The sequence below is a fragment of the Bufo bufo genome, chromosome 7, assembly GCF_905171765.1.
Source record: "Bufo bufo chromosome 7, aBufBuf1.1, whole genome shotgun sequence".
Taxonomy (NCBI): Eukaryota; Metazoa; Chordata; class Amphibia; order Anura; family Bufonidae; genus Bufo; species Bufo bufo.
Genome location: NC_053395.1, coordinates 26,662,801 through 26,734,889, shown reverse-complemented (window position 1 = coordinate 26,734,889; position 72,089 = coordinate 26,662,801). Strand labels below are relative to the sequence as shown.

The 72,089-nt window shown below is 47.0% G+C and overlaps 2 protein-coding genes across 3 annotated transcripts; both read left to right on the top strand.

The window, feature by feature from the left end:
* Positions 1–8,401: 8,401 nt before the first annotated feature.
* On the top strand, positions 8,402–17,052 carry NDUFAB1 (NADH:ubiquinone oxidoreductase subunit AB1). The gene is made up of 5 exons (XM_040440457.1): positions 8,402–8,604; positions 10,998–11,120; positions 13,363–13,450; positions 15,762–15,886; positions 16,908–17,052. Exons 1-4 carry the CDS (start codon positions 8,458–8,460, stop codon positions 15,851–15,853), a joined length of 450 nt encoding a protein of 149 aa, XP_040296391.1. The 5' UTR covers positions 8,402–8,457; the 3' UTR covers positions 15,854–15,886; positions 16,908–17,052.
* Positions 17,053–32,171: 15,119 nt separating this feature from the next.
* Positions 32,172–70,832, top strand: LOC121007388 (mucin-12-like). 2 transcript variants are annotated; one of them, XR_005780406.1, is made up of 10 exons: positions 32,172–32,507; positions 48,581–52,084; positions 53,935–54,026; positions 54,112–54,170; positions 55,255–55,412; positions 57,162–57,324; positions 58,652–58,843; positions 60,258–60,488; positions 65,232–65,298; positions 69,190–69,322. XR_005780406.1 is itself a non-coding variant. In XM_040439275.1 (10 exons), the coding sequence occupies exons 1-10, from the start codon at positions 32,465–32,467 to the stop codon at positions 70,490–70,492; spliced, it is 4,659 nt and encodes a 1,552-aa protein (XP_040295209.1). In that variant the 5' UTR covers positions 32,172–32,464; the 3' UTR covers positions 70,493–70,832. The 2 variants fall into 2 exon arrangements, 1 of the variants encoding a protein (XP_040295209.1); XM_040439275.1 differs by lacking the exon at positions 65,232–65,298 and adding an exon at positions 70,418–70,832 and having other exon boundaries at positions 69,190–69,331.
* Positions 70,833–72,089: the final 1,257 nt, after the last annotated feature.

The window sequence follows — 72,089 nt, the reverse complement described above, 5'->3', positions numbered from 1 at the left end:
GGGTGAGCTGGACCGCAGAGTGAAGGCAAAAGGGCCAACAAGTGCTAAGCATCTCTGGGAACTCCTTCAAGACTGTTGGAAGACCATTTCAGGGGACTACCTCTTGAAGCTCATCAAGAGAATGCCAAGAGTGTGCAAAGCAGTAATCAAAGCAAAAGGTGGCTACTTTGAAGAACCTAGAATATGACATTTTCAGTTGTTTCACACTTGTTTGTTATGTATATAATTCCACATGTGTTAATTCATAGTTTTGATACCTTCATAGTCATGAAAATAAAGAAAACTCTTTGAATAAGAAGGTGTGTCCAAACTTTTGGTCTGTACTGTATATATATATATCCAACAGGTTGTGAAATTGCAGCGAAGACCGGCACTCGCTGTAGACCAATCTTGTATTTATTAGTCAGTCACATATACAGAGATGTCTCTGTATATGTGACTGACTAATAAATACAAGATTGATCTACCGCTAGTGCCGGTCTTCTCTGCAATATTTCGGGGGACGCCATCCCACAGACACGTGCACCGCGACTTCAAACAAGTAGTGCCGACCTGTGATCATTACAACAGGTTGTGTACATGTATACAGTATATATGTTGCATGTATAGAATGTGCAGTATGCGTGTACATCCACAGTGAATTTGATTGGCTGCCCGGTCTCATCCTGTCCCTTTAAATAACAGCTGTTGATTATTTATGGTTACAGAATGTTATGAACATTGGCTCCACCCATAAAGATTATGACATCACACACCTTATATAAGGAGTGGCAAAGCTCAGAATCACTTGAAGGTTCTAATTGTCAGTGGAGGGTAAGTCTGCACTGGAGGATTCTGTTATGTCCTTTATTTTTTTTCTTCTTATCTTCTTCCTATAAGTCTCCTCCATGTGACGTCCTGCTGTCTGTTCTTTTGCGTATTTGTCTCCCTCCATTATTTACTAAGATCAAAAGCTTAATTTTATCACATGAGACAAGCATAACAGTGTCCATCCATCCATCCATCCCTGTACCCATTTATCCATCCAATATTTAAGCTAACAGTTGACATTTTTTCCTTTCTTCTTCCAATGCTTCTCCTCCATGCAGAGTCTGACTTTGTGCTCTTTGCTCCTCTCTTTCTAATCTATAAGTGTCAGTAGATACTTCTTAAACAAATGATCTGTTCTCATAAAAATCTTCTTTTCCCTCTCATTTCAGTATTGGTAGCAATTGCAAGTAATTTGGATATTTCCAGGATGAAACAGGCTAAGGAAGAGGAGTCATTCACCGATCTTTTATGGAGGTGGATGGTGATGGAGGCTGAGCCGGCGTTCAGCCCATCAAAGTTTGGCAAAGTCTCTTTTTGGCCAACTCTAGAGACAATTCTAGAGGAGGATGAAGAGCAAGAGGAGGAGGAAAGAGAGAAGGAAGAGAAGAATATTTTTGATAGAGAGGAAATGAACATCAGCAGGGCTTTGGGACATCATGTGAAGGAGGCCTGGCCAAGTGTGGATTCACTCATTCCTTCAGAGTGCCTTGTAAAGGAGGCCTGGCCAAGTGTGGATTCAATCATATCTTCAGAACTTCGTGTGAAGGAGTCCTGTCCGAGTGTGGATTCGCTCATACATTCAGAGTGTCATATGATGGATACCTGGCCAAGTTTGGATTCACTTATAGCTTCAGAAATTAATGTGAAGGAGGTCTGGCCAAGTGTGGATTCACTCACACCTTCAGTACTTCATGTGAAGAAGGCCTGGCCAAGTGTGGATTCACTAATAACAAGATGGTGGATTCCAAAATGTCTAAGGAAAAACAGCAGTAGCAAAAAAACAGAGAGGCATCGTCCATCACGGTTCCTTAGAGCCATATTCTGTTGCTGCTCCATCAAGACATTGGAATAACCGACGTTAACATCAAAGACCTTATAATAAAATCACAGGAGAAACTTTGACGGCAACATTTCGATTTTAAGATCTGTATAAACAGTTTCATTAGTCTACAAGAAATATTACCATCAGATTACATAGACACCCTAATGTAACATCTGAAAGGTTGGAAATTAAACCATCATTGTTTCCAGGATTAAGAAACGTAATTATAATTATTTATTCAGCTGTAAAATAAAATATAAATACTTTACACAAAGTTTTATTATTATTTTTTCTATAAGAAGCATAAAATAATACTGGTTGGAACAGGTGTAAGGATGTACCAGTTATTTAAAGGGGTAATTCAGTTTCATAAAAAAAAACAGACAACTTTGGAGAATGGCCTACAATAAAAAACTGGGCAGTACTTACATCAAAATTGTAGCACCTTTGCTTCTGGTTCTCCTGGCTGGGCCGTGTTTACCCGACTGCAACGGTGACATCACATCAGCCATGCACAGGGGCGGTCTGGGAACTTAAAGTGGCCCTGGAAAAAAATAAAATAAAAGTGGCCCTGTTTTGTAGCTGGGTCTAAATTGATGGAAGGCAGGGCCAACAATACCAAATTGTGGTACATTATACCACCCCAACAGAGCCAAATACCACAGTAGTGTTGAGCACGAATATTCTAATCGCGAGTATCGCCACTTTGAGAATTCGCGAATATTTTTAATATAGTGCTATGTATTCGTATTAGCGAATAGTGTCGATTGCGAATATTCTAATCGCAAATTTATTGCGAATATCAGCACTTAGCAACATCCCTAGCAACAATAGGAAAGTTGCCTACCCCTTAGTGTTGATCGCGAATATTCTAATCGCAAATTTTTATTGCGAATATATCGAGAATATATTACATCAAGTAAATAATGACTGGAGAGCACGAATTCTCGAATTTGTGGCGAATATTCAGCCAAAAATTTGCGAAATATCGCAAATTTGAATATTGCCTATGCCGCTCATCACTATACCACAGTCCATCACCAAATACATCCCCAAAAACTTCAACTGGCCAGCCCCTGGGCATCAGCTCACCAGGATAGACCTTACAGGGAAATATGGCCAATCCGCCCCTGGCCATGCATGACAGCTGCAACCTTTCACTGATTGCAGCACCTGTGAATGAAGGCAGAGGGATGTGGCTCCCTCTGCCTTCCAATCTGAGCCCCCGCGGTGAAATTGAGGGGCTCCGATCAGTTGCCATGGCAGCCTGGACACTGCCGAAGTGCTCCAGACCTGCCGTTGCTTTCTCAATACTGAGCTATGCACGAGGCACAGCTCAGACCCTAGATTCACCCTAATAGAGATCTAGGCCCTTAAGGGGTCTAATATTTTAAAAAATAAGTGAAAAAAAGTTAAGAAAAAATTTAAAACACCAATATATTAAAAGTTTAAATCACCCCCTTTTCCACTTTTACATATACAATATATAAACAATCAAAAAATAACTGACCACTATAAAATTTTACCTAATAATTAGTGATGAGCGGCAGGGGAATATTTGAATTCGTGATATTTCGCGAATATTCACCATATATTCGAGAATTCGTTATCTCCAGTCATTATTTTCATGATTGCGGAAATCGTCAAATGAAAAAATTTGCGTAAAATATTCGCATTACAAAAATTCGCAATCAACAATACTCCTAAAGTCAAATATATTGCAGTCTTCTCATTGGCCCACAAGCTAGAAGCAGGGAGGGATCATGTGTACTGATTTTAAAGAAATCTTGAATATTCGAAATTATGAATATATATCACTATATTCTAAATATTCTCGAATTCTCAAAGTGCCGATATTTGCTATAATAAATTCCCAATTCGAATATTCGTGATCAACACTACTAATAATTAAAGTTAGGGCTCATTCAGATGGTCGAATGCTGTTCTCAAAAATGTAGATCCCTTTTTTTGCGGATTAGATGCAGACCCATTCACTTCTATGGGGCCCTTTTCTTCCATTCTACGGCTCCACAAAACAAATAAAACACATCCCATACTTGTCAGTGAAAATCGGGACGTGGCCCCATTGAAGTCTATGGATCCGTAAAAAGGCGGAATGCAATCCAGCTTTTTGCGGACATGCTGAACTGTCTGTAAAAAAAACGGATCCGCATTTTTGCAGACAGCATACGGCCGTCTGAATGAACCCTTTTACTTACCTTTAACCCTTGCATCCTGACACTACATGTGAAGAGCATCTCGTAGTGCAGCAGGTGACCGGCAGTTGGATCCAACGAACAGATAAAAGACAAGAGAAAAACGGGGCATTCCCGGAGTGACAGAAGAAGTAAGCCCCCCCCCCCCCCCCCCTTAGTTGCAAACCCACTCCTCCAACCCCAGCGCTCTCCTGCCTTTCAGGTGGAAGACCCTTCTTCTACCATCTGATTTTCCTCCTTTTCCACATCATCTAATATAGAGGAGAATATGTAATCAGGAAAATCCAGCTATTTCTCCCTCTGCATCTTGCTGACTTTTCTTGGACATGGAGACTGCAAAGGATGATTTGGAAGAAGTAAAGCCAGAAAAAGATGAGGATGGTTATTGTAACAGATCTCTTGGCACCCCGACTGGGTACCTCCGTTGATGGATGCTCCTAGCGCTTCCCGAGGACTCCAAGCACTCCGCTCTACACCAAAACCACCACAGGAGCCAGGGGAGTAGAGCAAATCTTCAGCGTATAGCAATCCCCAGTGTCCATCAGTTACCCAAACAGGAACTCACTTTATTGAAGATCAACTCAGTATACAGTTTAAGAAGTCTAACAACATAACGCAATCAACCATGAACAACATGCAAACAGACATCTTCACCCTCTCCCTAATGAAAGAATAGGGAGAGAGGAGACACATGTGATGGGATTATCTCCTGAGTGTATCATAGGGTGATCTACTCATCTAGGAGTCGGCTGCTCTTATAGTCAGCTATCTTAATCCCATCACTAACACAATCAGTGGGAGTCTCAGTGCAAAGTTAACCCTTTTTGTGTTGCTGAATCCACACCATGCACCTTTATTAGGCAATAGGAAATATGTGGCATATAAATTCCACACATAAATCAGGGTTCATAGTTCCTTGTAACCCCAAAGGTCTGAGGGGGTCTCCATAGTTCTGGGTCCATAGTCCGTAGGAAGGAGGCTGGCCCTCAGGCTTCTCCAGCAGCCCCAGTGACGGTTCAGTCCGTCACATTTCTCTCCTCCCAACAGTAGACTAACCAGGTACCTGACCTTCTGTCGGTCGGTGCCTGAGTTAGTCGAGTAGCCCACCCATAAACAAACACTGGTCCTGTTGAACTCTGGGGCCTGGCTCCTGTTCTGTATGTCCCCAGCTGTTGAGTGGGCATCTGCTACTCCTTGCTTCATTGTTGTTCTCTAGCTTGGAGCTGTGGGTACTTGGTGGGCAGAGGCCAACTGCCCTCTGCCCAGATGCCAGTTCTTCCGCTGGGGTAGCCTGTGGGGAGTCAGCCTCTGGACAAGAGGATAGGGGAGGGCAGAGGCCAACTGCCCTATGCCCAGATGCCAGCTCTTCCGCTGGGGTAGCCTGTGGGGAGTCAGCCTCTGGACAAGAGGATAGGGGAGGGCAGAGGCCAACTGTGCTCTGCCCAGATGCCAGCTCCTCCGCTGGGGTAGCCTGTGGGGAGTCAGCATCTGGATAGGAGGATAGGGGAGGGCAGAGGCTGACTGCGCTCTGCCCAGATGCCAGCTCTTCCGCTGGAATGGGGTGAGGCAATCCTACCCCCAGGACCTTGTTGCGGATCGGCTGTGGAAAGGAGAGATTGCTTAAAGCCTCCTCCTGGCATTCCTGCGGGGTTGGTGGGGGATCTGTAGTGGCTGTCCAGCATCCCTGTAGGTCTGGTGCAGAGACCGCAGTCCCATCTGCACCATCAGAGTTAGGGGTGCTGTCCCCCTGTGGTTGGGGAGAGAGACCGATTGTCTCCTCTCCCTTCAAGGTACACTGCCGCTGGGGAGCAGGACCGACTGTCCCTACTCCCTGAAACTCCGGCTGCTGTTGGGGATCTGGGCCGACCGCCCAGCATCCCTGTAGGGCCGGTGGAGAGATCTCTGTCCCATCTCCACCTGCCATATGGGGTTCCCCCCAGGACCAGTCTATGAGGTCCCCTACCTCCGTAGCTGGTACTGAAGCAGGGGAAACTTCAGTTGGGTCTTCGAAGCTGTAGGGTTGTAGGTCTGGGACTGCCACCCAGCTCTCCGACAGTGTATATTGGGGCCGAATTGAGCTGAGGAAGTATCGGTAATCCTGCTCCAGCTCCCACTCCAGTCACTAGAGATGCCAGGTCTTGTCTCACCTCTCTCGCTGTAGCCCAATCATGCATAGCCTCCCTGTATTCATAGATATCCCAGAACCGGGACTCTCCAGCATCTCCGAACTCCGGTTCTGCGAAGGACTCAAACAACAGGCCAAGGGCCATCATAATCCTCACCCGTCACGGTTATCATCGAGACCTGTGTGCATGACAAAATGATTTCCATATTCTACTATATACTACTTACATAGTTGGAAAGGGAGGGACTGTAGTACCAGTAACTTGGCCAGGTGCACGTTCCGCTTCTGCACCGTTGGATGGGTGCGCGCAAACCATTTTTTTTCCCCCGTCTCCTCGGTGAACGATTGCTGTCGAAACAAGTGGCGAGGAGGAGCAATAGACAACATTGAAGTCTATGGGTAGGAACGACCGCTTCCTTCTGATGTTGACGAGCCCTGACGGGGGTGCGGGCCGGTGGGAGATGCAGCAGTAACACTAAATAAGTGGCACCGTTTTCCCACGCCACTTTATGGCGACTCTCCATGTGCTGACGCAGGGCGGTCATCCCCACATTACTGTTTTGCTCCGCATGCCATGACGGACAGAAAACCGTAACTTGCTGTGGTTTTCTGTACGCTATGTGAACGCAACCAAACAGAACGGAATGCATTTCGGAGCATTCTGTTCCATTCAGTTTTGTCCCCATTGACAATGAATGGGGACAAAACGGAAGCGATTTCTCTGCCGGATCTCAATACCGGAAAAGTTGAACGCAAGTATGAAAGTAGCCCTAGTGTCTGTTCGCTTTGGGGTCCAGCTGCTGGGACCCCTTTAACGACAAACATTTACAGGCATCATCTGCATGGAGTTATGTCCCACTCCTGCTTGCTCCAGTGGTCATGTGCCACCTGGGGGAAACGTCATCGCTCAGACCCAGGACGGGACACCACGCTTCTGACCTGGACCGGAAACATTAGTGCTGGAATGGAGCCTCGATAAACACGTGAGTTCGTTTTTGTGTCCCCCCCCCCTCCTATCTCGATAATGGGCCCCGTCGTGAAGAGACACCATGCACGACTTTGTCCATTCACTGCTATGAGATTTCCAAAAGCAGCAGAGCGCTGTTGTATAAGGCCAGGGCTACACAACATTTGTCATGCAACATATTTTATAAGATGGTCTTTTTGTGCGACTGTCATGTCACTGCTGCAGCATGTCGAAGTGCGACACCATAGACTACCATTATATAATATGTCGCGCAACATTACTGCGCCATGAATGTCGTGCGGCACATTGCAGTGCAGTTGTACCCTATATGTCGCCATGTAGCTCTAGTCTTAAAGGGGTTATCCAGTATCTACAACAGCCCCCCCCCCCATGCGCCGGGCCCCTCAGTGGGAATATACTTACCCCGCTCCCCTCCTTGTCCCCGCACCGCCGCTTCTCCCTGTATGCGGATGAAAACATCTGGTGTCGGGGGAAGCAGCCAATGGCAGGCGAGGACGAGCCTCTCTAGCGTCATCCGTAATACTACGGAGGCTCGTCGTCCCGGCCTGCCATTGATCGCCAGATGTTTTTTTCCGTGTACAGGGAGAAGCAGCAGCGGTGGTGCGGGGACAAGGAGGGGATCGGGGTAAGTATATTCCTACGGAGGGGCCCGGCACATGGGGGAGGGGGGCTGTTGTAAATACTGGATAACCCCTTTAAGACTTGGTAGATCCTTTAAAATATCGGGGGTCTGAATTTACTACTTATATTAGCCACCCCCTTTAAGGGCCACTCTCATCTTTGATGAGACCTGCTACTGGACTATCACTCTGTGAAGGGCTCTCCCATCTCTGGATATTATGGAGAAAAAAAATAAAAATCTGGGAAATCCTGCAGCAAGATACAGAAGAGAACATCTCGATCAGCCATTGTCTCCGCACGATCTGTGATAAACAAGGCACGTGACCACCTCAATGACACCCCGTGACCTCTCCCCCTCCGTCCTCCTCATTGGGTGTACCAAGATGGCGCGGGGCTATAGAACGTGGGTGTAACAAGATGGCGGAATTACTCTCACGCTGGCTTTAAAAATTGGACGTTCGTCTTGTGAATGTGGACGGGGAAGCCTAAATTCGTCAGGAATCTAAGTATTCCTTCAGTTTGGAACCTCCCGCGCGGCCCTTCTATCTCCTTCCGGAGGGGGTCTCTATGGTCACGGGCCCCTCTAGCACACGTGCCGGAAGTCACTCTATTCCCCCTCCACGCCGCGGTGCAGTGTGGGTAGCCGCTGTCAGCCATGGCGTCCCGTGTCCTCTGTGTGTGTGTCCGCTCGGCGCTGCGCCCCCTGCCCCGGCGCTCCCTACCTGCCCTGAGCAGCACCGCCTGCAGGCAGCGCTCTTCCCTGGCCAGGCCTGCAACCAACGCCCCGGTCCTCGCCACACAGGTACGGCACGGGAGACCCGACAAGGCCAGCCAGGGGTCACCTGGGGGTAGAGAGGGCTGCGTGTGGGGGCGGCGAGTGCGTCTGGTGTGTATACGGCCCTAGAGCATGCGGATGCAGGTTGTGAGCCCTGTGCGGGCGCCCAGCTCGCCTGCTGTTCCAGGTAGAGCCTGCCCACAGTAGTGGTGGTGGTGACCCTTGCTGTCTTCTCCTGACATCACCTGCAGGGGGCCTGGCCACCTATGTGGTGACCATAGGAATGCATTGATTTAAAGGAATTGTCCAGGATTACAGAACCCATACCCAGTCCTGCAATGATCTAACCTTCTGTTTAATTTCCTCACCCTCTGATTGCTGTCAGTGAATGGAAACTATGCTGATTATGTCCAGATGCGCAGCAGGTGGTGACTTCACTTTTATAACGATGAGCAGAATGCCTTGTCTGACGCAGGCGATGAACCAGAACGATGCTAGTCACTGACCGCAAGCAGATGTTTTTTCCTCCCGTGCCTGGTTGCTGTCAGTGTTTGTGCTGATTAGTATATGTTTTTCGGGTGAAACTGTCCAATTGCTTTGTATCCTGTGGCACATCGGCGCGTGTCTGCCCTGGGACGTGCAATCCTGATGATGTCATCAGTGGTGCCACTGGCTCCTTCCTACAAGCAGTCAAACCGTTTAGATAGAGGTTATGCGAAGCGCTAATTTGTCCGATAGCCGCCACCCCCCCTCCCCCACCTGCCTCGGCTGAGCATGCATGTCTTTTGAATGGGGAGGAATTCGACGATGGACATGTCTAGTGGCAGCCTGAGAATAAAAGGATTGGACATGTTGAAATACAGCAGCCTGGTCCTTATCTCCTTTGAAATTGGACGTCGGGGAGAAGTTGAGGACCTTGTGAATTTGATTTGATGTTAATCTATTGATGTGTCACCGGACCTTGATGGTCAAGCAGTGATGTCCTAAGGCGGTGCTTTGTTTTGTTTTTTTGGTGCAATTTTGCACAAAATCTTCCCCAAAAGGTTACACTGCACTCCATACGACAGCATTTTATGGCTGCGACCATGCTAAGAAAGGGCGTGTCCTCTCCGGGTCCACCGTCCAGACGAACGCTGCTGGAAATGGCGATGGGTGACAGCAGGTGTTTAGCATTCAAATGGGAAAACCACGGTGGAGTTTGCCTCTGTGAACGGGGCCATGTAAATTTTTTTTTATTTTTTTTATTTTATTTTTTTAAGCCACTGTAGCCACATGTTTTTACCTTGAAAGACTTCTATTAGGACCTAAAGGGGGGGCCCAGACGGCATGTGCTGCTGTGTGATAGAAACTCTGACTAACCAGATGTCACCTCCATGAGACGTTCTTCTGGGCCTCGTTCACACATCAATGTCTGGCATTGACCGTCTATGGGACTGTGAAAAACTACTGACGACATGGACGGCATCCGTGTTCTGTCAGTGCTTCGCAGACCACTGGTAGGAGATGCTTTGGAATGTGGATGATACACGGAGGGCAAAAAAACGGACACCCGGATCCTTCCCAGATGGGTTTTCCACGGATGTCAAACGGAAAGGGAGGCTTCAGATTGCACCCAGGTCCCGAAAGCTAGCCAAAAATGTAATATGAGCATTCAGCAGGGCTGATCTAAAAAAATAATTGGCGCAACTGAAAAAAGTAAAGCGCCTTCTGTAGCAGCCAATCGGATTGAACGCTCGGTGACTGAAAAAGGGGACGTGCATGTATGGGGGCGTTCTCCATTCACGGGGGGAGGGTGATGACCCTGTTCTGGAGATTGGTGGAAGGGACCCACATCTATGGGACATTTGTGACATCATGTCCAGACAAATCCTGTGCGGTATTTATCTGGGATACCGTGCCCCCTCTCAGGTGGGGCATCTCTAGAGGGCGTCGCACAGCGCATGTTGTGTAAGTTAGGTCTATTCAACAAACTCCTAGAAAATGGCGCCCAAGTGTCCTGCGACACTTATAGGAGTTGCCGTCAACATGTGTCTACGCTAAGGGTACGTTTGCATCTGCGGCATGCCTGATCCAGTGCGAATGTCGGCCGGAACCCCCCCCCCCCCATTATAGTCTATGACCTGGCAGGGAGCTTTAGAATCCAGCAAAATACACAACACACCAGCCTGCAGGATATGCTGCTGCAACTCTGAATACGCCCTCTTAATTTTCTTAGTGGGCCAACCCTTTTAATGAGTCCATCTTCCGGCCCGGTGCCTGAGGCTGCACTACTGAGAGACCTGTTCCCCTCTGTATTTACTGATTGCTGAAGACTGAATGTATGTGGTTGGGGGAGCAGGGGTCTTACAGAAAGCCCACTTACACAGATGTCCGTTGCCGTATGTCTTTCCTCTGACTCTCCCTGTGTCTTGTTTCTGCAGGTCTCTGGCTCCTTATATCAGTCATGTCGCCAGTACAGCGGCGCTCCCCCCCTCACCCTGGAGGGCATCGCCGAAAGAGTTTTATATGTATTGAAGCTGTATGATAAGGTTGACCCGGAAAAGGTGAGAATTTTTTATTTATTTTTTAGAACTGCCATTGACGTTGTGTTGGTTTTCCGCCGGCCCCTCCGATTAGGTAGCTGTTGGCTGAACGTTTGTTCGGTTGACAGCTTTCTCAGTTCCTCTGTACACATGCATGCTTGGCCAAGCATACCTGTGTCCTGTATGGAGAAAGGAGAGTAAACCATTGCCAAACATGTCTGACAGCAGCTTTACCTTCCCAAGGACAAAACGATCTGGCGGGATCAGCCTGATCCTTAGCTCCCCGCCATCTCTGTCCAGGAGAGTCCCTTCATACACCTTAGATGTTTGGCTGTCGTCTATCTAAGGTGCGCGGCCAGCTTCAGAGTCCGCTCCGATTTCCCTGTTTTTCCTCACAAGAGCTGACTGACCGCTCTCTGTATACACACTTCTACAGGGAAACTGTCAGTCATCTTTTGTGGGCGGGGCAAGCAGGACTCTCATTGTCTCTTCTAGGAGTCCTGTCCGGATTTCTCTTTGCCCCAAATCATAAACTTGCATCAGAGCTTAGCATTTCTCCCCCTATGATATGATGAGTCCGTATCTGATTGGTGGGGGGGTGTCCAGCCATTGTGATCGCCCATCGCTGCCGATCACGAGAATGTGCCACATGGAGCAAGGAAGGAGACTCTTGTAATATTCTACCAGTCTCCATGATACTGGAGTATTTGGGGTCTGTATACTTTTCCTATAGAATCCTGAATACTAAGGCTACTTCCACACATTGGTAAAATAAAAATCTGGCAGAGAACAGGCTGCCAGAGTTCTCCGGATAGTGCGTGTACCCGCCGGACCGTATTGACTGTAATGGGATCCGGCCGCTCCCTGACATATCAGCTGGGACTCGGCTGGACAAAAATCGCTACACGCAATGGTTTTTGCCCAGCTGAATCCAGTCATATATGCCAGGGAGTGGCCGGTTCCCCACGGGGTCCAGTGGACACGTGGCACTGTCTGGCTATGCTGGATCCAGAGAACCCCGGCCGCTTGTTCTCTGCCGGATTTCTTTGACGCATGTGTGAAACTAGCCTCAGTCGGTGTTGGGGTAGGTTCGCACACATATTCCATGTGGAGTTCCATCTGGGAAAAATCTGCAAAATATTACAGTACCAGCCACGTGAATGAGATCTGGACACGTGTCATCCACGATGTAGAGATTGTCCGTGCGGAAATTGACCTGCGATGCAGATTTCTGAAATCTGCAGGATGTCAATAATGCCGGACACAGATTGTCTTCAGATTTTCCCCTTAGTCCGAGGAAGTCAAAACCTGCAATAGAATCTGCAAGCAACCCTGTTGCTTCGGATCTCAAAGCCCTTAAAGGAGTTGTCCGTTTTCCGATATTGATGACCTATCCTCAGCCGTTTCAGCAGCAAGCAGTGTAATTACTGCCCCCCCCCGTCCCATTCACTTGGATGAGAAGGAGCAGTTGGACCCCCACCGATCTGATATTGATAACTAGAGATGAGCGAATTTCCGCTTATGAAATTCATTCACATTTTTTTTTCTGGTAAAAGGTGAATTGCGTTATGGATTCCGTTACCACGGACTATAACGCAATTCTATGATGGAATGGCTTTAGAGGCATCACGTTATTCATTCCGTCATAATAGAAGTCTATGGGCTGCAAAACGCATCCGTTCCGTTATGCAGGAGAGCCCTGCACGGACTGATTACATGTCAGATTGTCGGTGAAGAGCACTAGTTCCCGATAATCTGCCGATACCTTTTACGCAGGCAATCGCCTGATGAACATCGGGTGTTTGCGTCGGTCTGACGACACAGAAAGTAATTGTTCCTGCGCAGCAGATGGTGGTGTGTAGAGAGCGTCCTGCTGCACTGGAGCAATGATTTTCTTTGAGGACCAGCGATCACTGAATTGCTCTCTTGTCCTCATACAGCGGAGGTGATTGCTGCATGTAAGAGCTTCCCTCGTCTACCGCTGACGATCGGACTGTGAACTGGAGCGTCCGCTATGTTCCTCATCATCTGTCAGATAATCAGTCCATGTAAAAGGACCCTTACACTCGGGGTGAATTCTCCCTGGACAGTAAACCTGAGAATTTTACCTGCAGGCATTCCATACAGGGGTTATTGAGGCCTGATCAGTACATCTGTCCTGTAGGACCTCAGTCTTCTGGATCAGTATTTGCTGCAGACAATACAGATGACACAATGCTTGATCCTCCTTTACACCTACTAATTGCCGGTCGTTCCCTTCCAGCTTTCAGTCAACTCCCACTTCATGAAAGACCTGGGTCTGGACAGTTTGGACCAAGTTGAGATAATAATGGCAATGGAGGATGAGTTTGGTAAGAAACATTCCCACCTGAATATTGCTACCAGTCTTTACAGCAGCACTTAGATACCTATGGATCTCCTAAGCATTTTTTTGCCACCTAGAATAGCGGTGCCGACGTCTGCTTTCTAGAAAAAGTCTAAGGGTCCATTCACACATCCACAAAATGGGTCCGCATCCATCCCGAAATTCAGGTGCAGACCCATTCATTTTCAATGGGGCCGGAATGTGCTGTCCGCATCCGCGGATCCGCACTTCCGTTCCGCCAAAAAATAGAACATGTCCTATTCTTGTCTGCAATTGCGGACAACAAAGGGCATTTTCTTTGAGAGTGCCGGCCATGTGCGGTCCGCAAAATGCGGAACGCACATTGCCGGTGTCCGTGTTTTGCGGATCCGCAAAACACATACGGACGTGTGAATGGACCCTAAACAGGCTCAGCCTATGTTTTACTCCAGGGCAGCATTCGCAGATCAGCTGGTTGTTCAGGTGGCAAGCTTATCAGATACACCGCTCAACTGCACTTCTAAATTGTAGGGGGTCAGTTGTTTTTTTCCTACATCACATTTCTTCCCTGAAGGGAAATAATCTGTGCAGACACTGTAGGGATAAGGCTACATTCACACGACCGTAGTGTTTTGCAGATCAACAAAACACTGATACCGGCTCTCGTGCGCTCCGCAATTTGCAGACCGCACATGCCGCCGCTATCATAGAAAATACCTATTATTGTCAGCAATTGTGGACAAGAATAGGACACTCTATTTTATTCACGGGGCAACGGAACTATGAATGTGGACTCATTCATACGGTCGTGTGAATGTAGCCTATCTAGGAGATTACAGCTCTGAAGGTGCAGAATTGTGAATGAAATGGCAACGGTCATCCCTTCATTCGCTTCCAGACATTTTAAGGGTAATTCACTCATGCCAGAAATGCTGCCAGTTTTCAATGCTAATTTGCATGCAGAAGCTGATAAGCACCTCAGGACTAGGTCAGGGGTACGTTCATTGTCACCATATTTGTTTTAAGGGGGTCTTTTGCATGGGAGTATAGAAAGTCCTAGACTGGTTTCTATGGAACTAAATGGTCTTGATGGTTATAGTAAACCATTTTAATGCATGGCTGACAACTCCTGCATGAAAACAGTGTGTCAGAAGGGCCCAGTCCGAATCCCAGTCCGTCTCCTTGAAAATGTAGTGATTGCATGCAGCAGCACTGGCACGTCTTCGTAAACCAGTTCGTATGGCTGCTCTCCATGTCCTTACTCACCGGCCAAGCTTGACATAGCGTTTTCTTTCCACTAGGTGGCGAACACCTTGCATCTTTTAAATGTTAGCAGCTGCTTGGCGTTGCTCACTTGCCTACGTGATTGGAATGCAAAGCGTTACCCGGCGCTGCGCTCGCTGACAGATATTTGGTATTACTTCAGAAACCCCCTTTTGCAGCAGTGTGATCCCAATGTAATGCGGCCTTACTCTGTAAAAGCACAGTATAGTATGTCACCCGTCCTTTGGTTTGGCAGTCTGGCACAGCGTAGCAATGTTTCTGCATGGATTCTGCTTGATATTTCCATATGGTCTGCCATTTTCATGCATAAGCTCCAGGGTGTCAGGTCTGTGGGTAGAGAAGTAGAGCGGCACCATAAGGGAGTGTTGGGGGGTGGGGTGTAAAGGGTGCCTCCATCAAGTCAACTCCTGATTTGAATGTCCTAAGGCACGGCTTATAAGCTGCCACTGGTGGACTCGTCCGCGTTCGACGTGGATGACCAGTCATCAGCATGGCCGCCGCGCATTCCTTCCTCCTTGCTTCTGCATTATGCATTCCTTTCAGGAACTGTTACTTTTAATTATCTGTGTCACTAGGACAGTCTCGGGCACGGTGACATGTTTTCCCTGCATGCTGTGATCTCTCCTTCTGCCTCCTGCTCAGGTTGCTAGGATACCATATTGGGCGCGAGCATCTCGAAACGCACGTGAAGGGAGGCAGCAGTGAATGCAGCACGGAGATAGCGGTCATTGCAATATAGCCAAAGATGGCGGAATTCAGTTACAGTAATCCGCGGGGGGGGGAGAATGTGAAAATTAGGAAGCCCGGAATCTAGATAGATCGGTCAACCATTGCAGCTTACATATCAGTCTAGACACGCTCTATTGTAACACCAGACCGACTACGCCGCTGGGTGCTAGGAAAGCTGGGTGAAAAAAATCAGTTGGAACTGCAATTGTCCGCCATGTTGGTAGATTTCATGTGTTTTGCAGAAGCGATGGCCGAATACAATTTTTTGAATGCGTGTCTAATCCCTGCATCTTATTCCTTTGCAGGGTTTGAGATTCCTGATGCCGACGGTGAGAAGCTGATGACGCCACAGGAGATAGTAGATTACATTGCAGATAAAAAGGATGTATATGAGTGACGTGAAGTCCATGTGTCAGTTCCTCCGTTCATTGTAAGTGTAGCCAAGTCTGCAGATCTCGGCCTGGTCACTACAGGCATCCATAGACCTCAGATCCATTTACACATGTCCTCCTCCCGCTTTTTCACTTTTTTCCTCTGAGCCAAAAATAATCATTAGATGGTTACGAAAAGGTCATAAAATATCAACTTGTGGACAGACTGAAGGAGTTCAGCTCTGAGGGGAAAACATATTGTCCCTTGGCCTTGATTCTTTACTGCCGGGTATTGAGCCTGTTGTGACATTTACCCTGTCTGCTGTGTGCGGGCGAAGGCAGAATGACAATGAGGTTTTCCTGGATTTTCTCAGAGGTTGTCTCACTTCAGAAAATAGCATTTATCATGTTGAGAAAGTTTAATACGAGGCACAATGTATTGTGATTGTCCGTATTGCTTCCTTCGCTGGCTGGATTCATTTTTCCGTCACATTATACACTGCTCGTTTCCATGGTTACTTGCGCACTACAGTGAAAAGCACCAGCCTATATACGCGCCCAAGGTCCTGGCCCCCAGAATGGCGCATTTTCCTATAGAATGCAAGCACGGCCACCACTGATGGATTGCAGGGTGGTCGTAACCATGGAAACGAGCAGTGTATAATCAGATGAAAAAATGAATCAAGCCAGCAAAGGACACACTATGGACGATCACAATTAGTTAGTGCCTTGTATTAACGTTCTCTACATAAATGCCACTTGCTCAACGACTTTGAAGGAACTTTCTCTTTGTCTGTGGCCATAGTCAACTCTTCAATAAGTGCATCCCTCCTGCTTCGGTGGGATGGTGGTCATAGGCTTATTAATCAGATTTTTCTTTAAAATATTGAGAACCAGTGAAGCAAATGTTGTGACCCTTAAAGGGTTAGGGTGACCCACTGTGCAGCCTTGAGAAGTGTCAGTGGCGTATCTTCAAACAAAAATCATTGCTGAGATTTTGCTATGTACATGCCGCTTCTAGTTTTCTACTCTGTCTGAGAATTTGCAATGTGTCTTCTTACAGTTGTCTCTCTCCTGCAGGTAGCTTGGCTGGGCGTGTTGTGATCTCGCCTGCATGCCGTGGCCCCGTGGCTGCCGTCGCCACTTCTTCCAGGATCCTGTATTTAAACTGTCTGAATGTGTTGGCCTTTAATAAATGTAAAAACACACAAAAGACAAGACACCACTTTACTGTGCATCTGCCATTACTGACGACATTTATTTCTCAATCTTCTTATATTGTCACCCGGAGGAGTCATAGATCTCTGCCCGGATGCGGGCCTCCGGTTTCAGATGGCCTCGGGTAATCGAAGGTTTAAACTGGGGGGGTCCATATGCTGTAGGTGTGATAAAGAACATAAAATGTAGTCCCACTACTCTGAAATCAGCCTTGGGCCTCATGGGCACGACCGTAGTTTTGGTCCGCATCTTTTGTGGACCCATTCATTTCAGTGGAAAAAATAAATAAAAGATGTTGGACAAGAATTAGGCATTTCTAACAGAGGATCCGCAGATTGCATGCAGCCAGTATCTGTGTTTTTGTGGATATGCAATTTGTGGACCGTAATAACCGCTACAGCCGTGTGCATGAGGCCTTACAGGTGCCCTATACATTGGCGATTCAGTGTCCCATGTCCCCACTGCAATCCGCTTCCTGATGATGTCCCAACATGCCTGGGAAGGGTGCTCAGCCAATCACTTTCCTGGCGGGTCATTGCTGCAGCCACTGATTGGCAGAGCACTTTTTGCAGCCGTTTCCTGCTGTCAGGACAGGGATGAGGCAGTGTAAGCGGTTTTATTTTTATGAACCTTTTGTATCCCACTGGAAACCTGTATTGGCTAGTGTACCCCTTCAAGGCTCTTTTACATGTAAGAATAATCATCATCAGCCCATGCAGAAATCCTCACTAGTCTGCAGTGCATTTCACGGTATGTGTATGGAGGACAAATGATCTTCCTAATGATCGTTCAGTGCATTTCCCTTTAAATGAACATATATGATGATGGCCACTTGTAATCGCCCAGTAGCAGACTGTGTCGAAGGACCTTTAGGCTAAACAAGCAAGACCACCCTGGGAATGGTGTTGGAGTTCATGGCTCACTGTCATAATACAGACGATATATTGTGACATTAAAGGGGTAGTCTCCCCTTAGACATTGGTGGCATGTTGCTAAGATATGCCACCAGTGTCAGGTGTGGGTTCTGCACATATCTCCAGAACAGGGTGCCCGAAGTAAGCGGAAAGCAGCCACGTTTGCACTGCCGCTCTCCATGCATTTTGTATGGGACTGCTGAAAATAGGATAGGCCGTCTCCAGTGGTTCCATAGAATTGAATGGCGTGGTGGCCATGCTTGCATGGTACACTCTCTTCATTCGTTTCTATGGGAATTCCGAAAATAGCCAAGTGCGCTCGCTCAACTATTTTAGGAACTCCCTTAGAGATGAATGAAGAAGGATGTTTTGCTTTCCTTCACTTTTGGGGACCCTTTCTGGAGATAGGTGTAGATCTCAGTGGTGGGACCTGCACCTATCTGACTTTGATGACATATCCTAGAGTCGGAGATGATGCAACCCCTTTAAAGTAAATGTTGCGTTAGTCTGGTTACCCCTTGGGGTCAGAAGTCCATCTCAATGCCTTTCTGAGTTATTGCAATGGTCACTTGGTCGATGGGTGAATTTCTGACACACCAAATCTTATCCCATAGCTGCGGTGTGGTTCCTGTTATATGTGGTAACAGCAGCGCTGGGCTGGATCTGACTCATTTAGCGCCATTTGTCCTGTCATGTGATTGGCCCAGGTCACTGATAGTCATGGTTATAGCGTGCACACATTTGGCTACACCTCTAGTGCTAGGAGCTACAAGGCGTATTCACATCTCACACGTGTGGCATCTCCACAGGATGTGTCATAAGTGCCTGATTGAGGTGGGTCCCCCACCTTTATATACGGTGGTCACGACCCCGAGCGGGCTGTGCTACACTATTTCAGATGCGAGAACAGGGTTGTACAGTGCAAATGTAAGGCTACATTCACACGTCCGTGGTGTGTTGCGGACCCGCAAATTGCGGGTCCGCAACACACCAGCCTGACACCCCCATAGAAATGCCTATTCTTGTCCGCAAGCTGCGGACAAGAATAGGACATGCTCTATCTTTTTGCGGAGCTGCGGACCCAAAATCGGGGCTGCGCTCCGCAATTGCGGCTGCAGACAGCACACTGTGTGCTGTCCACATCCATTCCGTCCCCATAGAGAATGAATGGGTCCGCACCCTTTCCGCAAAATTGCGGAAAGGATGCAGACCCATTTTGCGGACGTGTGAATGGAGCCTTAATGACATTTATTGCGGATCCTGTTTGACAGAACAGGAGTAGAACTACTTCTTTAATTGGCTTATGAGTAAATATGTATCACATCAGCACTTACCTAGTGCAGGGATGCCCAATCTGCGGCCCTCCAGCTGTTGCCAAACTACAATGCCCAGCATGCCTGGACAGCCTACAGCTATTAGGGCTTGCTGCGAGTTGTAGTTTTGCAACAGCTGGAGGTCCGCAGGTTGAGCATCCCTGACATAGTGGGTTACGAAAACAATAAAATACAACATTTAAAGGGCATGATGTCCGGGTGTGGACACCAATCACGGATCCTCACCAATGAAACCTACTTGATGTCAATCTAGTGACGGATAAAAGAAAAAAAGACTGCTTTACAAAAAAAACTTTAAAAAATCGCTTAATGGACATCCCCTTTAAGTAGGGGTTAATTATGTGGTGTGAATTTTCGGAGTAGACCAGGATCTTGTGTATGGATTGGCTGCAGACATTCATTTCACGCGTGTTGTGCTCCAGCCTCATGTAAACAGCAAGGCGCCGATGCTCGTATCCATACATGGAGGTGTTACACCAGCTTCCCTGGATGTGCTAGACCCGAGAAGTCACACCATGCCCGGCTGATCATCGCACCGCTGGTACGTTAGCAGATTTATGGTGTGTTTTGTTTTTTTTTGTTTGTGGAAAATTAACAAAGAGCTAAAAATGCATTTCACATAGTAATAACAGCAGAGACGCAACCGACCGCTCAGGACTATGCACGGAAAAATGACCATTTCCAGTTTTATCTCCATGGATGAGTTTATCATTTTGAAGTCTCATTGACTGGGCCCTGACACTGCTTCATATATTATATCACATTTTAGCACTTCTCTGAGCTGGAGGGTTACACATTTGAATTAAAGATGAGTGAATCGAATCCACAAAATTTCCCAGAAAGTACAGATTTGAACAAACCAGAAATTTTTGTGATTTGTATCTGGTGAATCAGAGAGAGCCTAGTATGCTACTCTGGGTTTCTGGGCAATATACTGTATAATGTGTTGTCTGGGGGGGGATACTCTTTCTCATTATGGAGAGCGCCTAGTATGTGTATGGAGTATTGTAGGCCAGGCAACGCTCTTCTGGGATATATATACACTCACCTAAAGAATTATTAGTGCCCCCATACTAATACGGTGTTGGACCCCCTTTTGCCTTCAGAACTGCCTTAATTCTACGTGGCATTGATTCCACAAGGTGCTGATAGGATTCTTTAGAAATGTTGGCCCATATTGATAGGATAGCATCTCGCAGTTGATGGAGATTTGAGGGATGCACATCCAGGGCACGAAGCTCCCGTTCCACCACATCCCAAAGATGCTCTATTGGGTTGAGATCTGGTGACTGTGGGGCCATTTTAGTACAGTGAACTCATTGTCATGTTCAAGAAACCAATTTGAAATGATTCGAGCTTTGTGACATGGTGCATTATCCTGCTGGAAGTAGCCATCAGAGGATGGATACATGTTCTCATTCTGTTTACGCCAAATTCGGACTCTACCATGTGAATGTCTCAACAGAAATCGAGACTCATCAGACCAGGCAACATTTTTCCAGTCTTCAACAGTCCAGTTTTGGTGAGCTCGTGCAAATTGTAGCCTCTTTTTCCTATTTGTAGTGGAGATGAGTGGTACTTGGTGGGGTCTTCTGCTGTTGTAGCCCATCCGCCTCAAGGTTGTGCGTGTTGTGGCTTCACAAATGCTTTGCTGCAGACCTCGGTTGTAACGAGGGGTTATTTCAGTCAACGTTGCTCTTCTATCATCTTGAATCAGTCGGCCCATTCTCCTCTGACCTCTAGCATCCACAAGGCATTTTTGCCCACAGGACGGCCGCATACTGGATGTTTTTCCCTTTTCACACCATTCTTTGTAAACCCTAGAAATGGTTGTGCTTGAAAATCCCAGTAACTGAGCAGATTGTAAAATACTCAGACCGGCCCGTCTGGCACCAACAACCATGCCACGCTCAAAATTGCTTAAATCACCTTTCTTTCCCATTCTGACATTCAGTTTGGAGTTCAGGAGATTGTCTTGACCAGGACCTTACCCCTAAATGCATTGAAGCAACTGCCATGTGATTGGTTGACTAGATAATTGCATTAATGAGAAATAGAACAGGTGTTCCTAATAATTCTTTAGGTGAGTGTGTATGTGTATATATATATTACACACACACACACACACACATATCTGTGGGATACTCTTTCTCATTACGGAGAGCGCCTGATACGTGTGTAGAGTATTGTAGGCCAGGCAATGCTCTTCTGGGTTTCTGGGAAAGGTATTCAGCATATTTGCTTTGTAGCCAAATAGTATTTTTATTTATTTATTTATTTATTTTTAAGTGTGGCGAATCGGGTCTGAAACAAATTTCAAGAAATTTGCTCTCCTTCAGTTTGAATACCTGAAAACGGTGTTCAGATGTATCTGCCGGGGGAATCCATTCACTTTGATGGTTGAAACTGGGTCCTAAAGATTAATGGCTCGTGCACACGATCATGATCGGCCTACATGCCGGCTGCATCTCCCACGCCGACCGTGGATCCTCTGACCCGAACTGACTGTATCTTCATAACTTATGATACAGCCAGTGTAGCAGATGGCGGGACTATTGCCGTGTGCTGACATCATCATGTGAGACTGGCTGTATCAGAAATTACTCTGGTATGGTCAGTTTTGGTCAGAGGAGCCACAGATGGGCGGGAGATGCAGCAGACACCGATCATGTTTCCGAGGTGGATCACGATTGTCTGTGTAAGTCCTAAAGGCAGTCTGTCACCAGGAAATTCCTTGATAAACCCGGCACAGTGTCTTGTAAGGCTAGATCGGCTGAATGTATTGGTACCTTTCACTTTGTGATCCGTTGCTTCGTTCTGGAGAAAGTTATTTTCATCCACATGCAAATAAGCAGTTAAAGGGGTTGTCCCACGAAACATATTCTTCAGTTTTTAAACCTGCACCTGGATCTAAATCCTTTTGTAATTGCATGTGATTAAAATATTATAGTCACTGAGCTATTTAATAAAATATATCTGTATAGAGCGCCTGTTGTATTTATTATTTTTCATATTAACTGAGGTGGCCGCACATGCTCAGTTTCATCCTTCAACTGGACAGAGCTGCAGCAGAAAGGACACACCCCTTGAGCTGCCAGCTGGATATAAATCTAGCAGAGCAATGAATGGGGAGATCTCTGGATCCATGTGAGATACCGGGCTGCACCGAGGTTGGGTCCAAATCTCTCTGCTCCCTGCATCCTCTACCAACTCCTTTCCTTTATTGACAGGGACAGGTTCTTGTATTGCCCTCTCACTTAGGAAGGAGAAGAGGAGTGAGGGTGCACAGAGTGGCTTGGTCCCGTCCTCAGTGCACTTAACTGCTCATTTACATGTAGATTAAAAGTACTTTTTCTCCAGAATAAAGGAACGGATCGCTAAGTGAAAAGTGTCATTACATTCAGCTGAGCTGGTGCTACAGGGCACTGTGCTTGGTGAATTTCCTGCTGACAGACCCCCTTTAAAGATGTTATCCAATCCTATACAATGTCTCTCCATATGCCCGGGCCCTCCACTCTGAATATACTTATGCCGCTCCTGGTCCCTGCACTGCTGCTTTTCCCCGTGCACGGATGAAAACATGCGGTGTGGGGACCCGGGTAAGTATATTCAGTTTTGGGGGCCCAGCATATGGGGTGGCTTTTTTTTTTTTGTATTGGATAACCCCTTTAAAGGGGTTGTCCAGGTTCAGAGCCCGGACATACCCATAATTTCACCCAGGCAGTCCCCCTGATGTTAGCATCGGAGCATTTCATGCTCCGATGCTCTCCCTTGCCATGCGCTGGATCGCGCAGGGAAAGGGCTCTTTTGTTTACAATAACACACAGTGAGTTCGGTGACGTCTCCGGCTCTCATGGGTGGGCTTTATCCCTGCCTTAGCCGTTTTACAGGCTAGGGCAGCGCTAAAGCCGGCCCATCAGTGCAGATGATTTCACCGGGCTCGCTGCTGGGTGGAAGATTCCGCCTGGCAGCCCTAAGGAGAGCCCGGAACGTCACCGGAACTAAAAAGAAATGCCTTTGCCCTGCTCCGATGCTTAAGTCAGGGGGGGCTGCCTGGGTAAAAATGGGGATATGTCTGGGTTCAGCTCTGAACCCCTTTAACCTTTTGGATGCCCTGAGATACTTTTGAATACAGTTTTGTTTTTGTTTATTTTTTTGGGGGGGGGGTTTAACCCCTTTGGGATACAGCCTATTTCACCAGGCAATTTTTTGCAAATCTGTCCAGTGTCACTTTAAGTGGTGATAACTTTAAAACGCTTTGACTTATCCAGGCCATTCTGAGATTGTTTTTTCGTCACATATTGTACTTCATGACACTGCTAAAATGGAGTAAAAAATTATTTTTAGTTAATCAAAAAAATACCAAATTTACAAAAAATCAGTAAAAAATAGCAAATTTCCAAGTTTCAATTTCTCTACTTCTATAATACATAGTAATACCTCCAAAAATAGTTATTACTTTACATTCCCCATATGTCTACTTCATGTTTGGATCACTTTGGGAATGATATTCTATTTTTTGGGGATGTTACAAGGCTTAGAAGTTTAAAAGCAAATCTTGAAATTTTTCAGAAATTTTCAAAAAACCCAATTTTTAGGGACCAGTTTAGGTCTGAAGTCACTTTGCGAGGCTTACATAATAGAAACCACCCAAAAAATTACCCAATTCTAGAAACTACACCCCTGAAGGTATTCAAAACTGATTTTACAAACTTTGTTAACCCTTTAGGTGTTCCACAAGAATTAATGGAAAATAGAGATACAATTTCAAAATTTCACTTTTTTGGCAGATTTTCCATTTTAATATTTTTTTTCCAGTTACAAAGCAAGGGTTAACAGCCAAACAAAACTCAATATTTATGGCACTGATTCTGTAGTTTACAGAAACACCCCATATGTGGTCGTAAACTGCTGTACGGGCACACGGCAGGGCGCAGATGGAAAGGAATGCCATACGGTTTTTGGAAGGCAGATTTTGCTGGACTGGTTTTTTTTGACACCATGTCCCATTTGAAGCCCCCCCTGATGCACCCCTAGAGTAGAAACTCCAAAAAAGTGACCCCAATTTAGAATCTATGGGATAGGGTGGCAGTATTGTTGGTTCTAGTTTAGGGTACATATGATTTTTGGTTGCTCTATATTAGCAAGGTAACAAGAAATAGCTGTTTTGGCCCCTTTTTTATTTTTTGTTATTTACAACATTCATCTGACAGGTTAGATCATGTGGTATTTTTATAGACCAGGTTGTCACGGATGCGGCGATACCTAATATGTATACTATTTTTTATTTATGTAAGTTTTACACAATGATTTCTTTTTTGAAACAAAAAAAAATCATGTTTTAGTGTTTCCATAGTCTGAGAGCCATAATTTTTTCAGTTTTTGGGCGATTACCTTGGGTAGGTTATAATTTTTGGGGGATGAGATGTGACGTGTGACTTTTTGATCGCTTGCTATTACACTTTTTGTGATGTAAGGTGACAAAAAATGGTTTATTTAGCACAGTCTTTATTTTTTCCGGTGTTCATCTGAGGGGTTAGATCATGTGATATTTTTATAGATCCGGTCGATACGGACGCGGCGATACCTAATATGTATACTTTTTATTTATTTATGTAAGTTTTACACAATAACAGCTTTTTTTAAAACAAAAAAAAATTGTTTTAGTGTCTCCATATTCTGAGCCATAGTTTTTTTTTTGGGCTATTATCTCAGGTAGGGGTTCATTTTTTGCGGGATGAGGTGATGGTTAGATTGGTACTATTTTGGTGGGCGAACGCTTGCTGTTGTACTTTTTGTGATGTAAGGTGACAAAAAAATTGTTTATTTAGCACAGTTTTTTTTTTTTAACGGTGTTCATCTGAGGGGTTAGGTCATGTGATATGTTTATAGAGCCAATCGATACGGACGTGGCGATACCTAATATGTATACTTTTCCCCCCCCCACCCCTATTTTTTACCAATTTTTTTTACTTTATTTGGGGAAAATTGCATTTTTGTTTATTTTTACTTGAAACTTTTAATTTTGGGGGGGGGGGCGACTTTATTTTTTCAACTTTTTTTTCACTTTATTTTTGTCCCACTTTGGGACTTGAACTTTTGGGGGTCTAATCCCTTTAAAATGCATTCAAATACTTCTGTATTGGAATGCATTGGCCTTCTCGTCACCGGAAGTCAGCGCGCTGCCTTTCATGCCATCGGGTCCCCCCTACAGCCGCATGGGGACCCGATGGCACCGCCTGACGCAACCGCAGGTAAAAGCCGCAAACCGCAGGTCTGAAATCCGCAAGTCTGAAGTCACGGGACCCTCCCGCGCATTTAGCCATGGTGCCTGCTCAATGATTTGAGCAGGCATCTTGTTCCGATCACCGGGCGGCGGTGATCGGAAATACATGACGTACTGGTACGTCATGCGTCCTGAAGAGGTTAAATGTATCCCTCTGGCATAATTTTAATGCACCTCTAACCTCCAGCACTCTAGCTATGGGGAAACCACAACTCCCAGCATGCTCCATTCATTTCTATGGAGTTCTGAGAACAGCCAAGCAAGTGTACATCTTGGGAGTCCTAGTTTTACCACAGCTGGAGCGCCGGAGGTTAGCCATCACAGACCTAGGGTGTCGACTAACTATGCCTAGTTGTTCATAGCAACCAATCACTGCGCAGCTTTCATTTTCCCAGAGCAGCTTAGGAAATGAAAGCTGAGCTCTCATTGGCTGCCATGGGCCAACAAAGGCTACTTTTCTCCAAGACAGTTGTGATATATGCCACCCATTGCCATTAAATTCCACATATTTTTTTTTCAGCCTCTTCATTAAAGGGGTTATCCCATCATAATGATCACTGTTAAATCTGTTAATGATTTGACAGTGATCATTTTTGTAAATATACTTTATTAACAAATTCCCACCGATTAGGAGACAATTCATCCCCACTTACCTTATTGTTGAGACTCGGTCTCCCCTGGTTACGACCACCGCTCTTCTGCAAAATCCCGATGGTCGCGCTTGCCCAGAAGACTCCTTCTTTTCTCCCGGCCGGGCCACTCGCTGTCCTGAACGCGCACGCGCGACGGTGACTTCTTCCCGGCCAGAATAGTACAGAGCTGCGAACGCCGGCTCTGTACTATACTGGCCAGAAATAAGTCACCATGGCGCATGCGCAGCGGCGCGCGCGTTCAGTCCAGTGCGCGGCCCGGCCGGGAGAAGACTTCAATCAAGATGAAGCCCGCCCCCAGCCAGAATCCAGGAAGTGAACGCGCGGTGGCAGCAGGTAAGTATAAAAACGCAAAGTGGGATAACCCCTTTATTATTGTGCACACACAATGGCATCACTGTTTACCAGATGGACAAGCCTTGTAGCCCTTGGCAACTAATCACAGCGCAGCTTTCATTTTTCCAGAGCAGTTGAAGGGATGAAAGCTCCACGCTGATTGGTTGCTATGGGCCAGTGATGATAAATGAGGCCTTGTTGTTCAGCTCAATGAAGGGCCACGACCTCTATGCGGTTTCTCGGCACCATTAGCCCCATACACAACGGCATGCGCCTTGGTCAGTTGTGCGCTTACTGGCGCCATCAGAGCGGTATTGATGGCCGTATTACTTGACACCCAGCTTTCTCAGAAGCAGATATAACTTAATACAGCTGAATTACATTTGAGGATGCATCATAGACCTGTACTTACTGGAGGCAGTAAGCTGCCGTACGATGAGAGGATCTGGTCGGACGGGCAGGGGCGTATGACATTTTATTTTTAAATTCAGGTCTGTTTTATTCTTGGTGGATCCTCTGATCCAGGTATTTCTCTACTCAGCCTCCATTTTAATCAGCTTCCCCTGGTAGTCGCTGTTGCCATGGTAACCAGAGCATGCTCGCCACGGATGCGAGCGACAGAGGCTATTATAATTTCCCAGCGTGGAATCGGTTGCACTAAATATCGTCTCTCTAGTCGCCGAAATGTAATAGGGGTCGAGCTGCTGCTAGTGACAGATGCTCCTCACAAAAATCACAGCGCGAAATGCCAAGGTGGATGTGGAGTTCACCTACTAACCCACCTACGCCGGCCACCTCCGAAACCGCTATATTTAGCCTGAGCCATTCTTATTCCAGTCCTGTTCCTTCTGGATAACAATCCTTTCCATCTCGAGATCGGACGGAGGGGGCTGCCAAGGAGTAACCCCTTCACCGCCATCTGTTGCAATAGAAAAACTGCACAGAAATAAGATAGATTTCTATATGTAGGATGCATGTCCGTGCTGTCCAACAGGCTAGGAGTTGTAGTTTCACTACAGCTGGAGAGCTGCAGGAGGGAGACCACTAGATATACATATTTTGCACCCTTAGACTTGAAGAAATCATGCTTTTGCCAACTTAAATTAACCCATTGGTGCCGCATACAGTGAAATTCTTTCAATGGAACCAGAGTGGTGCCGGATTAGCAAATATTCCAGATTACCAGACTGTTAAGTAGACTCGGATCGCTCTGTAAGCAGGGCGGCCACTTCAGAATCGCAAAAAAAATCGACATTACTGAATTTTATTGCCATTCTGGGGTCGCCATTGCAGCAACTTGTGAGTCATGTTGCGACCGCATTCAGATCAGCTGCATACGACAAGTGTCACGGCCAAGATCGCCATGCAGCTCCAACCTTCAAAGGAAATCTGTCACCCCCAATCAAACACATATGTAGTACTGCCGGCAAGGAGTCCAGATCACTATTTTTATTTTCCAACTGCCCCCAGTCCGATTACCCTCATTCAGCGCTCAAAGCTGCACTGAAATACATAGTCACGACTGCTGCCCTGTGCTAACGTAATGGAGAGGACTCCTGTGCATCGGCAATGTACACTGCTCAAAAAAATTAAGGGAACACAAAAATAACACATCCTAGATCTGAATTAATTAAATATTCTTCTGAAATACTTTGTTCTTTACATAGTTGAAAGTGATGACAACAAAATCACACAAAAATAAAAAAAATGGAAATCAAATTTTTCAACCCATGGAGGTCTGGATTTGGAGTCACACTCAAAATTAAAGTGGAAAAACACACTACAGGCTGATCCAACTTTGATGTAATGTCCTTAAAACAAGTCAAAATGAGGTTCAGTAGTGTGTGTGGCCTCCACGTGGCTGTATGACCTCCCTACAACGCCTGTGCATGCTCCTGATGAGGTGGCGGACGGTCTCCTGAGGGATCTCCTCCCAGACCTGGACTAAAGCATCTGCCAACTCCTGGACAGTCTGTGGTGCAACGTGACGTTGGTGGATAGAGCGAGACATGATGTCCCAGATGTGCTCAATTGGATTCAGGTCTGGGGAACGGGCGGGCCAGTCCATAGCATCAATGCCTTCGTCTTGCAGGAACTGCTGACACACTCCAGCCACATATGGTCTCACAAGGGGTCTGAGGATCTCATCTCGGTACCTAATGGCAGTCAGGCTACCTCTGGCGAGCACATGGAGGGCTGTGCGGCCCTCCAAAGAAATGCCACCCCACACCATTACTGACCCAATGCCAAACCGGTCATGCTGGAGGATGTTGCAGGCAGCAGAACATTCTCCACGGCGTCTTCAGACTCTGTCACGTCTGTCACATGTGCTCAGTGTGAACCTGCTTTAATCTGTGAAGAGCACAGGGCGCCAGTGGCAAATTTGCCAATCTTGGTGTTCTCTGGCAAATGCCAAACGTCCTGCACGGTGTTGGGCTGTAAGCACAACCCCCCACCTGTGGACGTCGGGCCCTCATATCACCCTCATGGAGTCTGTTTCTGACCGTTTGAGCAGACACATGCACATTTGTGGCCTGCTGGAGGTCATTTTGCAGGGCTCTGGCAGTGCTCCTCCTGTTCCTCCTTGCACAAAGGCGGAGGTAGCGGTCCTGCTGCTGGGTTGTTGCCCTCCTACGGCCTCCTCCACGTCTCCTTATGTACTGGCCTGTCTCCTGGTAGCGCCTCCATGCTCTGGACACTACGCTGACATACACAGCAAACCTTCTTGCCACAGCTCGCATTGATGTGCCATCCTGGATAAGCTGCACTACCTGAGCCACTTGTGTGGGTTGTAGACTCCGTCTCATGTAACCACTAGAGTGAAAGCACCGCCAGCATTCAAAAGTGACCAAAACATCAGCCAGGGAGCATAGGAACTGAGAAGTGGTCTGTGGTCACCACCTGCAGAACCACTCCTTTATTGGGGATGTCTTGCTAATTGCCACCTGTTGTCTATCCCATTTGCACAACAGCATGTGAAATTGATTGTCACTCAGTGTTGCTTCCTAAGTGGACAGTTTGATTTCACAGAAGTGTGATTGACTTGGAGTTACATTGTGTTGTTTAAGTGTTCCCTTTATTTTTTTGAGCAGTGTATATGAACATGACTCTGCCCTGACAGCGGGAGAACAGGCAGGAGGAAAGTAAAAAATAGAGATCTGTACTCCATATCTGAGGACTACTCTGGTAATTTTGCAGATGATAGTCCAAAATTGTGGGGACAGATTCTCTTTAAGAAATACCACTTTCCTCCTCTTCCTCAGGCAGCACAGAGTGTTATGTATGTGCTGCTTTTGGACTCAAAGAAAGCAAAATTTCAGGTAAGAAATTTTTCTCTTTCCTCATCATCCTTAGCACATACATACCACTGGGGGGGATATCTGTGGAGGACACTGAAAGGGGGGGGGGGATCTGTGGAGGACACTGAAGGGGGGGATCTGTGGAGGACACTGAAGGGGGGGGGATCTGTGGAGGACACTGAAAGGGGGGGGGATCTGTGGAGGACACTGAAAGGGGGGGGGGATCTGTGGAGGACACTGAAGGGGGGATCTGTGGAGGACACTGAAGGGGGGGGGATCTGTGGAGGACACTGAAGGGGGGGATCTGTGGAGGACACTGAAGGGGGGGGGATCTGTGGAGGACACTGAAAGGGGGGGGATCTGTGGAGGACACTGAAAGGGGGATCTGTGGACGACACTGAAGGGGGGCGATCTGTGGAGGACACTGAAGGGGGGGATCTGTGGACGACACTGAAGGGGGGGGATCTGTGGACGACACTGAAGGGGGGGGGATCTGTGGACGACACTGAAGGGGGGGATCTGTGGACGACACTTAGGGGGATGTTGGGGTGGGAGGTCCTGGAGGGGTGTTTGGGTTGGAGCTCTGGAAGGGGTGGGAGGTCCGATAGGTATGTGGGGGTGGGAGATCCGGGAGGGGGGGCCCATAATTTTTTTTGCTATGGGGCCCTGTTATTTCTAGCTATGCCCCTGATTGGTAAGATTGGACGGGCACTGGAGCGATAGAGCGCCCTGCTGTAGGAGAAGCCGGCGGGAGATGAAAGGAGGAGGGGCCAGCTCCTGGTGGTGTCGGGCACACGGCGCAAGCATGGCGGTGGAGGATCTGACTGAAGCCTAAAGACCAGACATCAAGGTAGACCTGCAGAAGAATGTGACAGCGCAGTATGTGATGTATACATGTGTGTAATGTATGTAGTGCAGTGTGTGATCTTCACATACATTACACACATGTATACATCACATGCCCCGTCACAGTAATAATGCCAAGATATGTGCCCTCTTCACAGTAGTAATGCTCACACATGCCCCCTCACAGTAGTTATGCCCAGATATGTTCCCCCTCACAGTAATAATGCCAAGATATGTGCCCTCTTCACAGTAGTAATGCTCACACATGCCCCCTTGCAGTAGTTATGCCTAGATATGTGCCACCTCGCAGTAGTTATGCCCAGATATGTGCCCCCTCACAGTAGTTATGCCCAGATATGTGCCCCCTTACAGTAGTTATGCCCAGCTATGTGCCCGCTTCACAGTAGTTATGCCCTGATATGTGCCCTCCTCACAGTAGTTATGCCCTGATATGTGCCCCCTCACAGTAGTTATGCCCAGATATGTGCCCCCTCACAGTAGTTATGCCCAGCTATGTGCCCCCTCACAGTAGTTATGCCCAGCTATGTGCCCGCTTCACAGTAGTTATGCCCTGATATGTGCCCTCCTCACAGTAGTTATGCCCTGATATGTGCCCCCTCACAGTAGTTATGCCCAGATATGTGCCCCCTCACAGTAGTTATGCCAGATATGTGCCCTCTTCACAGTAGTAATGCTCACTCGTGCCCCCTCACAGTAGTTATGCCCTGATATGTACCCACCTCACATCTCACAGTAGTTATACCCTGATATGTGCCCTCCTCACAGTAGTTATACCCTGATATGTGCCCTCCTCACAGTAGTTATGCCAGATATGTGCCCTTTTCACAGTAGTAATACTCACACGTGCCCCGTGTGGCCCTCAGACGAAAAATGGTTGGGCACCACTGCTATAGGGCATTATGGTAATCAGGGTCCTATGGGTGCCGTTGGTATGTCGTGTGACGGATCTGCAAAGGGCATTAGGGTCATCAGGGTCCTATGGGTGCTGTTTGTGTGACGGATCTGGTGCTGCCATCACTGTCACTTGTCTGCTCCTATGAAGAACCACACAAATGTGAACACAGCCATTTTCACATCTTCGAAGAAACAAGGGGCGAATGTGATCAGCTCGTAATAAGCAATGCCTAGGACTGATGGGAAGGTTAACCCCTTCACTGCCATTTGTTGCACATCAGTAGATTTTGCAGTGTTTTACCATAAACAGTCAAGCAAAAGATAAAAAAAATGAAATACATTGCATAGACCTGGAGGAGTTTGCTCTCCTTAAATGACTACATTAGGACCGTGCAAGGCTGAGAGGATGTTGCTGATGATAATACATAAGGTTCCTATTAAATGCAGAGAGTGTGTGTAACAGCTGGGGGTGGTGATGTGCAGCCTGTGGGGGGTGACACTGCTATGTGATGCAGGAGGAGGAGGAGAGCTACAAGTGACAGCAGCAGTGAACACACACACATCCAGCGGATGGCAGTGAGGGAGCAGAGCAGTGGAGCAGCAGGGTGACCTGAACATGTGCTGCTGCTCTGCATCGCCCCCTGGCGGCCGTGCCCCCCACAGCGCACTGGGGGAGCAGAGTGGGGCTCTGGCGGCAGCAGCAGCAGTAGTCGTGGGGTGCAGGGGGGCAGTGCACTGGGGGTTCTGACACTGAGCAGCATCGTTGTACCCTCCACGTCTGGCACTGAAGGCAGACCCCAGCTTGGCATCACCCTGCATCTGAGCTCCATGGCCCCAGGATGATCCGCTTCCTTCTGCTGCTTTTGCTGCTTCCCGGGGCCGGTGAGTACCGATTAATGGAGCAAATCCGGGGGGTGGGCAAGGTCATAGGCAGGCAGACTGTATATGCATGGGGATACGAGGTGTGCACAGCCCCCACCCCATGAAGATGGAGCATACACATCGTACATACTGTGTGTACTGCAGGGTGCACGGTGCCCACAGGGAGGATCATGCCTGGCACACATGGGCAAAGCATGTAACAGGTCATCACTGGATGTCTGCTGGACTTCCTGCAGATAGATTGATTTTCTGTGTACTGTTTGGCGGTTTGTCTAGATGCATAGATATGTGTATATGTATTATCTATGTATATATTCTATAGATATGTATATGTGTGTCTATGTGTATATACTATAGATATGTGTATATGTATTAGCTGTGTGTATATACTATAGATATGTGTATATGTATTAGTCTATATATTATAGATATGTGTATATGTATTATCTGTGTGTGTATATACTATAGATATTGTATGTATATATGTGTCTATGTATATAGATATGAATGTATTTTATATACCTGTGTGTATACTATTCATGTGTGTCTATGTATATAGATATGTATGTTTGTGTCTATGTATGTATATATATATATATGTTTATGAGTATGCTATGTGTCTGTGTACTATGCATTTGTATCTCTGTATAGATAGGTGTATATTTATATATCTATTTGTGTGTATACTATGCATGTGTCTTTATATTATATATGTGTGTAGTATGTATGTGTCTATGTATATATTTGCATATATATTTTACATATGTGTATACTGTGCATATGTTTCTATGTATATAGATATAGTGTAAGCTATTCGTGAGTGTCTACTCCAAATGTGTGCCATATTGTGCTTCCATACAGCACCATATCACATGGATACGAATATTAATTGATTATTATTGTTCTGTTGGTTTCTGGATAATTCTGCCCCCCCCCCCCCCCCCCCCTTACATTAAGGCCTCTTTCACACGAGCGTGATGGATTAGGTCCGGATGCGTTCAGTGAAAATATTCCCACTATAACGATATATAGAAAGTTATCGCGATAAATGTCCATTTAGATAAAAAATCAAACACTCAAAAAATGTACTCGTGTTTCCTTGTTGTCCCCATGCAGTAATATCTCTTAGTTGCCCACCGAGAACGGGGTCACCGCTCCCCCCAAATCTGATGGAGCGGCCGTGCCACCTGCTGCTCCGTTCATTCTCTATGGGAGTGCTGGAGATAGCAGCGATCAGCCATCTTCACCGCTCCCATAGAAAATGGGACATCCTAAAAATGGGTTCTTCAGAGTGTGCCCATCATAGGTGCACATTGTCAGGAAGGGCACCTTGGCATCATAAAGATGCCTTTCAGTCAAATAAAACATTGGGGGTCATTTACTAAATACTGGCGCTTCCCCTATGGGTTTTAGTCCCTACACACTACAGCGATATTACCGCAGCCCCCAGAGCGCAGTGACTGTTCTCAGTCCCGGCCTGTCTGTGCAGCAGCCCCCAGAGGGCAGTGACTGTTCTCAGCCCCGGCCTGTCTGTGCAGCAGCCCCCAGAGGGCAGTGACTGTTTTCAGACCCGGCCTGTCTGTGCAGCAGCCCCCAGAGTGCAGCGACTGTTCTCAGACCCGGCCTGTCTGTGCAGCAGCCCCCAGAGGGCAGTGACTGTTCTCAGCCCCGGCCTGTCTGTGCAGCAGCCCCCAGAGGGCAGTGACTGTTTTCAGACCCGGCCTGTCTGTGCAGCAGCCCCCAGAGTGCAGCGACTGTTCTCAGACCCGGCCTGTCTGTGCAGCAGCCCCCAGAGTGCAGCGACTGTTCTTCAGCGCCGGTCTCTCTGTGCAGCAGCCCCCAGAGTGCAGCGACTGTTCTCAGCCCCGGCCTGTCTGTGCAGCAGCCCCCAGAGGGCAGTGACTGTTCTCAGACCCGGCCTGTCTGTGCAGCAGCCCCCAGAGTGCAGCGACTGTTCTCAGCCCCGGCCTGTCTGTGCAGCAGCCCCCAGAGTGCAGCGACTGTTCTCAGCCCCGGCCTGTCTGTGCAGCAGCCCCCAGAGTGCAGCGACTGTTCTCAGCCCCGGCTTATCTGTGCAGCAGCCCCCAGAGTGCAGCGACTGTTCTCAGCCCCGGCCTGTCTGTGCAGCAGCCCCCAGAGTGCAGCGACTGTTCTCAGCCCCGGCCTGTCTGTGCAGCAGCCCCCAGAGGGCAGTGACTGTTCTCAGCCCCGGCCTGTCTGTGCAGCAGCCCCCAGAGGGCAGTGACTGTTCTCAGCCCCGGCCTGTCTGTGCAGCAGCCCCCAGAGGGCAGTGACTGTTCTCAGACCCGGCCTGTCTGTGCAGCAGCTCCCAGAGTGCAGCGACTGTTCTCAGCCCCGGCTTATCTGTGCAGCAGCCCCCAGAGTGCAGCGACTGTTCTCAGCCCCGGCCTGTCTGTGCAGCAGCCCCCAGAGTGCAGCGACTGTTCTCAGCCCCGGCCTGTCTGTGCAGCAGCCCCCAGAGTGTAGCGACTGTTCTCAGCCCCGGCCTGTCTGTGCAGCAGCCCCCAGAGGGCAGTGACTGTTCTCAGCCCCGGCCTGTCTGTGCAGCAGCCCCCAGAGGGCAGTGACTGTTCTCAGCCCCGGCCTGTCTGTGCAGCAGCCCCCAGAGGGCAGTAACTGTTCTCAGACCCGGCCTGTCTGTGCAGCAGCCCCCAGAGTGCAGCGACTGTTCTCAGCCCCGGCCTGTCTGTGCAGCAGCCCCCAGAGGGCAGCGACTGTTCTCAGCCCCGGCCTGTCTGTGCAGCAGCCCCCAGAGTGCAGCGACTGTTCTCAGCCCCGACTTATCTGTGCAGCAGCCCACAGAGTGCAGCGACTGTTCTCAGCCCCGGCCTGTCTGTGCAGCAGCCCCCAGAGGGCAGCGACTGTTCTCAGCCCCGGCCTGTCTGTGCAGCAGCCCCCAGAGTGCAGCGACTGTTCTCAGCCCCGGCCTGTGTGTGCAGCAGCCCCCAGAGGGCAGTGACTGTTCTCAGCCCCGGCCTGTCTGTGCAGCAGCCCCCAGAGGGCAGCGACTGTTCTCAGCCCCAGCTTATCTGTGCAGCAGCCCCCAGAGTGCAGCGACTGTTCTCAGCCCCGGCCTGTCTCTGCAGAAGCCCCCAGAGTGCAGCGACTGTTCGCAGCCCCGGCCTCTCTGTGCAGAAGCCCCCAGAGTGCAGCGACTGTTCGCATCCCCGGCCTGTCTGTGCAGGAGCCCCCAGAGTGCAGTGACTGTTCTCAGCCCCGGCCTGTCTGTGCAGCAGCCCCCAGAGGGCAGCGACTGTTCTCAGCCCCGGCCTGTCTGTGCAGCAGCCCCCAGAGTGCAGCGACTGTTCTCAGCCCCGGCTTATCTGTGCAGCAGCCCCCAGAGTGCAGCGACTGTTCTCAGCCCTGGCCTGTCTGTGCAGCAGCCCCCAGAGCGCAGCGACTGTTCTCAGCCCCGGCCTGTCTGTGCAGCAGCCCCCAGAGTGCAGTGACTGTTCTCAGCCCCGGCCTGTCTGTGCAGCAGCCCCCAGAGCGCAGCGACTGTTATCCAGCGCCGGTTTCCTGGATCTGGGGGTTTACAGCCACTAGATGCCATTTCTTTGTGACCTAAAGGACTTATACCCCTGTGACTAGGGTTGTCACAATACCAAAATTTTGATTCAATTTCGGTCCCATAAAAAAGTAATGCAATACTTGATACCACGCAAAAGAAAAATTAACTGCCAAAAAAAGTGTGCATTCTGCAATTTATGTAACTTGCGGCCCATAATAGAACAGTCCTATCCTATTTTTTAGGGGAGAAGAAGGCAAAAAAAAATGCAGAATCGTGTGTTTTTTACATTTCTTTTCTGTTATGGCATTCACCACATAGGAGATATTTTTTAATATTTTAATAGTTTGGACTTTTTTTTCCGGACGTGGCGATACCTAATTTGTTTTTTTTATTGTTTATATATATTTTTATGTAAATTGGGAAAGGGGGTGATTTACATTTTTATTTATTTTTTAACTTTTTAATTTAATAACTATTAGCCCCCTTATGGGGCTAGAACCTGGGATCTTTTCATCCCTTGTCCTATGCACCCTAATAGAGATCTATTAGGGTGCATAGGATCTCACACTGTCCCTGCTGCCCTGTGCTTTGTGCGCACGGCAGCAGGGAGATTACCATGGCAGTCATGGATGGCTTCAGTAGCGTCCTGGCTGCCATGGTAACCGATCGGAGCCCTGAGATTTCACTGCTGGGGCTCCGATCAGAAGCTACCACTGCACCACCAATGAAGAGAAGAGGGGACCCTGTGGCCACTGCCACCAATGATTATAATACTGGCGGGCTTGGGTGCACTGCGCCACCAATGATTTTAATTTATAATACTGGGGTATGGGGGGGATGGCGCACTGCGCCACCAATGAATGTAATTAACCTCATAATACAAATATAGACTGCGGGTGCCAGCCATATCACACAGCCGACACTTGGCCTCAATGACAGGGATCCCTCCGAACCGTGCCAATTAGCCCCTCAGGTGCTGCATTTGAGGGGTAAATTGCTTTGGTTCGCGGGATCGCCCCTTCCTGTCATTGAGACCGGGTGCCGGGTATGTTATACGTCCGGCACCCGCAGTTTATATTTGAATTGAGGATAATTTTCACTGGTGGCGCAGTGGCCACAGCCCCTCTACTACAAACATCTACCTAGTATACAAACCCCCCCTCCCCCATCCCCACCAATATATATGTACACATCCCATGCATATATAAAGTTCACTAAGCTCCCCTTATCCCTTTCCACAGCTTCCGGTGCAGTGTCTCAGGTCACATATATGTATTCGCTTGCTCACACCGTCCACGGCTGCGTTCTGCTGGATGGGCCCCAGTGTGGATTTCCAGGCTCCGCCAGCTGAGGGGGAGTTGTTGTAGCTAGACTGTCTAATTGTACTGGATGTGTCATCCTTCTGCCTGGAGAGAGTACTATCAATAAAGATGTCAACGGGTGAGCACTGATTGGCTGTGGATAATGGTGGTTGTAGTTAGTAGTCAGTTAGCGATTGTTCGAAGGGGTCATTGAACTGGTATATAGCATTGAATGGTGGCATGTCAGTAACCTATGACACACAAACTGGTATATGGCAATGGACTGGTATATAGAAATAAACCGGTGTAGAGAAATGAACTGGTATATAGAAATGAAGTAGTATATGGCAATGGACTGGTATATAACAATGAACTGGTAAATGGCAATGGACTGGTATATAGCAATGAACTGGTAAATGGCTGTGGACTGGTATATGGCAATTAACTGGTATATGCTAATAGACTGGTATATAGAAATTAACTGGTTTATGGAAATGTAGTAGTATATGGCAGTGGACTGGTATATAGCAGTGGACTGGTAAATGGCAGTGGACTGGTATATGGCAATGAACTGGTATATGCTAATGGACTGGTATATATAAATGAACTGGTATATGGAAATGAAGTGGTATATCGCAATGAACTGGTGTATACAAAATAACTGGTATACAGCAATAAACCGGTGTACGGCAATGAATTAGTGTGTAGAAACGAACTGGTATACTGGTTTATGTTGGAATACGGTAGATTCCTGCGGATGAATAATGTATATATGGAGAAATACTGTATATATTGAACTTAATGGTGGAGTTGCCGTTTTCTGTCCGGGGGCCTCCTTTATCACCCTGTACAGTATACGGAAAGGGGGCAACAAAAATATTTCTCAGACATGGACAGTAATTGGAGTCTGTCATGAAAAATGGCCCTTTTGAGGCCTGGTGCCCTTACAGTGCCCTCTTCCATGGCAGTAAACCTAGTTAGTTAGTGACCGATCTTTGCGCTCCTGTGGCGCCGTCTGTCAGGCTTGGCACGTGTGATGAGTGTTGTGCCAGGCCTTTTGATGTTTACTCTGAGCCTCATCCTTGCAATTTGTGTGGTTGACATAACTTAGAAATGTCACTGACAGATGGTAATGGCGCCGTTCATAAACCTACTGGGGAGATGAATGCGCAGGAATAATGAAGTAGTTACCCACGGCAACCAATGAGATTGCTGCTTTCATTTTCTAAGGGGCCTTTGTAAAATGAGAGCTGGAATCTGATTGGTTGTCATGGGTACGTCTCGTTTTTTTCCTTTAATTTGGTTTTGGAGGGAAAAGGTTCTTCGAACATACTCCTGAGACTGTGGAAATGGCTGCTCAGACCCTCATGTAAGTGTCCCCCATTGTCCTTCATGGATTGTGTTACTCCATGGGGGTTGCATAGCCGCATACATCATTGGATGCACCTCTTAGGAATGGTTGCACCTGAAGTCGTCACAGCCCACTAATCAAAAAGGGGTGCACATACTTTTGACTAGACTGTGTAGTGTATGTGTGAATGTTATAAGCAGCTAGATTTATAAACTGTATCCTTACAAGACGGTTTCCACTCCTTTAAGGATATCCGCCTCCTCATATTTCACGGTGTCGCCATATTAGATCCTCCTGCCCCTATCAGTTTCATTCCAGCTCTGCCGCGCTCTCATATCCCGCTTGTGAAGCCATATAACTGGATCAACTCAAAATGGCTTACTTAGCGATGATGGCTGCACAGATCTGCCGGTAATTAAGTGTTACGGTTGAAATAGGATTAGGGTTTCAGCTGACTCCATCTAATTTTCAGACTCCATTATCTACTGACTGTTAGCGCTGTCAATGTCTTAAAGTGACCCTGACGCAAAATAAGCAACTCTGACAAAAAAAAGAGCCCAAAAGTCCATGCACCATGTAATTCTAAATCTATCCTGTGGGGGCACTGCAGGGAAATTGAACACAAGCTGCCACTGATTACAGCTTTTTTTTTTGGGAAGAAGCCTGGTAACAAAAAAGGATTGTAAATACTGGTGACCTATAGACCCTACAAAATTATACCGGCACCCCTCAGATATAGTGATTATCTGATAATCCAGCCATAGGGCTAGGTCTTGGGTGATGGTACAGGAATTCGGAACCAATTTTTTCCTTGCAGAAGAATTCAGCAACCAACTATTTCCTAGAATGTGAGGAACTCAGGCATGGATGCACTAGCCGTGAGGCAGGTTGGTTCACTTCTGGTTGCACCCCTCCCTGACTGCAAGTAAGCAGCATTTAGGCCTCATGCACACGGCCGTTGTTTTGGCGGCTCGGATGCGGACCCATTCACTTCAATGGGGCCGCTAAAGATGCGGACTGGACTCCGTGTGCTGTCCGCATCCGTTGCTCTGTTCCGTGGCCCCACAAAAAAAAATATAGCATGTCCTATTCTTGTCCGCGCTTTGCGGACAAGAATAGGCAGTTATACTGAGGGCCGTCCGTGCCGTTCCGCAAACTGCGGAACGCACACGGACGCCATCCGTGTTTTGCGATCGTGTGCATGTAGCCTTACTGTCCTAGAGGCTGTGAGGACTACTATGAGGCTGCCTTTCAGAAAGTACTATCAGGCTGGCGTTATAGGGACTACCATGAGCTTGGTTTAATGGGAGTTACTATGAGGTTAGAATTATGGAGACTACCATAATATTGGCATGATGACCATTACCATCAGATTGGCACTTTGTGACCACTATACTGTTGGACTGCATTTAGGTAGATATGCCATCCTTCCATGAGACTGGCACTGTGAGGTAGGTACTATGGGAACTATGAGGCTGACATTATGGGCATTACTATAAGGATTGCAGTCTGGGGACTGCCATGAGGTTGAGATGGGGTGGGGATTCTGTGTGGCCGGTACTATAGATGCTACTATGATATTGCCATGTGAGGCTTCTGGTTAGGGTCATTATTATAAGGATTGATGTCTGGGATGACTAAGTAGCTGGCGGGCTGGGGACAACCATGAGGTTGGCATTATGGAAATTTCTATGGATAAGTTTAGCATGATGGCGATTACTATGAGTCTGAAACATGGGATTACTATAGGATTGGCACTCAGACTATAGGATTGGCACCCTGGGCAGCAATGTAGCAGATATGCCCTCCATGAGCCTGGCACAGTGGGGACTGCTATGAGGCAGGTACTATGGGAATTGCAATGAGGCTGGCACGCCATCTGACTCTACTCCTCGGAAAGCAAAGGCTTGGACTGACCTTACACCAGATGTCCGGGTCTAGAAGTTCTCCCATTTGTGGTCATGGATAATAAATAAGGCTCTCCCTTGCGCTGGGCTGTATCTTTGGCCTTTCAGCTCTGTACTCATCCTGTCAGCCAAGATACAGCAGATGTGTAAATTCCAGCATTGTTGTGTGATTCCCCGTGGACAATAACAAGAACGTCCTAAGACAAGCTTGACACATAACACGTGGCATAAACACCCAAACACGTGTCCAGCGCAGCCGCTCACCACAATCCTTATTATAAGCAGCCAACATAGGATAAGTGCCTGACTGGCTGCGGCTTTCTCGGCAACATTAAATGTTATTATTATTATTATTATTATAGAGACGCATCGCTAGGGAGGGAGGGTAGGGTTGGTCTGGATGGGTTGGGGAGGAATAAGATATAGAGATGACAATGGAGGATGTCATTGTTTAATTATGTACTGTTATAATTCTGTGGTTTTCTAAATAAAAATTATTTAAAAAAACAGATCAGTCGCCCTAGTTTAAAATAGAAAATGATACCAGTTTGGCGCATGTTACTTTATCTTAAGCCATGCCCCTTTCCAGTGAAACTCAACCCATTTTCAACCAAGCCACACCCCTTGCACAGAAAGAGTCTAAAACACTCCGTAAATGTGATGCACGGCCTGTGCGCCATAATTCCGGCTCAATTTGATTAGAAATTTAGCCCTGTTGAATAATTACACCATAAGCTCCCCCTAGTGGTGGCTTTAGGCTGCTAAAATACTGTCATTCATCACATCACTGGCAGTCCTTAAGGTGACCATATACTTTCAATAGCTTTTGGCAGAACGAATGTTCGGACGGCAGCTATCTCTCCCGACCCCCCCCCCTCCCATACACAAAGGAGAAAGCTGCTGCCAGACACTTCCGGAGGGGGCTCGTATTCCGGGAGAACAAAGGGATCGAGCATAAATATTCACTTTGCCTAATCCTTCACAGATGATGTCTGAGGCTCCCCATACACATTAGACTTTCGGCTGAACCTGCCATTTTCGGCGGGTTCGGCTGACAACACACTACTACTGTGTATGGGGGCCTTTAGACCCTATAGTGGCATGAGGAACATGGAGGTCCAGGGAGCTGAGATATGGGAGCTGTAGAGCAGTTTCATCCATCCATTCGCAGTTCTTTGTGAAACAACTCATCTTTACAGACAGCTGTAAGCGTATAATGGGAAAAGCGGGATGTGGGGTTGAATTGCATTTACTCCTTGATTTTAAAGGGGTTTTCCATTTTTTCCCCCCACCCCAGCCTGTGGTACTTGTGGAAAAACTCATACTCACCAGTTCCCTGCTGCTCCTTTTCGGTTCCCTGGCTGTCTTTACTGATCTTCTGGTCTATAAACTTCTGGGTGGACACAGTCACTTGGCCGTTGTAGCTTTAGTGGTGACGTGTCTCCAAGTAGCACGTCACTGCTGGGTCTCATGCCTTTTGGGGACACATCACCGTTGATGCAATCAAGAAGTTGGAGACCAGAAGACTAGTTAAAGGGATATTCCGGTAGGTAAAAGTTATCCCCTATCTACAGCATAGGGGAAAACTATCAGATCGGTTGGGGTCCTACTTCTGGGACCCCCACCGATGATGAGAACAGGGGTCCAATACCCTCTAGAGGGCATTACTGCTCCTCTAAAATGACTGGAGTGGCCAGTCACACATGTGAGCTGCTGCTGCATTCATTTCTATGGAAGTTCTGGAGATAGCCCAGTACAACCCTTCAATATCTCCGGAGTTCCCATAGAAATGAGTGGAGCAGCCGTTCCGGTCATTTTAGGGGAGCAGCAAGGGGCCTGCAGGTGGTATGGGGTCCCTGTTCTTGTGATCAGTGGGGGTCTCAGCGGTAGGACCCCCATCAATCTGTGGATAGGGGATAGCTTGTAACTACCGGAATACCCCTTTAAGAGAGCTGGAACCACAGGTACTGAAGGGTGGGGTGAAATTTTTTTCCAAAACAAAAGCTGGACAACCTTTTTGAGGTTTTAAGGAGAGTTCACCTATGGTTTTCACCATCTACTGCTGGTTTTGGGTATCAGAGCTATAAAACATGTAGACTTGGTAATAATGGACCGGTGCTATAAAGGTGACAAGCAAGTGACCCTAAAAAACAGCTCCGGCGCCCCAGTACCAGTTCTTAGGGCTTATAGGACTCTATGCAACATGATTGACCTCATTAAAGCAACCTACATGGCTCCCTGCAGAGAAAGTTGCTGAACTCATTCCTAGACGGTTTACAGAATATTGAAATGTGCAAAGAGGAAGAAATCCAAACCACCGTAGAAGGTGAAGATTTCCAGTCCGACATTTGAGGGTGTGAATTACTTCGGCGATCAGGGAAAACGTTTACCGCTTTATCTGCAAATCACCAACTCGCGATCGCCAAGTGGTTCCTGTAGAGTGAATTGCTGTCCCCTAGGTAATCTGTGCCTCAGACACCCCCCTCCCTCGGCCTCGCCACATTATCGGACAGGTTTTCCGGCAGATAAGGTCACCGTCCTGCGTCCTGGGGCATCAGCGGAAACAGACAACAGGAATCCTATCCGGCCTCAGGAAACAGAAGGACAGGATGCTCCAGCCTTTCGCTGGCCAGCTCGGCCCCGCATCCACATCAGCTTGAGAAGTCATCAAACTTTCACTTACAATGGCCTCAATTCAAAAACACGTCTCTGTGAATAATCCGTCATCATAGTGCCGGCCGCACGTTCTCTGGTTGCCAAATTGTTATGGTTCCCTCTAGAAAGGTCGCTAGATGTTCGCACCGTCAAGAGGTCCGCCGTTTCTTAGAGGTATCTCCTAAAAGGTTGTTAAAGGAAAACAGAAAATGAAAAATGGCCAGACCAATTACTGCGTCCCCCTGTGTCCTATAAGGCGCAGCCATGGATATCACGTCTGCCTTCCTGTCTGCTCCCCGCAGGGCGCACAACACAACTTTCCCTCCTTGCAGCACATTCTTTAGGTTGGTAACAACCACAGCTGGTTGTGTAGTATTTCACAGGCAGCGGGAGCGTGCATGGGGCCCTCAAACAACTATACAGCTTTTCTTCATTACTGCAATTTTTACTGGCTCCATGAGTATGATTTATACACATTCGGGGCCGGCGTTAGAGGGGGGGTGGGGGGGGTCAAACTGGGCAATTGCCCAGGGCCCCCATTGTCTAAGGGGCCCCCTGCTTCAGTGCTGCTGTTCAGCTGAACGTCCGAGGAAGCAAACAGGCGAACAGCTGCACTTTACAATGCAGTGTACGGTCTCCTCACTCACATATAAGAGAAATCATTAACCTAGTGCTGACAGGACCTGCCATAATGTCAGATGCAGGAGGCGGAGCTCAGCAGAGAAGAGGAGATGAAGGACCTGTGATGACCTCACCATCATGTGACTAGAACAGGAGGCGGAGCTCAGCAGTGCAGTAAAGTAATGCAGAAGTATGGATTCAATGTAAGTGCCAGAGAAATGCTGGGAGTTGTAGTCCTCTCCTCTTATACCTCCTGTTATGTAATATCAGAGTACATTAAAAGAGGAGCTATGAGGAGAGGACAACATGGTATGTAATATCAGGGCACACTATAAGAGGAGAGGACTACAATTCCAGCAGGTCCAGGCCATTATTATATAATATCCGGGTACATTACAACACCCTGGATATGCTGGGAGTTGTATACCTTCTCTTATAATGTAGTCTGATATTACATAATAACTGCTTTGACATTCTGGGAGTTGTAGTCTTCTCTTATACCTCCTCTTGTGATGTACTCTGATATTACATAATAACGGCTTGGACATGCTGGGAGCTGTAATGTGCTCTGATATTAAATAATAGACATGTTGGGAGTTATAGTCCTCTCCTGTTATACCTCCTGCAGTAATGTGCTCTGAATTAGATGGATAGGGAAGGGTAGTCATCCGCCTAGGGCGCCACTTCGCCCCATAAAGGGGGGCGCACTCATGGCCGTCCAACTTCACAAGCCTCAGGGTGCTCAGCCTCAAGCCTGTGAGGCATTAGAACAGAGCAAGAAGCCGCAATGACATCACTGCAACCTCCTGCTCTGATGATGACATCATCACGTGAGACCCGGAGCAGGAGTGGTGATGTCATTGGGACTGCACGCATCAGTACGCAGCAACGCAAGCCACAGATAAAACTGGTCTGCATCGCAGACAGCGGCAGGGGGACGGGAGGGAGGCAGTTTTTTTAAATTTTTATTATACTAAATGTCCACACTGCTGGGGGCACCAGGGATGGGGGGAAGGAGATCAATATATATACTTGGCACTACTGGGGAGGAATGGAGGAGCATTATATAAACACTGGCACTACGGTGAAACATTATATATATTGGCACTATGGGGGGAAGCATTATATATTGGAACTAGTGGGGGGCACTACAGGGGGACATTAGAGCCATTATGGTTATATTATTACTACTAGGGTACTGTAGGGGCATTATTATTATTTGACGCAATATGGAGGGCATTGCTACTAATGGGGGCTATCTTCGGGAGTATTATCACTAATGGGGTCACCATTACTAATGAGGGCAGTCTGGGTGTATAGTATAGTGTTTGTGGACGGACGGGGGGTGGGGGAGGGAGCACAACAGGCACAGTATTGGGGGTAGCTTCAAGAGTTTCTCCGGGTTTTTTCATATTGATGACCTATCCGGGAATGGAGAGGTGGACGTGCATGCATGGCTCCCTCCATTGACTTCTATGATAGTTCAGAATTTAGCCGAGTGCACATTGTCAGATCTCAGCACGATGTACAATATATCAGTGAGCAGTACAGGGATCTGTCTAATCATATCTTTATACCCAGGGCTGTAAATGTATTACAGTGTGCATCCACTACGTCTGGATTACAGGGGTGTAGAGCCATAAAATTTATAGCCAAACAGTGCCCCGCTGTTAAAAAGCTGATATTCTATGAACAGGGCCGGCTCCAGGTTCATGTGGGCCCTTGGGCGATAAATCCCAGTGGGCCCCCTTTAAGCATTTTTTTTACATTTATATGTCCCCCTGTGGCTCCCACACGGTGTAATGACCCCCACTGGCCCCTATAATACAGTATAATGACCACTAGTGGCCCTTCACACAGTATAATGCCCCCCCATACATTATAATGACCCCTAGTGGCCCAATACACAGTATAATGACCCCACAGTGGCCCTCTATTCAAAATAATGACCCCCACTTGCCCCCATTCAGAATAATGACCCCCAGTCTAGGCTCAAAGTGTCACACTCTAGTCAGCTAATAAATCCATACCCCCTGAGCAAAAGGTACCTCAAAATTGAGACTTTGGGGTTTCATAAGCTGTAAGCCATAATTATCCAAATTATAACAAATAAAGGCTTGCAATATCTCGCTTTGCCTGTAATGAGTCTCATGTGTTAGTTTCACCTTTTAAGTTGCATTACTGAAATAAATGAACTTTGCACAATATTCTAATTTTTTGGGTTTCACCTGTACATTTTTGGTATACATTAAACGGATGGCAAAATGTGATGCGAACCCAGCCTTAGTGTTAGAATAAGCACCAGTACACAGCGGAGCAGCGGGGCGGAGAGGGGAGGCCGCCATGTACTGACAGTGTGCTGCCTGGTCCTGGTAGTCAGGGGTGAGGACTGTGTCTACCAGGGATCATTTATCTATTGGGAAATACAGGGCACAGTATAATACACTAGAATCTATATACTATAAAGATATTAGCCCTACCCCCGAATAATAATACAATTAGAGGGTCATTTACTAAATAGAAATACGTCTATATTAGGCGTATTTCTGACACAGATTGTGGTGCAAAGGTCCTTAGCACCGCAATCTGCAACTTTTCCGCACTCATGCCAGGTCTAAAAAAGGTGGCGTGGGCAGGGAAGTGGATACAGTTATGGCCATACAGTTATTGTATACCACCGCCACAGTGACCGGATAACACCTCTGTACAGTGACTGGATAACACCGACATACAGTGACTAGATAACACCTCTGTACAGTGACCGGATAACACCGCCATACAGTGACCGGATAACACCGCCATACACTGACTAGATAACACCTCTGTACAGTGACCGGATAACACCGCCATACAGTGAACGGAAAAAAGGGTATAAGGGGGCACAGTACAGGGAATGACTAGAGGCACTGTACAGGGTGTGGTAAGAGGGCACAATGCACGGTATAAGGGGGCACAGTACGGGGTGGGGGGGCACAGTCACATGACCCTGTGACGTTAGAAGGTCCTTATGGTGAATGCGGTTCAGACACCACGATAATGAGAGGCAGAGGAGTGAGACAGGGCAGGAGGGTATAGACAGGAGGGGTGGACACAGCAAGTAGGTGGAAGGGGCTCTGAGGGGGATTCATACAAGAAGTAGGGGCAGGAGGTCTGTGCAGGGCAGCAATAGGAGATAGGAGGGTGGAACAGGAGCTCTGAATACATGAGGGAGGAAAGGAGACAGCAGGGGCTCCATGAGGATGAGATAGGACAGGATATGAAGAGGGGAGGGGGGGAGGTCAGGTCGTTGTTTTCAGCCATAGAGCTGCCTTTACCATGGTCTGGCCATGACAGAGTGCAGACCTCAGCATCACAAAATGGAGGGAGATTTATCAAAACTGGAGTAAAGGAAAACTGGCTTAGTTGTCCCATAGCAACCAATCAGATACCACCTTTCATTTTGCTCTGATAAATGAAAGGTGGGATCTGATTGGTTGCTTGGAGCAACTAAGACAGTTTTCCTTTGCACCAGTGTTGATAAATCTCCCCCAATGGGTCTCATTTATCAGAACTGTCTTCGTTGCCCATAGCAACCAATCAGAGCTCAGCTTTAATTTCCCGAAGGACTTTTTTGCTGTTAGTTTTGATAAATAGGGCTCTTTAGACTTTCCTTACTCCACTTCGTGACAGGGGTACTTTAATAGCAGTGTTCTGCGGACGTTTTTGCACATCTTTGGTAAACTTTCCACATTTTACAACTGGTTGGACAGAACCTCATCTTGGGTTATCAAAATGGAAAAACGAGTGGGAAAAAATTGAAAAGCAAGTTAATATGCCTGTGCTGTTTGACTCTTGCACACCCCCTGCAATACAAAGCCAAAGACTGTTTTTATAATTAGTAACGATGTGGGGTGGGGGGAGGGGGGGTGAGAAAAAATATTCTGAAACAATGGTGAGTATAGCAAATATTGGGAAGAAACCTGACTTTGCATGTTGTCGTCGTCTCCTTATTTGCCTAATGTTTTTGTCCCAGTACCATGTTCTAGGACAGAGATATAGCTATGCATGTGCAGGGCACACATACTTAGGGCTCATACACAAGACTGTATGTATTTTGCGGTCCGCAAAACACGGATCCACAAAAAAACAAACGACATCCGCGTGACGTCCTTGTTGCATCAGTTTTTTTGCGGATCCATTGTAACAATGCCTGTCCTTGTCTGCAAAACGGACAAGAATAGGACATGTTATATTTTTTTGCGGAATGGACTTGCGGACATACGGAAACGGCATGCACACAGAGTCATTTCCGTATTTTTGCGGACCCATTGAAGTGAAAGGTTCCGCGTATGGGCTACAAAAAAACGGAATGGACGTGGGAAAAAAATATGGTCGTGTGCATGAGCCCTTACTAGTAGATGCATGTGCTCTCATTAGTAAAGTGTAATAAATGCCGCCATACAGTGTGCAAACATAATGCTGACATACGGTGCAAATGAATAATGACGCTATACAGTGCAAAAATAACACGCCCATGTATAAGATCAGCATTCAGAGTGCTCCCAGTTATAGCAGCCCCAGTACCGACAGCAGAGGGTCCCCCGTATACAACGGTGCCAGTTTAGTGCAGTGGAATGATTTGTGGTGGTCTTGGATAGAAATTATGTTCATGGGTATGTGCTGCCCCCTTCCTTTTAAATTACTTCCTTTCTTTTTGTACCTTCTAGAGCTTTTAGCCAATGATACGTATGAAGTCGAAACTTTCACAACAACCACTTTGGGGTCTCAGTTTACCATGGCTGTGACTCCACGGACCTCTCTCCGAAAACCATCAGGATCTCGTGCACCCACCAAAAAAACAACAGCTGCCAAAAATGGCAAAATGCACCATCCTCCCCCAGTGGATAATATAATGACTGACGGAGCCCAACCGGTACAAGGTGGTGGAATAGTAAACACCACCCACCTGAAACATAAAAATTCCACTCATGAAATAAGCTCCACACAAAATATTACTCACTCGCATCCAACCAAAATGCCTGTTACTGCCAAGAGCCATCCACCGAGGGAGTCGAATATAAAGAGACCCATCATCAAGAAAGTGCCAACCCCTCCTAGCAAGCCCAAAAGTATGATGAAGACCACAATGAGAAACCCATCTGCCAGGTATCAGAGCCCACCACATGGCCATCACAAGAATGTTACCATCAGGCCAGGTATAGGACATTTCCATGACTTAAATGCTAGCGCCGGTGGAGCAGAGCTGGCCAAAACCCACCGAGCTGTGACACCACTGAGAACCACTTTAAAACTTGACCAGAAGGACGTCTCATCAGTAGCCAGTGGAGTGAAACAACTCCCATTGGGTTCCCAGCTCAACAAACAACTAAAAGATAAAGTCAACACCACCTCAGTATTGCTCAGCACTGTAATAAACGATAGTCCCAGGTCAGTCACACACAATATCAATCATATTACTCACACTTTACCAAATTCCAGTTTTGTACATAGAAAAAAGACTGAGTTATATGAACTAAACGCTCTGAACACATCAGAACATGTGTTGAGAGCAGAAGTCATGTCCTTGGTACCACAAATCGACCAATCGACACTTGGGCTTTTGAAGAAGATAAATTTGCTAGGAGCGAGCCAGTCCGGAGTAATGCAAAGGTTGAACTCAAAAGTGAATGTAAGGGTACCCGATAGGAATGTGATCTATAACCATACAAAGCAAAACTTAAGAGACACGACAGAACTTTTTGGACTGGGTCAAGATTGGACAGACCCAGACAAAACGAATAGAGTCAGTTCTACTGAGCCTGTTGAAATAGGGACTGTGACCAGTGGGACCATCAAAAGAACTTCAGATACACGAAGTGTTTCAAATATTCAGTCTGGTGAGGGAGAAGGTACACAGGTCCAGACTCTAGTACAGACAACAACCGAGGCAGAAGTACAACCACACAACATTGTGGAACAGCAATACCAGACTCTGCCAGAACTCACAACAGTTGGACACATGCATCACAACCAGACACATAGTCATAAACACCATAAACACTCCTTCTTGGGTGAACATAAAAAGTCTGATAACACGGTTTCCGAACATACAGTAACATCCCCGGGAAGGTTAGGTGGTACTAATAAACACCATCATAGACATCTACACAACTTTACTCATCCACATGAGCATAACGAGCACTGGGTGCAACATCAGATAAGCTCTGCTCAAGTCTCCTTAGATCTGCCAAGCCAATCCCCACTCCATGTAGAGACGACAGACTTGCATGAAAGGCAGGCAACCATTAAAAATGGATCTGATACAGATGCAAGTGTCTCGTCTTACTTAACAAAGAACATTTCTGAACCGGAAACATCTACACCAAGTGCAATGACACTTTTCACAACATTAGAACCAAATTCGACTAACCAAAGTTTACAGAACCTAACTACTGTAAGTCAATTAACAACGCAGGCCCGACAGGTGTTCACAACACTTCATCAACCTAAGCATAAAACAGGCCCACACAAGCTCAACAGTTTGGAAGAAGACAGCCTACCAAGTCCATCTTTAAACATGACCATTAAACCAGTAACACAGAAACATTTACCAACGCAATCAATCACATATAACACAACTGAAGAGTTTCAGATGGAACTTATCACCCAAACACAATCACAGCTAACATCACAGTTGACCACCCAAAAAATTACTGAGGCCACGGTACATGGCAGCCAAAAAATATCCATATTAACTGAGCTAACCACACAGTCACAGCTTAAAGTTAAAGAGACCCAACCTGGGGAACCTACACAGAGCCAGCCAGATCTGACCACTCATAGTCCACCTTATGAGTCCACAAGGATTGATCCAGATCTGACCACAGAGAACCAGTCTACAAGGGTCAGAATAGGATCATACACTGAGCCACTGCCTAACTCGAGTCCAATCAAAGAGACTCACTCTCATCTGTTTGGAGTGACTGAACCTCTGTTGACCACACACAGTCCACAAGACCTTGTAACAGTGAAAAACTTCAACGAAACAAGACTATCTAAAAATAATCAGTACAGTGAGTCTAGAACACCTCCAGGTAGTAGCTCAGATCCAATAACACATGGCTACACAGAGTTATTAACACAAACAGATTCGGTCTTAAACAAGACTCAATTACCTTCTCAAACGGAACCCATCACAAAGGGCAAATCAGAATCAAACATCCATGTTACTAACTCACAACCATTCATTTGGACAGAGAAAGAACCAACAACAAAAGGCCAGACAGAAACAAATACTAAAATAGAACAAACCAAAAGCAGCCAAATGTATTCAATAACACAAAAAGAGTCAATCGCAAAGACCACAACCAGTTGGCTTGAAAAGACTCATGCAGTATCACTATTAGAAACTGAACCAAACACAACTCATAGCAGCTCAACATCACCTTTACACAAAGAAGTGACCACAGAAAGCTACACAGAGCTACCCACACAAAGACCATATATCGCAAAGGGCACCACAGAGCTAACTAGTAAGCCTAGGAGATGGTCTACCACTCCAAGCAGGACTCTCGTAAAGAATGAGACTGAATCAGTCCCACCAAAAACTAAACCACTTAACCAAACCACTACAATAGGATATGGAAGGGATGAAACAGAATTCACTGAGCAAACTGAAACAACTTCTAAGATTACTCTAAACCCAATTACACCCTTTGGTGGCATATTGCCAACTCACAGAGGACACTTACAGTCAACACAAACACAACCAGATGTGGAAACTCAGACATATCCACAGCACACCACTAGTGCTGGATCAGAGCTTACTCCTACCAGAAAGTCTGATGTACAAACAGCTAAAGAAGACCTAACTTCAGTTCTGGCTGTATCAAGTGTAAGTTATGGCCATGGTACGTCACATACCACTGAAGAACCTGGGAGTGAAGTATCATCTAGCCCATCATCGACTGGTGGACGTCAAAACAAAGATGGTAGATGGGACTCGGGATCAACATTGCCTTCAAAGGTATCAACATTTCACCCCACAAGAAGCCATGCTTCAGGAAGAGACCGTGTGCTTACAACAGCAAAAAGTTCTTCAACTGAGATGAAGTTGATGACATCACCGCAATCCAACATGTTTTCCACCCAGACTCTTGGTGAAGTGATGTCAGCGGAGCCTGGAAGAGACCGGATCTTCATTGTAGACGAGCAGCAACCAGTCTTTAAAGGTCAGTCATGAACTATAACTGCCCAGACGAGAATAATGTCTTTATCTTGATAGACTTTATCTGTTGTTTTCTTCTGCCTTTGCCTTGAGTATTCGAGAAGCTGCCTTTGCTGATTGACCTTTTCAGAAAAATCGCTCATAAAAATATCAAGGTTGATTTTCTCCCAATATGTTAAAGTTTAGAAAATCCGTCGTATGAAAAGAGCAAAGGTTTGAAAAACTGCCTTACTATATAATGAAGCAAAATACAGATATCAATTTTGCCCCAAGGCAGGTCTTACCAGAAATCTAGAACCCATTTGAGGCCAAGGAACTAGGTTGTTATGACAAAAAAAATGTATACATTACATTGTATATAATAATTTTAACCTGGCGTTGACAGGTTCTGGATTATCAATCTTTCCATTAGGGGGCAAACAGTAGTAAGACTGACCTTTAAAGGGGTATTCCAGTACATAGAAATGTTTTCTATCTACTGGATGGGGATCAATGTCTGATCGGTGGGGGTCTGACCATTGGGTCACAGATACCGAGATGGGGGCCCCGTAACCCTGTCCTGATGGAGCAGCAGGTTGAGCTTGTGCCCTGCCGCTACATTCATTCGCTATGGGACTGCACCCAGTGGTTATAGCCCCACCGGTCAGTAAGTCATCCCTTATCCAGTGGGGATAACTTTTAGCTCCTGGACTACCCCCTTTAAATTGAATTGTGAAAATCTTGTGGTGCCCATTTTCTGCTGCTCGCAGTCACTACTATTGGGAGCTGATCGTAGGCGACGCATACATTTTATTGTATTTTTATTGAGAATCTAAGGAGACAAGGTGGGGGGTGAGACAAATGTACAAAGAACGGTTCCCGATCTAGATAAACAATATCCTGTTTGTCAAATCTAGACCAGTATACAATATTAAGATCATAATGAGCAAAAAGAGTCCCGATTGAGCGTTAGGTGACCCTGAAAAAAGTAGCCACAGATTAACAGGATTTACAACTCAAATGACAATAAATGAAATGTATGGAATACGGATTCTTGATATCCTATGAGGGGTCGTCCATCAAGCAGTGCTGCAGAAACCATCTCCGTCCATTGCACCAGGGGCAGAGGTGTATAGTTCTGGTGCCTGGCTCTCATTGCATAGAACTGTATGCAGCTACCTCCGAAGCTCCCTCTAGTGGTGACTGCATCAATGTAAGTATTTGCTCCACTTTTTGGTATAAACACAAATCAAAATTGTAGGTGGGATCATTTTTTGCACCTCGTCTGGTGAAAAGTTGGGAGTGGTTTACCAGGAGGGTTGTGGCCTAAACCTTATATTTATTAATACGGTAGATTTAGTGCTGCAAATTTTCTGTCTTTAGGACAGCACCAAATTTATTAGGACACATGAGACTTTTACTTTGCAATTGCCACAATTTATTCATGACATTGATCTAGGTGCCAGTCTTGGAACGGATCACCAAAGGGTGGGCAAGGATTTAGGTGTAATTATTGATAATTCACCAAATGATAGCGCTCAATGCCAGTCTGCTGCCTCAATTAGTAAAGTCCAGAGAAGAAGGTATTATTTTACAATCGTATAAAGCACTGATACTGTGTTTGCCCTTATTTAATGAATTGGTGGGAGGGGGGGGGGGTGGACATAGTGGGCTGTACTTAAAGGTCTCTCTTTTTTTAACCCTTTACTATGTAGGTATCTATGAAAATGATTACCAGAATCTACGACTAGAATGATGTCCAAATGAAAGCTGCTCACCTCTTTTATTACAAAAAAGTTGCTCATTTCAGTATATTTTGTTCTTTGCTGTGTACCCTTCCCAAATTGAATAATCTTTGCTCCTGTCCTCCATCAGTGCAAACCATTAATGTCACTTACAAAATGAGGCTGACCCATCACGCAGCGTGTGAGCAGCTGGACTCCTGCAGACCACTTCTCCTACAAGAGGTCAGTGTCACGGCATGGGACAAGAACTGGACTTACAGTCCGATTGCTCCTATAAACCATGCTTTCCTTTCGTATTTTCTTTCAGTTGACTGCTGCCTACAAGTCCACCCCAGGCTTTGACAAGATTGAGATTCTGAATGTGACGTGAGTGACGCAACTACAGCTGGGCCACGGTCCTTGATGGATAGGATGTTTTGTTAAAAGTATGACAAGCACAGCTTGGTCTAGGATAGGCTGCATCCATCACTAATATAACACAGCACCATGGGATGTGACTGTCAGTAATTCATGCTGGATCTGTGTGTCCAGGATCCTGCTTTCATCCCTTAGCTCTCGTGTCAGCACAGCTTCATTTCTGTTCTGATTTTTCCTTCTATGGCTCATGAGGGATCTCCTTTCCCTTGTACTGACAGTCAGTTATACTGAGGAGTGTGTGATTCTCCCTTCCTCCCCCCTGCAGAGTCTGCCATGGGTACTTTACATTTTTGTGCCCTTGTACACAGCCTGTGTGATCTCTCCTCACTTCACCTGCAAAGTATCTTGCGTGTGCTTTCCGCCATATCTACATGAGTGAGCAGCCCACATTGAAAACTTGGATGCTTTCCACTTCTTCACACTCTGATCTGCCATTTACAACCCCGTCCCCCTCCCTGCTGCTATCTTTAACACTGAGACTAGTGAAGGAGCAGCAGAGACGGCCAACAGAGCAAAGAGCAGTGCCAGATCTATGTCAGAATCAGCAGCATCAACAGCTAAGTGAAGGATTTACACACACTCCACAGCAGCAAATGGTAGAACATTTCAGTGCAAACTTCTCCATAACCTCCATGTACATATTGCACGTGTACAGAAGTGGTCACAGGAATTTTTGTCTGCTGTACAGTATACTGCCGCTTCAGGCTACACAGGTTTGTTATAGGTTTCTCTTGTAAGAGAAGCTTCAGGAAAATGCAAGAACAGCATGAGGACTACTGCTCCCAGCAATCGCCCGGGGAAGCTGTGGCCAGGAAGATATTCGCGCTGCAGCAGAGCGCGTCTTTGCCAGTCACAGCGTTATAGAGCGATATCACCAGCCAAGTGCACCCTTGCCCCCACATACCATACACATGCTTAGTATGCAGGATGTGCAATAGGTTTTTGCCCTTTTTACTATTGCAGGATATTTTTAATGCAGTTAGTAAATCTGCCTTTCAGGCGTCCTGGCAATAGCCTCCGCTTGTCGTTTCAGGACGGCTGGCACTGTCTTGGAATACAAAGTGCTGTTCTGCGTGCGCCCAGGGAGCCTGATGTCTGCCACACAGGAAGTTGTCCTCTCTAATCCATCCATGCTTTTTGGGTCCTCGAAGAAACCCTTGGCCTATAGAATCTATAACACAACTCTGTTGGGTAAGTTGACCCCGATCCATTACGTCGTGATGCATTAGGGATGATTTGAACTTTGACCTATTCTCTGTTAGCATGTGACGGGGAGGGGGGGGGGGGGGGCGTTAGGTGACTGGAAAACTTTCTTCCTGTGATAACTAGGTATCACTCTGCAGGGAGGTGACCCAATGACCCGTCCTATGATCTGTGCCTCCCGCTGCTCATAGCTTCCTCTATAAATGCCTGTGCGCCACTACCGTCACATTTCAGTACATTTGATGCCCCCTGGTGGACGTGGCATCATCCTCCTGTTTTATAGTAGACTGAATGGTACCCAGTTCAGACAAAAATGAGATGTTGTCCAGTAAAATGAAGGTCTGCTCTGTGGTGTACATAGTCCCTGGTATCTAGTGGTTTAGTCATCACATCCCAGGTGTCCAGTAGTTTGGCACCCGGATTTCTGGACTAGTTTAAGTGCCCCAGTCTAATGAATTGGTGCTGGCAGTCTACTGATTTAGGGTTTAGTGGCGCCCCAGTCCCTTCTGTCCATGATTTGTAGTACCCCAGTCCCTGCAGGCCTATGGTTTAATGCTCCAGGCTTCCAGTAGTTAAGTGGACCGGTCCCTGGTATTTAGTGGAATAGTTACTCAGTCCCAGTGGGTATAGTATTCAGTGTCTGTTCTCCAGTGCCTTCATTTTGTCCACTGATTTAATACCCTTAATACCTAGAATATTCCAGTCCCTTGTGTCCTGTGGTTGAATATTCCAGTCCCTGGTGTCCTGTGGTAGAATATTCCAGTCCCTTGTGTCCCATGGTAGAATATTCCAGTCCCTGGTGTCCTGTGGTAGAATATTCCAGTCCCTTGTGTCCCATGGTAGAATATTCCAGTCCCTGGTGTCCTGTGGTAGAATATTCCTGTGGTTGAATATTCCAGTCCCTTGTGTCCTGTGGTTGAATATTCCAGTCCCTGGTGTCCCGTGGTAGAATATTCCAGTCCCTTGTGTCCTGTGGTTGAATATTCCAGTCCCTGGTGTCCTGTGGTTGAATATTCCAGTCCCTGGTGTCCCGTGGTAGAATATTCCGGTGCCTTTTGTCCAGCAGTACAGTATTCCAGCCCCTGGTGTTCCGTGGTAGAATATTCCAGCCCCTGCTGTCCAGCAGTTTAATAGACCAGTCCCTGGTGTCCAGTGGTTTGATATCCCAGTCCCTGGTGTTTAGTGGTTGAATATTCCATTCTGTTGTGTTCAGTAGTTTAATATTTTATCCCTTGGTGCCCAGTGATTTAATATGTCTTTTCCCTATGTCTGGTGTATAAATATTCCAGTCCCTGGTGTACAGCGGTTTAATATTTCAGTCCCTGGTGTCCAGTGGTCTAGATTTCCAGTCCCTGGTGTTAAGTGGTTGAATATTCCAGTGCCAGGTGTCCTTTATTTTGTAGTACCCAGCAGTTTAATATTCCATTCTCTGATGTCTCAAGATTGAATATACCAGTCCCCGGTGCCCAGCGGTTTCATATTTCAGTCCCTAGAGTACAGCGGTTTTATATTCCAGTCCCTGGTGTCCAGTGGTTTCATATTCCAGTCCCTGGAGTACAGTGGTTTCATATTCCAGTCCTTGGTGTTCAGTGGTTCAGTCTTCAGCGGCTTACTCCCCCAGTCCTTGGTGTCCACTGGTGTAAGTGTCCAGTGGTTTAGTACTCCTGCTGTTTGGTGTTGTGGTCCCTGGTAACAGGAGTGTAATCTGTCTCGCTCCTATTTATCTCCTCCCCACAGACAATCACGCCGATCCATGTACAGACTGGTTCGCTTGCCCTCTGAGTTTCCAGTGTGTGCCTCTTCGGACGTTTAGCGCCCTCTGTTTGTCACCTTGTCACAGCATTTTCTGCCACAACAACGGCATCTGCATCCACCGCAAAGGGCAGGACCCTGAGTGCCAGTGAGTAGATCTGCCATGGTAATGGTGCAGAGGAAGTCGTCCATAAAGAGCTCTGCAACTTTCTAGTAGACTTTGTGTTTCAGTTCCTCAAGACATCTGCTTGCTGCCAGTGAATGGAAACATTCTTGTTTACATCAAAAAGTTAAAAACCATCCTGAATATGTCCTAGTAGCACAGCTAACAACCACTATATCCAGCAGCACACTGCTCCGTGAGGGCATCCAGCTATGCTCTGCTCTATTTAAAAGTCGTGGATCAACTACATTGCCCTGAATTCTGTAGGCCTAGGCCCTGGAGAGGCAGGTCTGATGGTTTTTAGCCTCTGGATGTAAACAAGAACGTTCCTTTTCTCCCATGGGTGCATGTCTCACTGCAATGTATCACAGAACACTGTGGGGGAAATTTTTTCCGCCAATCTAAATAAAAAAAAATAAAAAATACACTGATATAAGATACGCCAAATTTATTAACAGCTGTGTGCCTTTTTGAAAATTTTGGCAAATTTTAGTAGGTCAGTGCTGAAATCTACGCCAGTTTTCTGCTGGAGATCAGGTTAAGTTTGTTTGGCTGCGTAGGCCCTGCTCAACATTTTAGAAAAGTGGTGAAAAAAGCATAAAACAGCAAAAAGTCGCACATTTATATGCACAAATTTGGGAAGTTTTGACGCCACACCACTGATGCAGGGGTTTGGAACACTTTGGAATCTTTCTTTCTTCCAATGCACCTTTGGGTTATCAACTTCTGGATGCACACAAGAATGTTTCCATTCACTGACAGCAAGAAGAGATGATGAGGAATGGAAACAGAGAATGTGCAAAGGTTTTGTCTATACAGTGATAAGCTGCAGAAAACACATAAGGGTTCATTTATTATCCAGAAATACACCTACATCAGGCATATTTCTGCCGCAGAGTGCGGCGCAGCGGTTAGTTACGCCGCAATCTGCGACTTTTCCCTGCTTACGCCAGGTCTAAAAAAGTGGGTGTTGGCGGGGACGGGCTGGTAGGTCCGTCTCATTCATCATTTTCCTACGCCTGTTTTAGGCATAGAAAATGGTCTAAATGTAAGACAGCAAGGAAGAAGGCTTACATTCAGATTGGCGCTGGATATGCCGAAAGTTAGGGGTCTAAAACGCCGGTCTTAATAAATTACCCCCATGGTATCAGAAAAGAACAGTATTTCATGTCCCTCCTTCTACATCTACACGATGGCAGTGTATGCTGAGACTTGTAGTTCTTCCTCAGCTCCGGGACGATTGTTCACTTGCTGGTGGTTGTATTTGAGTACGTTTTCCGTCAGTCACTGTGTATTCTTTCCTAACCCTCAGGTGTCCAATTGGCAGAGACTTTTGGTACATGGGACAAACCTGTGACTACAGGATGACTCATCACCGCCTCGCCGCCATCGCCTGCGCCGTCGTGTTCTGCATCATCATTTGTGCTGCGGCCGCGGTTTTCATCCTGGTTCGGAGGTTCCAGACACAGATCCTGCAGCAGAAAGTGGCTCAGACTCAAAGCAGGTAAAAAACATATAGAGTATAGAGTAGCCTACGGCTGCGTCATCCAGTCTTGTAGCTGTGGTTTTGCCGCTTGTGCTAGCCAACTGTGCATCTCGCTTTTCCTCTGTTATTCCTCCTGGGAATGTATACATCAATCCTTGTCCCTGCACAGGCTCACACCATTCAAGTACTGAGATTGTCAAAATGTGTAAGGGCGCAAGTTATTGATAAGGCCATTGGCATTGTCAGTCTAGTCATACTTTTCCAGGAGGAATAACAGAAGGAAATCACTGTGTGCATTCCTGTCAAATTATGCTTCAAAAATGTTATTTTGTGAGGACCACAAGTAAATTATAGTGCACTGTGTAAGCTAATGGCCACCTTGTACTTGGGGGTGGGGGGCGGTATATTTTAGGCTCCCCGCACTTCGGTTAGTCTATGGGATACAGTTGTGCCCATTAGCTTTGCCTTCATCGGACGCCTTACAGATGCCCCAGTCCTAATGACAGGTTCGCTAATGCAGTGCAAGCAATCTCCGGCAATGTCGCGTGCCGCTGCCTCCGCTCGCTGGAGCTTTGATCCTGTCCCCAGATTTCACGTCCCTTGCTCGCCTCCTGCTGGCCGCAGAAGCTGTAAGGCCCTTGTTCAGGATGCGAAAGGGACGACGGCAGTGGAAGCGGCCCGGTTAGCTGTTGCTATGGTAACCAGAGATGAACGTTGATATCGGCAATGATATAGTAGGGTTTCTTAGATTCCATGAAAATTGTGATGAGAACCGCGTCCTGCCTCTCACAACACGAAATGGAGTCGGTATAATAAAACTGAGACACGTTCTTCCTGTAGCAGAAAACAGGGCATCTGTCAGCAGTTTTGTACCTATGACACTGGCTGACCTGTTACATGTGCGCTTGGCAGCCGAAGGCATCTGTGTTGGTCCCATGTTCATATGTGCCCGCATTGCTAAGAAAAATGTATGTTTTATTATATGCAAATGAGCCTCTAGGAGCAACGGGGGCGTTGTCGTTGCACCTGGAGGCTCAGCTCTCTCTGCAACAGCCACGCTCTCCCCACTTTGATTGACAGCGCTAGGCAGTGAAAACGTGATTGTGCCTGGCCCAGTCAATCAAAGTGCAGAGGTCGCGGCAGTTGCAGAGAGAGCAGAGCCTCTAGGTGTAACGGCAACGCCCCCGTTGCTCCCAGAGGCTCATTAGCATATATTAAAACATCATTATTCTCAGCAATGCGGGCACACATGAACATGGGACCAACACAGCTGCCTTTAGCTGCCAAGTGCACATGCACCAGGTACAAAACTGCTGACAGATGCCCTTTAATACACGTGTTCCAGGACTGAGACATTTTCCGTAGACGATGTTAGTACATGATACATGTTGCCGTTGACTTCAGGCTTTTAAGACAGATTTCCTTCTCTTAGTTACAGGAGGTTCAGTCGCTTTGACGATGTCCCCACGCATTTCTGGTGCCCTTCACAAACATGGCTGACGGCCTCAGCGTCGCTCAACTCCCTGGATAACCCGGCATTCAGCAGCTCTGAAGAGGTCTTTCCGCTGCAGGCTCTGGGGAGCTGCGTGTGCGGCTGTCAGGACGGTGCAAGGAGCGGCTCCCAAACAAACCAGCCCCAGCAGGCCGCCCGGGCCCAACCCAGGTAATAGACGGGGCGGCGCTGGAAACAGAACAGAACCAAGGCTGTTACCATGGGGATTGTCAAGTATTAGGAATGTCGTTACACAAACCTTCCAACTGTTCCTGTTTTCCGCTACCTCCAGAGGGCAAGGTTGATGCAGATGAACCCAAGGTGGGGGGTTTTGTAGGAGTTTCTGTGGGTACTGAAACTTTGCGAATGCCAACTTTTCGGGGAGGGTTTACATTTTTTTGGGCAGGGACAAGTGGGATTTATTGGGATTGTCTCTGAAAATCGGGGACAGTCCTGTCAAATTTGGGACTCTTGGATACTATGAAGGCATCTGTGTTGGTCCCATGTTCATATGTGCCCTCATTGCTGAGAATAATGATGTTTTAATATATGCAAATGAGCCTCTAGGAGCAACGGGGGAGTTACCATTACACCTAGAGGCTCTGCTCTCTCTGCAACTGCTGCGCCCTCTGCACTTTGATTGACAGGACTAGGCAGTGTAAATGTCATCACATCTGCTCCTGTCAATCAAAGTGCAGAGGGTGTGGCAGTTGCAGAGAGAGCAGAGCCTCTAGGTGTAATGGTAACTCCCCCGTTGCTCCTAGACGCTCATTTGCAATGCGGACACATATGAACATGGGACCAACACAGATCTTCAGCTGCACGTATAACAGGTCAGCCTGTGTCATAGGTACAAAACTGCTGACAGGTGCCCTTTAAATGTGAAGAAGACTGGTTGCTATGGGAATGTTTCCTGACAAACAAAATAAATTTAAAAAAAATGCAACTTTTAGGCCATGTTTCCATAGCAACCAGTCTGCTCCTGGTATATATGCTCTCATTTCCATGATTCCTGACCCTTTTGTTCATTGCCAAAATTGCAATTTCTCTGTAGAGCAGGGGTCAGCAACCTTGGGCGCTCTAGCTGCGGCTAAACTACAATTCCCAGCATGCTCCATTCCCTTCTATAGGAATTTGGGGAACAGCCGAGTGAGTGTGCATGCTGGGAGTAGTAGTGTCACAACAGCTTTAGTGCTGATCCTTGCTGTAGAGGAAGGTCCTGGACAACCAATGAATTGCAGAAGGGGATGGGACTAACTATAGCTGGGCCCCCTTCTTCCAAGGGCCCCGTAGCACTTCTCACTGAAATCAGGTAGGATCCTAGTGGTGTGAAAACACCTTTACGAAGAAGACACGTTTTATAATCACGTTGCGTTGTGACCCGATTCATCCAGTGTGTTCGCTATCATGGGGTGAAACTGTCATTGCGACATTTACGATCTTAATGTTATACGGCCACAAGTTGCCATCGGGCCCTGGCGTAACACAGAGGGGGTTACAAAATTCTTTGTGAAGGTCATAAATTTTATCCACGACCATAAATTCCGGGTGGAGCGATGATATATGATCAGTGTCAGTCCGTTGTATTAGGCGTTGCGATGCTCGTTGATCTCATTAGTGTAATCACGCCACATATTTGGCGGCTATTGACAGCCTCCTAGAATAAGGAACTGAAGGGTTAAAATGTTTTGGGTGGAAGAGCCAGACAGACACGAGCGATTTGCATGTCTGTCTATAATTGAGCACATGCGCAGGTAGAGCAGCGTCTGGAGGATGTGCAGTGAATATCTAATCAGGCGATCCTCGTAGCAAACGATTGCATCTTTCCCCAGCTGCTCCAGCACTGCAGGGGTTACTTAATCCTGGAGCATCTCCGAGACCCCCCCCCCCCCCCCTCCCATTACCTTAGCTGTGAAGGTATTTGGAACGTGAGGGAACGCAGGGCTGTGATTGGCTGAGCTGTTGTCATGGTTACGCTGGTCCGTCGGCACTGGGAGCGCGGCGGTGGTTGCTGCTACAGGGAGGATGCTGAGGGTAGCACTGCCAGGGGGGAGGACAGATCAACGAGAGTGTGGAGGCTTCACACTGCGCGGACACGTGTAGTCCTCTCCAGCACGCAACATGACCTTAACAGCGAAAAAATGGGCGGGAAAAGTGCATCCCTGCTCACTGGCGTTAATGTATAGTATGATCTTCTATATAATGTACAGCGCTGAAACTTTATAATATACTAAATTCAAGCTGAAACCCAACACATCTTACAGCTGAGGGTTTGCTACATGTATGCTGTATAGTAAATACTAGGGTCCAAACTGATACATTGTAGCAAACCGTCAGGAAAGGAAAGAGATTTGTGTTGTGGAATATGCTAGGCGACAACTGACCGTGCGAAACCAAGATCTCGAAGCCACATCGCCGCAATGTCAGTAATGATTGCGAAAAACGCATTGCATCCGCACTTGCAGAATATAGAACCTGCTGCAATTTTCACGCAACGCACAAGTGATGAGTGAAAACCAACGCTCATGTACACAGACCCATTGAAATGAACGGGTCCGGATTCAGTGCGGGTGCAATGCGTTCACCTCACGCATTGCACCCGCGCGGAAAACTCGCTCGCGTTAAAGGGGCCTAAGGCTGCATTCACACCACCATATTTTCGTTCTGTACCAAATCCGCATATTTTGCGGATTGCACTCGGACCCATTCATTTCTATGAGTATGAGTGTCATCTGTGTGCTGTCCGCATCCGTGCAGCCACGCCGCAGACTTGTTTTGTTTGGGGACAAGAATAGGCATTTTGACAGTGGGGCCGGTGAAATTTGATGGGATGCACATGGACGGCGTCCGTATAAAGTGGATCCGCGATTTGTGGACTGGTAAACGGATAATATAGCTCAAGTCGTATGCACCTGAGAATCACTAAATCCTAAATCACACGTGAACTGTGAACTACAGTCAAATTACACCCTTGTGCGACTTTAGTCGCAGACAAATCGCACTTTTTAGACTTTTTTTAAACCTGTATGCGACTTGATGTTGCGTAACCAAAGTCGCATGTAGCCCCGGTCTAAAGTCCCACATTATTTTCTAGACTGGATACAATTGTAGCTCTGCACTCAAACTGTCTGTTTCTAGATGTAATTAGGAATGTTCCCATTCACTGACAGCAAACAGAGATATTGAAAATGACCAGGAAGCATAAAGTAGATCTGAAAGTTACATTATACAATGAACTGCTTGTTTGGAGCAGGCACTGCCACCTCTTCACTTAAAGGGCACCTGTCAGCAGGACCAACCCAATCAAACAATACTGTGTTGATACAGCTGATTAAAGTGATACCTGTCTTACGAAAATTGTCTGTGGCGTTTCCGAGAAAAAATACTTATTCTGTGTGTAGATCAGGGCTCCGTTCACCGAAGGACGGGGCATAGCCTACCGGCTTTCTAGTGCTGGCCCCACCCCTGAAGCCTTAATCTGCCTAAAAAATAAAGGTCACTTTTGCTTGGAAACTCCTCAACCGATTTTCACAAGACAGGTATAATTTTAATCAGGAGGAACGACCCTACCAGGGTAGTATGCCTGGTTTGATTGGGTTGATCCTGCTGATGGGTGCTCTTTAACCCTCAGTTCACACCTGAGCGTTTTACAGCGCGTTCCTACGCGCTGTAAAACGCACAACAAGGAGAAACCAATGCTTCCCTATGGGAATGGTTCTCACCTGGGCGTTTTACAGCGCGTACGATCGCGCTGTAAAACGCCCGACGCTCAAACAAGTACTTGAGCTTCTTTGGGGCGTTTTGTCGCGCGTTCCCGTACAATAGACTTTCGGGAACGCCCAACAATGTGTATTCGCTTGTCTCTGTATGCGCGATTGTAAACGCCCGTACAATCGCGCATACAGAGCGCTCCTTTCAGAACGCTCAGGTGTGAACCCAGGGTAAGTGTTTAGAGCTGGGAATCAGAAAATGGGGGTCAGCAGAGCCCTGTTCTTCCAATAGGTGAGGGTCTCAGAGGTGTGACTATGCTATAAGTGCTTAAAGGGAACCTGTCAGCACCAAAATGGATCATAAACCGCCAGCAGTACCTTAAAGCTGTTAACATCCGTCTTCTACTGACGTTCTTGTGTAAGATGTCTGAGGCGCATGATCGCTGTAAGGCCTCATGCACACGACAGTTGTTTTTATCGGTCCGCAAAATGGGAAACCGTGTCCGTTTTTGTTTCCGTGTGTCTTCCTTTATTTTTGGAGGACCACCAGACATAAAGGAAAGTAAAAAAAAGTCTAAGACAGGTTTGCCATGCAAATGATAGGAAAAAAAACGGACGCGGACGCAGGTGACAATCTTGTGTGCCTCCGCATTTTTTAGCGGTCCCATTGACTTGAATGGGTCCACGAACCGTTTTCCGCGGAAATAATAGGACAGGTTATATTTTTTTGACGGACTGGAACCACGGATCACGGACGCGGATGGCAAACGGTGCATTAGCCGAGTTTTCAACGGACCCATTGAAAATAAATGGGTCCGCAGAAAATCACGATTCAAACAACGGTCGTGTGCGTGAGGCCTAAAACAACTTTTATTCCCCCGCAGTTCGTATGCAAACGAGGCTTCCTTGCTTCGAGTCTAGGTAAGCACGGCCCCTAACCGTCCCCTCTTTTGTTAGATTGACAGCCTGCAGTGCGTCCGGGATGGCATAAGTCTCGCGCATGCGCAGTGCGCTGCTGAAACCCGGCTAACAGCAGCAGCCGGAGACAGGATCACGCCTTACCAAGGAGCGCACCGCGCATGCGCGAGACTTATGCGATCCCGGCCACACTGCAGGCTGTCAATCTAACAAAGAAGGGGACGGTTAGGGGGCCGTGCTTACCTAGACTCGAAGCAAGGAAGCTCACGCGAGATTTTATCTGTAGGGGCGTTTCTTAGACGGAGCTGAGGAGCTTGACTCGGAGAAAATATGACTCTTCTCTGGTCACACAAGTAAGATATGACTCTTTTATGTTAATTTGCATCAAAGGCGGTAAGTACAAAAATGCATAATACTTATTAAATTTGCCTGCAAATGAAATTAAAAGTGTAATTTATATGTTTAGGGGAACACAATGAACATTTAGAAATTCTCAGTGAGGGTAGCATAGTCGAGGTGACAGGTTCCCTTTAAAGGGAACCTGTCACCTCCAAAACACATATAAAACCGACATCATTACCTTACAGTAGGCCCCAGTGTGTTCACAATGATGTTTTTCATTCTTCCATCGGTTGCTGCATACTGTAAAAAAAGACCACATTTTTAATCACCCTTCTCGCGCGCACACTTGAAATGGCCGGCGCATGCGCAGTGAGAACAAAGCTGCCGGCTGACTGCGGGAGCCGGAGACGGGATCGCGCAGTAACATGGAGCGCACCGGGCATGCGCGAGACTTGGCGATCCCAGCCTCTAGGCAGGATGTCAATCAAAGTGAAGAGGACGGGTAAGGGGCGCGGGTCTATATTTACTTGAAGCACTGAGGGCGCTGCCTCCTTGACTTCAAGCCGACTCTGAAGATAGCGAGAAGGGTGATTAAAAATGTGTTTTTTTTCCAGTATGCAGCAACCGATGGAAGAACACACTGGGGGCTACTGTAAGGTAACGATGTCGGTTTTATATGTGTTTCGGAGGCGACCGGTTCCCTTTAAGATGGGCTTTAAGCTTTAGGCTAGGGCGACATTTATCACCGCGCAGCCCATAGTATAACGCATGTAGGACATTATTAATCACTCAGTGCTTTCTATAAGTAGCAGACACGTGTCATATACGAGCCGACAGACGCCAGATTATAATGTCACCCCCGCCTGCCAGCCGCGGGCCGACATAATCAATTAATGTCAACCTCCATACGGCACTAAATCAATCCCTAGGGGCACGCCGTGGTGTCACCTGCACCTATTAGCAGCACACAGATAATTAGGAATAATGAAGAGACTATTTTTTTTTTAAGGGGGAAGGAAGGCGGGGGTGTTGGCGGCGACACCGGCCTCTGCAATGCGTCCCTGGCATTGGTTTTATAGATCGCTGTGATTCTTGCAGCTTAATTAAAGGTTCATTTCCCTGCTGCGTTTTTCCATCCTGTGCTCCATTAAACAGACATCATGGAATCAGGAAGAGCGTCTGATTGTTCGTGGAAGCAAACAGATCAATTAGCGCTCAGCAGGCGGCGTCCCCGGACCGTGCGCGGCTTCAGGCCTTGTGTTATCTCAAGGTGACACAGAGGATCCCTGATGTGTGTATCACAGGGAGGGAAGCCCATTAATCTTCCAAATGTCCTGCTAGAGCATATGGAGAACATTTTGGTGGGACTGTCCTCGTTACCTGCAAAAAAGCGGCTTTTGACCTGGCAGACCCAGCTCATCCATGTTCTACATCAGGGATGCCCCTCCAGTTGTTGCAAAACTACAACTCCCAGCATGCCCTGATAGCTGTAGGCCAGGGACGCCCAACCTGCGGCCCTCCAGCTGTTGTAAAACTACAACTCCCACAATGCCCTGCTGTAGACTGATAGCTGTAGGCCAGGCATGCTCAACCTGCGGCCCTCCAGCTGTTGCAAAACTACAACTCCCAGCATTCTCGGACAGCCTACAGCTATCAACCTACAGCAGGACATTGTGGGAGTTGTAGTTTTACAACAGCTGGAGGGCCGCAGGTTGAGCATCCCTGTAATACATGGTCACCCATCCAATTGAATGGCCACATGTAATACTACATTTCACCTGTAGTGGTCACTGTAGGAGAAATGTGTAGCGGTCGCAGCTTCCTCCAGGGGCTAGGGCCCCAATATGGTTTCAGTGAAGCAGTCGCATGGTCCATCTAGGGCAGGGGTCAGCAGCCTCTGGCACTCTAGCAGTTGTAACACTACAACTCCCAGCATGCACACTTGCTCAGCTGTTCTCATAGATGTGAATGGAGCATACTGGGAGATGTCGTTTTTAAAACAACTGACCTGCTTGAGGAAGCTGACCCCTGATCTAGGGAATGCCAAGAACCTAAAGATAGGGAATGCGCCCCCAATATTCTTAAATAGGGACGGCCAGAAAAATCTCCTCTGCAGGAGTGTACACAGATCTCATAGGGCCCTATAGCAAAACTTAGTATGGACCCTTCTGTTTCACCCAGATTTCCAGTGAGTCTGCATCAATCACTCCCAGGCAATGAAGAATGCCAAGCACGGTTATCAGATAAAACTTTAATCCACCACTAGGGGGAGCTCAGGCCTTAGGAATTTATACAGTTACAGTTAACTGAAATGGAAGTTGCGATCATCTGTTTGCACTGAGCTCCCCCTAGTGGTGGCTGCATGGAAATTAAATTTTCACATGGGAAAAGGAATTCAGCGCAGGCCCCATAGCAGTCGCATGCCTCCATTATTGTAGGCATGCCATTGCTCCGCTGCATCTTTATACTATCTATTTCCAGTGCTGAGACCCTCCATAGAGATACCTTGGCCTGAATGATGTCAGCAGTTCCTCTTATAACGCTGCTGTACTATTATAAACTGACCACTTTGTAATCGCTGGCCCTTTAACTGCAGCATGGACTATAGGACAATGATGAGGCCCACTCTGTGAACGCTGCAGCCCCCGTTACAATGTGCTGAGGGATTAACTCCATGAATTGTGACCAGAAAAGTGCAGACTCCATGTGTTACCATAGAAAATACCAGATGAACTAGAACCAGCTGATCCGCTCACTTCTCTATTGTGTGGTCTGCTGGGAAGATGACGTGGCTTTACCATGCTGTGCCACCTCCTGTAGACCCGTCACATACCCCACAGTGCACCAGGGCATAGAAAATCACAGTCAGGATTCATCTTTAGGTTCTCATTAAATGTATTAAAATTGAAGTGTGACTGTTAGGGTACGTTCACACTAGCGTTATTCTTTTCCGGCATTGAGTTCCGTCCTAGGGGCTCAATACTGGAAAAGAACTGATCAGTTTTATACTAATGCATTCTGAATGGAGAGAAATCCGTTCAGGATGTCTTCAGTTCAGTCTTTTTGCCTTTTCAGGACGGAGATAATACCGCAGCATGCTGCGGTTTTATCTCCGTCCAAAATTCCGGAACACTTGCGGCATTTTTTCCCATTGAAATGCATTAATGCCGAGTGTTCCGGTAAAACGGATCTGTCCTTCCGGTCTGCGCATGCTCAGACCGCAAAAATTTGAAAAAAATAAATGCTGGATCCGTTTTTTCCGGATGACACCGGAGAGACGGATCCGGCATTTCAATGCATTTGTCAGACGGATCAGGATTCTGATCCGTCTGACAAATGCCATTAGTTTGCATACGTTTTGACGGATCCGGCAGGCAGTCTGCTGGAATCCTCTGCCGCAAGTGTGAAAGTAATACCCACAGGAAGATGAGATATGAGGAGCTGTTTGCGGTGGTCCACACATTATTAATCTATACATGTATTCCCCCGTGTTAGACACCAGGGGGCAGCGGTCTCACAGAGATCACTAGCTTTGCTCTGCTATCACTGTGACTGGAGGATGCACTGGAGTCAGCATGGCCGTCATTACCCGTATACACAAAGACAATCGGGTACGCCATCTCTCCTCACTAGGATCAGATTCTCAACATGCTCCATGCAACCACAGCCATCCTGACAGGGACGCTACTGGTCAGATCACTCTTCACCTATCGTGTGGATAGGCGATGTATGTTATTGGTAGAAAGACCCCTTTAAGATTTATTACAAAGTTTCTAGATCAATATCCCAGAAAAAAGCAGTAGTCTGATTGGTTTCAATGACGAGGAGTGTTCTGATTGGAGTTCCCCTTTAAGTTACTGACCAGCGATTGCTAAGTTTGCTCGTGGTTTTTTGTCTTCCAGGCTGGAGACGAGTTGCAGCAGTGTCAACGACTTGATGATTGACTCAGGGAAAGCAAGCGACGTGTCGGTGTGCAGCTGGCCCATGGAACCCATCCACTGGACCCCCTTCCCCATCCTACACCAGCTGTCCCTGCAGTCTCCGGTGCGTAATAGGCAAAAGTAACCTTCCCACAGTAAGGGAGCATTCACATGACTGTATTTTTCATGGGGCAACAAAAAAAATGCAAACAGAACATGTGCTGTCTGCATCCATTCCGCAAATTATAGAACACGTCCTAGTCTTGTCAGTTTTCCAGTGCATCTGCGTCAATCACTCCCAGGCAATGTAGAATGCCAAGCACAGTGTCCCAGATTTCTGATCAATTTAATTTTATCAGATTAAATTCTAATCTAAAAAATTGTAATAAAAAAGTCTCACTCAGCCTATCAGACTTCAGTAAAGTGGAACAGGTGGTTCGTAAATATGGTGCTCGTTGTGACCCCCATATTTCTCATTGTATTTACATCAGGCAGCTGGCAAATATATATTGACAAATCTCCTGCTTCCCATCTATTATGAAGGCGGCTGCCACCACTAGGGGGAGCTCAGTGCATAGGAATTTATGTAGTTACAGTAGACCAAAATGGAAATTGTAAGCATCTGTTTGCACTGAGCTCCCCCTAGTGGTGGCTGCATGAAAATGAAGTTCTAAAAAAAAAGCTTGAACATTGCCTGTACCTCACATGGATCCAAAGATCTACCCATTCATTGCTCTGCTATGTTTATATCAAGCTGGCACCTCAGGGGTGTGTCCTTTCTGCTGTAGCTCTCTCCCTATCACAGCTCAGGAAGCAGTTTAATTATGGAACTGAGCATGTGCGTCCACCTCATCGAGGCGGACAGAGAAATAAGAAAAAAACAAACAGCAGTGGCGCTATACAGATACATTTGAATAACTCAGGGGCTATGCTAAATTTTTTATTACATGCAATTACAAAAGTTTTCAGCGTGAGGTGCAGGAAAGAAAAATGCAGAATATATTTGGTGGGACAACTCCTTTAAGCTACCTGGGGTTGAGCCACAAATTTCTTACCCCCTATGCAGAAAAATAATGACAAGTGAATACAACATCCCCCATTCTATGATGCTCATTGGGCAGATGGACAGGGATTGCTCAATTAGGACAACTCCCTTTAAATTTGCATTTATTAGGACATCCTTCAGACTTTTTTTCTTTTTTTCTTCCAGTTTCACGCTCGCAGACCTCATTCCTACTTTGAAGGGATGGAGCTGGTCAACACAGAGAGGAGCTGGACTGCGTAGCTGCTGGGAGCACCTATAGGAAGGGCCGGTGAACAGCATATTATCAAGGACACTCATGACCGTGCCTGCAATTGGAGGAGTCACCGAACGACTCCTTACAGAACTTGTCAGCCCCGAGTCCGTAAGACTGACCATGCACAAACTATATACTGCGTGTAGCACTTATGTGTGGTGTATATCATCCCATGTGATTGCAGAAACTCCCATGTCGACCACTAGAGACTGCTCTGGACTTAACACATCACGGCCGCCTGATGACATCATCGACTACTATCTTGCAGATTGATTCTTGCAACAGATAAAAAAAAATCTTATTGTATTACCAATAATAAAGTGTCACTCTGCACACACGGGTACAGCTTATTTGTCGAGGGACCCGGGACACAATGGATTCTACTTGATGAGAACTGAGCAGGCTTATGCATCTAGATCCATGGTCCACGAATGGTGCATTTTAGGCAACACAAGAATTACAACAAATAATGATTAAAAAGACAAGTCACAGGATTTTCTAATGGCAAAAGAGTCCACCAATTACTGCAAATCTGCATGCCTTAGAGGCTGATTACACCCTATGCATTGCAAAGGGTAAAATGTGTTGTAAAAGTTTAGAAAAGACACTGTGCAAGGATTTTTTTTTTTTTTATGTATCGTGTTGATAAGCTATATTAAATGTTTTTAAAAAAAATTCTGATAGTGAGGACCTATCCTCAGGGTCCGACGCTCGGGACCCCTGCTGATCAGCTGTTTAAGGAGGCTGTGGCGCTTCTATGAGCGCAGCAGCTCACTAAGCACAGCGCCGTCCATTGTATAGTGTCTGAGCTTGGTATTGCAGCTCAGCTCTATTCACTTGGTCAGGCATGGCCAACCTGCGGCTCTCCAGCTGTTTTAAAACTACAACTCCCACCATGCCCTGCTGCAGGCTGATAGCTGTAGGCAGTCTGAGCATGCTGGGAGTTGTAGTTTTGCAACAGCTGGAGAGCCTCAGGTTGTCCATGCCTGCACTTGGTAATTGTAACATCACATAGGAAGAGGCAGTGGCCTCTTGAAATAGCTGATCGGCAGAGGTGCCATGAATACTGTTCTGTATCTGGGCCACAGTTTGTACATCTGAAACTCAATGCTGTCAAATAAAGGCACCTTAAAAAGGGGTTGTCTCACTTCAGCAAATGACATTTATCATGTAGAGAAAGTTAATACGAGGCACTTACTAACGTATTGTGATTGTCCATATTGCCTCCTTTGCTTACTAGATTCATTTTTTCCATCACATTTTACACTGCTCATTTCCATGGTTACGACCACCCTGCAATCCAGCAACGGTGGTCGTGCTTGCATACTATTAAAAAAAAAAGTGATGGACTATACGCGCTCCCACAGTCCAAGCCACCAGAGGCCGTCGCATTTTCCCATATTGTTCAAGAATGACCACCTCTGATGGATTACAGGGTGGTCGTAACCATGGAAATGAGCAATGTATAATGTGATGGAAAAAATGAATCTAGTAAGCAAAGGAGGCAATATGGACAACCACAATATTATAAATTTTTTTGCTGAAGTGAGACAACCCCTTTAAGCTGCAGTACCAGGCACTCTA

What these genes read in the sequence shown, in the direction of transcription:
- NDUFAB1 (XM_040440457.1), top strand. Translation starts at nt 8,458, where the DNA reads ATGGCGTCCCGTGTCCTCTGTGTGTGTGTCCGCTCGGCGCTGCGCCCC. An exon ending in ATAAGGTTGACCCGGAAAAG is followed by an intron (nt 11,121 to 13,362) that starts GTGAGAATTTTT and finishes GTTCCCTTCCAG; the next exon opens with CTTTCAGTCAACTCCCACTT. An exon ending in GGCAATGGAGGATGAGTTTG is followed by an intron (nt 13,451 to 15,761) that starts GTAAGAAACATT and finishes ATTCCTTTGCAG; the next exon opens with GGTTTGAGATTCCTGATGCC.
- LOC121007388 (XM_040439275.1), top strand. Translation starts at nt 32,465, where the DNA reads ATGATCCGCTTCCTTCTGCTGCTTTTGCTGCTTCCCGGGGCCG. An exon ending in ATTGAGATTCTGAATGTGAC is followed by an intron (nt 54,171 to 55,254) that starts GTGAGTGACGCA and finishes TTGTCGTTTCAG; the next exon opens with GACGGCTGGCACTGTCTTGG. An exon ending in AGCTGTCCCTGCAGTCTCCG is followed by an intron (nt 69,332 to 70,417) that starts GTGCGTAATAGG and finishes TTTTTCTTCCAG; the next exon opens with TTTCACGCTCGCAGACCTCA.